This window comes from Momordica charantia (genome assembly GCF_013281855.1).
Source record: "Momordica charantia cultivar OHB3-1 chromosome 8 unlocalized genomic scaffold, Mcharantia_2.0 BLBB01000008.1, whole genome shotgun sequence".
Lineage (NCBI taxonomy): Eukaryota > Viridiplantae > Streptophyta > Magnoliopsida > Cucurbitales > Cucurbitaceae > Momordica > Momordica charantia.
This window is the reverse complement of record NW_028275166.1, coordinates 23,993,201-24,065,289: the sequence shown is the minus strand read 5'-3', so window position 1 is coordinate 24,065,289 and position 72,089 is coordinate 23,993,201. Positions and strand designations below refer to the sequence as shown.

Sequence of the window (72,089 nt, the reverse complement as noted above, 5' to 3'; positions counted from 1 at the left end):
CCTGTCTCTCCCATTAGCTCTTCGCCTATTAGCCTGGAACAAGTCTGTCCACATGAATAAATATTAAGTTGCAATCACAATAGAAGATTTTGTTCCATTTTCACTCATACAAGAAGCAATTTCTAATTATTTTTTCATGTTAAATGCTCAATGATGCACGCAACATCTATCCTTCTGGTCTAGAAATGAATGGTTATACCATCTTATTTATAAAATTATTAGTCTCAGGACACTTCATGTTTACAGTTCACAGTAATTAAATGCAAACTAAATGGATCTCTCTCATACATATTTTAATTATAAAACGTTGAATGTTAAAATCTTTTTTTTTTCTGAGTCCCTTCTTTCACTACTATAATTTAGTTCTCTTCTACTTCAACCACAGCTGCACCAGGGTTCTTCCTTACATTGCTCCTGAAATAATGCGACCTAGGCTGAACCACACCATTGCAACCAGGATGAATCGAGTAATTTGACATTCAGTGGGGCAGGCAAGTGTACATACTCGCGTAGTATCTAAGACAAGCATATACATGGTATGCGAGAAAGCCAACCACATTTCCAGTTAGAAGTTTGCTGTTTGAAAAAATTGCCAAGTTTCCCGCAATATTGTATCATAACTGACCAAAGAACTCAGGAAGTTCAAACTCTGCACAAACAAAAGCACATTAGTTACTTTTGCTTTCTTCTTGTTTTGCTTTTCTCTCTCTCTCTCTCTCTCTCTCTCTCTTTTTTAATAGGAAACTTGAGATATGTATTAATCACACAAAAAAGGAACAAGCTACAGGCAGGGGTAGAGGAAACCATCCCAAAGGACAGTTACTTTTGCTTTTAAGGAAAGCTTCCATACAATCCAACATCGACAGGGACTTCTTGACACATCCAATGTAACATCCACATTTATTTTGCATGTATTGAAGAGTTTCCACATTGCACAACTTGATATGCGAATTTTTAAATCCATCCTCTATAAATAGGGATTTCCCTAGTTCTGGCATGTTTTTCACTGTCACACACTTCAATTTCAAATAAAATTGTCCAAGAGTGCACCAACCTTTATTTGAGCAAAGAAGCCTAACCTGTTCTTTACTATCATGAAAGGACATGTAGGGTTCAAACAGGTTCAACTTACAGCTCAGGTTCAGGCTATCCCATTTGTTTGTTAACAGATAGGTGGTTCATCATGGAAGCACTTTTCTGGTTAAAAAACCTGATTCTTTTTAGGTTTAGCCTCCTTAAGGGAGTTGTGTTCAATTTATAAATTATTAAGGATAGCTTTGGCATACGTTTATGTAATTCATGTCAAATATAACAAACCTTGATCCCGAAAAAAAAAAACTAAGTTTTAGAATTACTTTCGCCTCATTGTACTCCAGATGGTCTAATTTTTTAGAATTTCTGTAATTTTCTTTTCCTCATTAGACGAGATCTCATCATCTTCCTCTTATATTGTTCCTCTTATAAATATATTGTTTTTTACCATCTCAGAAAAAACATGCCAGATAGTTTTATCCAGCCTGTTACTTTGGTATTATCATTTCACCTCTCTGAAGGGAAGATTAATTTAGCATTGAATCCCCTAAAATAGGTTAGGCTAACCTTGAAGTGATATATTCATTGTGTAGTATATTTATGTGTAAAATCAAGTGAAAAGCATTTCTGTATGCTTTTCAAATGGAGAGCAACCAAACTTCACAAGAGTAGACGCTCATAACTCAAGAAGCAAACTTCTAAGGATGAGAAGATGAACCTTCTAAATGAGATCAAGGAGAGCTTGATTATCAAAAAGTAGCATGCCAGCTTCAATCAATCTCCTCTTCATATTCTTCTAGATCTGCCTTGAAGAGGTGCTAAACATCATCATGACATTCAAAGTTTACATTGAAAGAAATAAAGGAGTGAGGAATACCTGGTTGAAAAGTATGGCAGCTTAACATTTTGTATAATTGATGCATAATTGCTCAGAACTGCACAACAAGAAGAATAAGCTTAGTCAAAATAATTTTATTACTTCTCAGTTTAACTCAAAAATAGTAACTTCTCTAATGTTACCTACTCTTTATAATAAAACCAATTTTGAAATAAATAAACTTAAAAAGTCTTAAGCTTGCTTATGGACATCAAATCAACAAAGTATATGAAAACGGCACAATGGTCTACAATTTTGCATGTGCATTCTGCATGTGAATGTCAGTCAATTTCCAATTCAAATTTATTACAAACATCACGTGATGTAGTTATAGTTCCCTCTTTGGCTGCCCTTTCTTTTATTAGTCATAACTCATAAGCTTGTTCACGTGGCTTATATGTTGTGATTCTCTTAAGTTTTCCTTCCATTGCTCGTTCAGAATCCTCTATATATAGGCTTCTCATTCATTAATAAGACGTAGATTAAATCATTTCTCAAAATCCTTGTGAGGAGCTACATTATCACATCTGGCTTCAATGCTTTTAATATGATACATGTCAAGTAGCTCAATCAGAAAACTTAAGCAAATACCTTTTCCAATATAAACAAAGTAAATAAGAACTATGAACTAAACCTCATAAAGATGGATTGGAGACTACCTAAATACCACATACAAAGAACACAGGCAGGATAGGGAACGCAAGCATGCATAACCCAAACATTATGGTATGGTATTTCCTAACCTAGGATATGGTCAGAAAAGGATAATGAATTATATTTCATTACCATATATGGAAGAAATAAATGTACCATACTAAAAGAATATGATTATAAATTTTTATGTGTATGCCATACTACATTCCAATAATTTTGATGCACTAAATTTTTCGTTCAATATACAACTCATATATAATAGACAACGTCTATTGATGAGAAGTTGAAGTAAACTCCAAATTTTTAAATAAGGTAGTTTCTTATAACAAAGGTTTATGAAGAACTATAAAACCAAATGAACATATTTTTCAAGGGATTTAATGAGCTAAATCAAAGAAAATTCAAAATTAATTACAACCTAAGAAGCTTGGACACTTCATATTGAGCAATGTTGAATAGGCCATACATGAAGCCCTGTTATTCAAAATTTCTAGGTTTTTAGTTCATTTTATAAATTTTGAACACGTTGGGACAGTGCATGGGACACTCAAAATGTTAGAGGATGACATGCTTTTAGAGAAAAATAAAGAAAAATAATAATAAAAAAATAACAGTTCTTTCATCAAGTCTAGGAATATTACATTTAAAGAATTTTTTTTGGATAAGAAAACGATTCTTTAAGAGATAAAAAGAACAAACGAACAGCCTAAAGGACAAGGGCCAAGGAGGCCCCTTCCCAAAAAAAACTAGCAAAGCAAACCTCTACATTTTAAAGAAATAAAATAATAATAATAATAAAAAAACCTTGTAAAGACATAAAATGAAACATAAAACCCATACAAACTAATAAAGATAGAAAAAGAAGAGCAGAAAATCTTCACTTGATAAAAACCAATGAAGTGATGCAAGATGTGACAAAAGACAATTATGATATATTGCCCTCCAAAGTATCAACACTTCTTTTTTTTCTTTTTTTGATAAGAAACATGTGTATATATTACTCACAAAAAAGAGGTACAGCACTTCGATACAAGTCTAAAGGAGAAACGTTCTTGCACTCTTCCTCCCCAAATCTATTTCAATTGCTGAAGAAGTGACAGAAGACAATGCTAAATTGTTTGGAATACTTGTGGTTGTGGTAGGGAAATATTTGGAATGTTATTAGATATTAGGACATAACTAGTCATTTACTACTTAAAAAAAAAAAAAACTGGTCATTTGCCTAGTTAATTGAAAGGTTATAAATTATCAGTTAGAGGTATTCATTTAATTTTTTTTTTTTTTAAAAGAAACGAACTTTTCATTGATAAATGGAAAGGAACAAACATTGATCAAAGATACAAACTCTTTACAAACTCTCGAAAGAGTGAAGAAACAAAGAGAAAAAAAACAAAGAAAAACAAAAACAAAGCTAAAGCCAAAGCCAAAGAAAATAACAATCAAGAGGGGAAAATGAAAGCTCCCCAGTTGGCATTGGTTGAGACAGAGTAGCTTCCAAAAAAAGATCTGAAAGAGAGCACCAATGAAAGCTTGAAATTCGCCTTCTATGTTTATGCCAATCAAAGAGGTCTTAACCAAATTTATGCGGAGACCCGAGCCTTCAATGAAAGTGGAGATGAGACCCTACAATTTTCGATGTTTCCTTTGTAACCTGGGCAAAAAACGATCGTATCATCCGCATACTAAAGATGAGACACCACCTTATCTCTTCCTACTTCAAATCCACATAATAGCCCTCTTCTCACAACAGTAATTAACTAGCCGACTAAAGGAATTGCCAATCAGGGTGAAAAGGAAGGGGGAGAGAGGGTCTCCTTGTCTCAACCCCTTTTTGCTTGAATCTTCCCGCGGGGCCGATCATTAATGGAGATTGAGAAGTTAGCTATCGATAAGCAACCTCTGATCCACCTACGCCGCCTGTGCCCAAAACCCTTTTTCAACAGAACCTCGTCCAGGTACTACCAGTTCACCATGTCGTCGGTAGGGTTTTATTGCTTTGGATCGAAATAAAAAACAAAATTTTTAGAGGTTACTTCCTTTTCGTTGTAACTTTTAGGAAATTGTACGACTCTCTTTCTTTTCCTTTTGGATAAGAAACAAAAAAAAGATGTATACTCAAAGCGAAAACCAAAGGATAATCTAAGGGCTTGGGACAAGAAGAGCCCATCCAAAAATTAACTAAATACAAAAGGAGAGTATTCCCATATGAAATAATTATCATAGACTATGATTACAATAGAATTTTCTATGATTTGAATACTTCCAAGAAGCACTGTGCTATGCAATACTACAAAAAATGTCCAAAGAAATGTTCAAAGGAGAGGACTTGTCTTCAAAAGTTCTCTTGTTTTCTAAACAGGGCTCTCGCTGCAAAATTCCACACAATCGTAGCTTTTCCCTTTAATTTCCAACCACCGAGACCTTTTAGGACGGCACACTAAAAGATTCATCTTGTTATGAATGAAAGACCACTCACGATAAGCAAAAGAACATTACACGGAAAAATGGTCTAGTGACTCCCCATCTTCAGAACAAAGACAGCAAACCTATGGGGATAAAGCCCAATTTGAAATTTTCCTTTGAAGTTTCTTGACATTGTTCTTCAATCAAGACATAATCTCTATCCTCAATCAAGACATCAGAAAGTTTCTTGACATTGTTTTTCTTGTTGCTTCTAGTCAGAGCTCCCAGATAGGAACCATAATTCTTACTCTGATTACTATTGCTGATGGGATAGCCTTTATGTAGCCTCCTCCTTCAGCATTGACTGAGGTGATGCCTTATCCCCATTTCCACCTTTTTAATACTTATGTTTAATACAAAGTTTGTTTTCTATCCAAAGAAAAGATAATGAATTATATTCATAAACATGCTAAAAAATGAGCAGAGTTTTTTTATTCAAAACTGAACTTATCCTAACATCTTTTCATATGATTTTTTTAATGAAAATCCAAACTTTTATTGAGAAACATGAAAAGAAAAAATACAAGGGCACACAAAAAGACCGCCCTTTAAAAAGGAGTTCTAGAATTACCTACGCATAAATAGACTCCAATCCAAAAGAATAACATCACACCAATGTTTTAAAAAGCTTGAGGCACACTAAAGCGCAATAGACCTCTGGAGCTTAAGCTCGAGGCGCGAAAAAAAGCGAAAGCGCAGGCTTTTTTTCGCAAGGCGCACTATATATAAAGATAAATAAAAATATATCTATACACATATATAACATATAAAAGCCAAATAATATCCAAAGTTCAAACATTATAAAGAGAAAAAGAGAAAGAGAAGAGGTTGAGAAATCACAGAGATGGAAAGTTGTTGTGTGGAGGTTTTGTTACAAGAAAAAATATTTCCTTCCATGTGAAGGAAGAGAGAAAAATCACAGAATATTAAAGGGATTCACGTAAATGAGGGAGAGAAAATTGAAAAGATTATGGAAAGATTGAGATCCTTTCCAAAAATAAAGGAAAATATTGGAAATTTAAAAGATTCACGTAAATGTAGGGAGAGAAAATTGAAAAGATTATGGAATCTTTTCCAAAAATAAAGGAAAAGATTGGAAATTTAAAAGATAATGGGCTTTGCGCCCATTTTGAGATTAAAAAAACAACCTAAATGCAAGCTAAATTACGTTTTTTTTTAGTTGTACAGAAGCCCCGGAAGCCTGAAGCACTGCGCTTTGCGCTTCGGGGGCTTCAAAGGAGGAGCGCCCTTAAGGCGCACCTCCTTCATTTCGCCTCGCCTTTTCAAGACGAGGCACAGGCATTGCGCCTAGCGCCTAGGCATGCGCCCAGGCGCGCTTTTTAAAACATTGCATCTAACTGATAATTACAAAACAGTTCAGTCACCGAAGCCCACAATAAATATGCAATGTCCATGTGCCTTCAATTAAAAAGTGGGAGAAATCTCATGGAAGACCTCAAACTCGAAGCATGAGGAGTTTCAACTCCCTTATTTCTGAGTTAAAGCTTACAGATATCCCCTTAGCTAATGGGAGCTATACCTGGTCAGGAATGAATCAACAAGGCACTCTCTCCTTGCTGGATCGTTTTCTTGTGGCTGAGGATTGCATCACAAAGTTTGGCCTCCCAAACGCTCAAAGAATGGATCGTGTTACTTCAGACCAATACCCTATTCTCTTGAACTTTGGAGGTCTTAGCTGGAGCTCCACACCCTTCAGATTCGAAAACATGTGGCTCGCACACAAACCCTTTTTACCTTTCCTCCAATCATGGTGGACCTCTACCCCTCTCCAAGGCTGTCCCGATCATGGCCTTATGATGAAACTTATACAGCTGAAGTTTGCATTAAAAGAGTGGAACGAAGACCACTTTGGCTGCATCCACAATTAAAAAACAAGCATCATTTCTGACCTAAAAGCTATTGATTCCAAGGAGGATATTGGCCCGCTCTCACAACAACAGATTGATAGCAGGATAAACATTAAAGACCAACTCCTCTCTTTAGCAGTCAAAGAAGAATCCTACTGGAGACAGAAATGCAAACAAATATGGTACTTGAGGGAGACGAGAACTCGGGTTTCTTCCACCGAATCTTAGCTACGAAGAAAAGGCAAGGCACTATTTCTGAAATTCTTTCTTTTCAGGGACATAGCCTTCTACAAGACAGTGAAATTGAGGCTGAATTTTTATCCTTTTACAAGAGCCTATATTCTTGGAGGCAAGACCAAAGGTTTTTACCGGGTAACATTCAATGGAATCCTAAACCAGGAGACCAAAGCCAATCTCTCGAAGCTGCATTCTTAGAAGAGGAAATTCATATAGCTGTGCTAAGTCTTGGATCAAACAGAACTCCTGGCCTCGGATGGCTTCACTGCAGAATTTTTCAAAAAATCATGGAACATTATCAAATCAGATAGGCAGTGTTCCAAGATTTTTTCAAAAACGGCATCATCAACGCCAGCCTCAATGAGCCTTACATTTGTCTCATTCCAAAGAAAAGGGTTGCCAAGATGGTTCATGATTACAGACCTATTAGCCTCATTCCATGTGCCTACCAAATCATTGCGAGAGTCCTTGTTAAAAGGTTGAAAAGGGTCCTCCTTCTCACTATTACAGAAAATCAATTTGCCTTTGAGGAAGGCCGACAAATTCTGGATGCTAGCTTAATTGCCAATGAGATTATTGATGATTGGAAAGCGAACAGGAGTAAAGGGCTTGTTCTTAAACTGGAACTCGAGAAAGCATTTGATAAAGTCGATTGGGACTTCCTAATCGTCATTCTCAAGGCCAAAGGTTCTGGAGAAAAATGGAGGCAATGGATATATCCATGCATGTCAACCACAAACTTCGCAATTATCATTAACGGGAAGCCTAGAGGCAAATTCACAGCATCTCGAGGACTTAGACAAGGGGATCCCCTTTTACCCTCCCTCTTCATTCTAGTAATGGACCGTCTTAGCCGTCTTCTTCATCATGGATCCATTGAGAGACATCTATCGGGTTATTCCAAGGATGGTTCTTTCCATATCAACCACCTTCAGTTTGCAGCAGACGATACGCTTGTCTTCTCCTCTGCTGAGCCCATACACATCAGAAACTTAGCCACAACTATTAAAATCTTTGAGGAAGCTTCTGGCTTTAATATAAATTTACAACAAATCAGAGATTTTGGGCATAAACAGTGAGGAATCTTCTCTCTCAGATGCTGCTTCCATTTTTTCTTGTCGCATTGGCACTTGGCCATCAGTCTATGTCTACCTTGGCCTTCCCCTAAATGGCAGGTACAAATCTTTGTCTTTCTGGCACACTATTATTGAGAGAGTGGAGAATAAGCTACAGAAATGGGTTACTCTAATCCAAGCTGTACTCTCCAACCTCCCAACATACTACCTCTCCCTTCTTGAAATTCCAAAGGGAGCTGCCAATTTACTGGAGAGAATTCTTAGAAATTTCCTTTGGGAAGGCCCTAAGTTGGGTGGTAATCTACACCTTGTGAACTGGAGAAAAGTCCAGCTCCCTATTGATCAAGTCGGTTTGGGTATAGACAGTATATTGCATCGGAACCAAGCTCCACTTACAAAGTGGGTTTGGAGATACTTAGCAGAAAAATCCAGTCTCTGGACAAAATTGACTGGGGCAAAATATTTTTTTTTATATGAAACAATATTTCATTGATGATATGAAATATACAAAAGGCCCTGAAAAGGCAATTACAAGAAAGCTCTCAAACTTGTAATAAGATCATTAAGAGAGTAATTGTTGAGGGGGTAGAAACATTTACACCAACCCAAAGCTAAAACAAGAACTCTATCAAAAAAAATTTCAAATGAGAGGGTTTTGTCCTTGAACACCCTTCCATTCCTTTCTAAGGAAGGCGCGAACGATTTGAACCCATAGGATAGCTTTGCCATTCCTGAAAGGGTGGCCCACCAGAATGTTGTCCAGAAGAATATGTGGTTGATCGTGCTTTGGCCAAATCATCCATATAGAATCTACAAAGGCCCTTTGGTTGGCATATCCAAGTTATCAGCAACGTGAAAAATAGAGTCCTTTGTAAAATTGGCAGTGGTAGATTGGCTAGCTTCTGGAATGACAAATGAGCATCAAACACCTCCTTGGGAGAGGACTTCCCCCCAGCTTCACTCGCTCTCTACAAAGAAAGATGCAAAGGTTAGCGGATATGGGATCAATCCACAGCTTCATGGATTTACCATTTCCGTAGACCGCTCAAAGAGGAGGAGCTAGCAGAATGGCTTGATCTTGAACACAGAATCTCGGTTATTCACCTCTCTCATAGGAAAGACAAATGGATTTGGCCAATTGATCCCATGCAAACTTATGGTCCCTCCTCAAACACCTCTCAGCTGCGCAACACTCTTTTCCCCCTTGTCTTTTGAGCACATTTGAGCAGAAAAGTATCCTAGGAAAGTTAAGTATTTTTGCTGGGAGCTTAGTCACAAGGCCATTAACACCCAAGACAGATTACAGAGAAGACTCCCAATGATGGCTTTATCACCAAATGGGTGTATAATGTGCCTCAAGGAAGCAGAATCACAAGACCACCTTTTTATCACCTGTGAATTTGCAAACAGCTTTTCGATTTCCATCTTTGAATCTTTTGATTGGCAAACCCTTCTACATGCCAATATAAACACTCTATTACAAGCAACCTTGGGGGTACACCCTTACAAGAAGAACAAGAAAATTATGTGGTCACTCATCGTCAGAGCTTTTTGTGGAACTTATGGAGAGAAAGGAACAACAGAATCTTTAACAACAACTACAAGTCCCAGCCATTCGACAACTTCTTTAATGGGGTTTTGCTTTTAACTCTTAGCTGGTGTAAAAGTTTATTTTCTTCTTTCTTTAGCTATAGCCTTAATGATCTCATGAGGAATTAGAGAGCTCTTTTGTAACTCCGTTTTCTCCTTTTGTACATTTCATGTCATCAATGAAATATGTGTTCCTCATCAAAATAAAAATAAAAAAAATTAAAAAGTGAGACTAATCTTCTAAAAAAAATTATAAAAAAATGTGAAACTGACAATCCAGTTTAAGGGTTTTTGACAAGTGTGTCAAAATGTCAAGGTGTTCAATACATTAAGGATATGGAAACATTAACCAGTTTATATTATCCATACTACATATACAAAAATAATCTCTATATCATGAGAAAGACGAATGACAGGAGTTATTATCTTAATGTTATGTCAATAATCATATTGCAGTAGATCTTGTCTTCGTGGCAGACTCTCCAAAGATAAAATAACACCTTAACTCTATAAAATCGACAAATAAACAAGAATTTAACCCTATAAAATAAATTCCCTTAGAAACATTTTATTGATTGAAATGTACAGAAGGTGTAAACAACCTCTAAGCCAAGAAAATTAAAAAAAGGCTCTCGGAAAAATAAAAGTTGTTAACCAGTTACTGGGAGAAGAAGGTTTAAAAGAAAAACAATCTAAAGTATTTTAAACATATAAAAGAATACATAAAATGAAAAGAGAGTAAAAGAGCTTGCCTTCCAGTTGTCGCTGAAGTTTTACTTATTAAGGTGCTATTGCCATGATATGATACCATAAGATCCCGAATGCGCACCCTTCACGGAGCAACATCACCTTCAATCATCAGAGAAGTTAGTTGCAAAGGTGATAATGTATCTAGAGGGCAAGTGGGTAATGAATTTTCAGTTCATCAGTTGACGCAACTGAGAGTCAAAATAGGGTTGTCCTCCTTCATTCCACAAATAACTAATCAATATCATGAATTCCATCAAAACCTTCAATCAACATACTATATGTCTTGGGATGAATTTGGCAACCTTGTCTCTCCATGATGCCAAATAGTTCAGAGCATTTATCAACAAGGCCCTTCTTAAGTAAGCCATCAATAAGTACTTTCCAAGCTAGTTCATCATTATTATACCCACACTGAAGTAAACTATACAACACTGTTTTTGCTTTTTCATTATTTCCTTCGTCGTACAACCCACAAACCAGCAGCTTGCAAGAATCTAAATGTGGTAGAAGTCCATGCTCTATCATGATATCTAACCACTTTATTGCTTTTCCATACGATCCCAACTGACAAGAACAACCAAGAAGAGAGTTGTAACTGTCTTCATTAGGCGATAGTCCTTTTGCTTTCATATGATCATATAACCGGTGGGCTACTTCCAAGCATCCCACCTTGCAAAGACCTGTAATAAACTTGCTATAAGTATTAGCATTAGGTTCACAACCGTGCTTGACCATTTTCTCAAATAAATCCAAAGCAAATTCATAATCCACTTTCCTCCATAAGCTTGCAAAATCATTCGAGGTAACCCCTGATGACAAGTCATTCAACTCCAAACTGCTATCAACTTTTATTGACTTTGAATTTGATAGATGTTTAATTAAATAAGAATATGTGTGAAAAGATGGTTCACAGCCAACATCATACATACGCTTCAGAATGTCAAAAGCACGGCCAATTGATCCAAACTGTCCATATGCATCAATCAATAATGTATAAAGCAGAGTGTCTGGCATTATTCCTTTTTCATTCATTTTATAGATAAAAAGCTCTGCATCTTTTAGTCTACCCTGGCTACAATATGCATGAATAAATGCAGTATATGTAAATACATCAGGACGAGAACCTGTGGAAAGCATTTGATCAAACATATTATGGGCACGGTCAAACTCACCATCTTTTAATAAACTTTCTATAAGAATGGTGTAAGTATCAGCGGTAGGCTTAATGTCCCTCTTTATCATTATTTCCAAAAGTAAAAGAGCTTCTTGAAAATTTTTCTCTCTGCAATATCCATCAATCAAGGAATTATAAGTAATTGAATTCGGTACACATCCATCACCGTGCATCTTATCAAACAACGAATGACCATCAGTGACTTTTCCAACCTTGCAATAACCATCAATCAAAGCGCTATATATTACTTCATTTGCCCTAATGCCTTTCTCCTTTAGAGAGTCAAAGAGAAAACGAGCTTCTTCAACCTGACCTCTTTTACATAGTGTATCTACGAAGACACTGTAGGTCCATTCATCAGGAACCAAACCACTTTCATTCATCAAACCAAGCAGCTTATAAGCACTACCCAGATGACCATCTTTGCACTGTCCATGGATTAATAGGTTGTAGGTAACTACATCTGGTTGCAGCTTTCGCTCAAGCATTTTATGGAGCAGTGACATGGCTTTGTGCACATTCTTTGCCTTGCAAAACCCCAGTATCAATTCATTATAAGTGCGAGCATTTGGACTACAATTATTTGATTCCATTAGGCTCAAAATTTCCAAGGCACTCAAACTCATCCCTTTCTTGCAATATCCATCAATTAAGGCATTATAAGTGACCACACTTGGAACCAATCCTTTCTGAAGCATCCCATTAAGCATGTTCTTGGCATCATCAAAATTGTTATCCTCACATAAACTATGTATAAGGACCGTATAGGTATGTACATTTGGTTCACAACCCTTCTCAGTCATCTCCTTGAACGTATTAAATGCTTCTGATTTCCTGCCCAATTGACACAATGCACATATGATAACTGTGTAAGTACGAACAGTTGGCCAACAATTATCCTCATGCATTTGTGAAAACAATTTTAGAGCTTCATCAGTTCTCTTGGCGTCACAAAACCCGTGAATCAAATTAGTATAAGAAACCTCATTTCTGCGGCAACCTTTATTGGGCATCGACAGAAAAATTCTATATGCACCATCTACATTCTTATTCCTACAATATCCTAATATCAAAGACGTGTAAGTAAATGTATCCAAACTCAAACCAGCTTGCACTATCTTACTGACGTACAACTCTGCTTCAACTACATTACCCAATTTACAGTATCCATTTACCATTGTGTTGAGTGTATATATATTCGGTGTGACCATGTCATCCAACATCTCCAAATACACACTTCTCATTTCATCAACCAAAAGAAACCTGGACAACAACATCAAAAGCATATTATAGCACCTTAGAGTAAGCTTAAATTTGAAATCGTCTCCCCGGCGGTTCATGCTCCGCAGCATTTCCAACACGAACAGCGCATTCTCTGAGGAGTCCGTCGACTTAATCATTAAAATCCTCATCTTTTCAGCAATGCGGAGGTACCCATTGGGAACAAGGATATTCAACATAGACGTATAGGATTGAACATTATGTTTGAATCCATGCTTCTGTCCGATCCAATTGAAAAACGCAAGGGCAGTTTGAGGATCGAGATTGAGGGCGAAAAGCGCAGATATATGGGACGGAGCAATGGAGGGGATTAAATTTTTCAGAGAAGGATGCTTCTGCCAATTGGGGCGGGAGAGAATGGAGAAGAGCTGCGCGGAGATATCATGTTCTACAGGAAGGCTTTGGGGAAGAGAAGCAGTGGATGTGAAGAACTTGAGATTGAGTGTGAATGTGAGTCTGAGCCTGAATCCAAGGACAATGAAGAGCTGACCTGAGTTGATAATGGCGGTAGGGTATCGAATCATCGTGCGGCATCGGACGGCGGTGAGGACTCCATGCATAAATGAAGAGTTTGGCGATGGTGGGAAAAGATTCATGAAGCAATCAATGACCCGCACAGGCCAGATTCAACGATCTCGGAAATCGGTGAACGGAGATTCTGTAATGGTGTTTCGTCGGCGATGGAGTTTCTGCGCGGCGGGGGATTTACCCTTCTCGCCGGTCCAGAAAGAGAAGAAAAAGAGGAGGAATGGAGGAAGAAATTAATTAAAGAAATGGGAAAAAAGGTTAGAAGAAAGGGGTTTTGGAAATTTCTCAAAAGAAAAATGCTAATAAAGGGATTTTGGAAGAAATACCCATTTGGCATCTCAAGTTCTATTGAAATGGACTAAATATATGTTTTTACCACCTTATATTTTGCTTTTCAATAGGTTTTCAAAAGTTTTAATTTGCTATTTTTTAATTATATTATTTTTTTAGATGAATGTTAATTTACGTCGTGTTTGGCTTTGCTTTGGTTTTACCCAAAATATTTCATACTTAAAAAGAATAATTGTCTCTTGTTTATATAAGTAACATTTACTCATTATTCACTAATTAGGAGTGTTAACACCACCAACCGGAACACATGTTTGAAATGATAATGGTGAACAACTCTACTATTACGAAGTCTAAGTAGACATTTGGACTCCAAATTTTGGACTTGGGATATTATTATTTTCTCTCTGTTGTGTCCATCATTTAGTAATTTGTACCAACATTATAAATGGTGTTATTTTTTTTAACTGATTATTTGTCTTAGAATCACTAGCTCGTCGAATTAAATCTTATTTAATGAATTAATTAACCATTTTATTATGTGAGCGTGAGTATAATTTAAAGATTTAAGAAATTAATAATCTTTTACCGTGCAAGGATTGAATATTTATCTCCATATTTATAATATTATATTCTAAAAAAATTAACAATTATATTTAATTGCTATACTTTTTATTTTTACCAACATAATCTTAGTTAATCAATGTATAGCCAACTGCATTTCATCATTAACTTTCTTTGGCAAACTAACAAAAAAGAATTGGTTTTGTTTTGACATAGTTTTAGTTAAATATTAGCTATCTTTGATAACCATTTTGTTTTCTATTTTTTATTTTTAAAATCGATTCAAATTTTTAGTAAATTTAAAAAATGAGTACACATTTCTGTTTTTCAAAATCTTATTTCTTTTCTTCTAATACTCAATTTTTTTTCTTTCTCGTATTTCTCTATAATAAATTCCTTTTTCAATCTAATTTTTTCTACCTAATTTTCTCTTCGTACAAAATTGATTTTTCTCCTTCTAAAATTTTAATGTCTAGAATATTTAGTATTATTTTTTCTCCAAAATTTTCATCACTATATATTTTTATTTCTTTTTTCTAATATATAACTCTCATTTTTCTCTCTTTAAAATTTCGCCTTTTGTATTGTACTTTTCTCTATCTAAATTTATCTCTTTAACTTAATTTCATTAATTTTTTTCTTTTTTTATTTATTTATTTTTCTCTAACAAATATTTCTCAATTTATTTTGTCTAAAATTTTTCTCACTATCATTTTTTTTTCTAATCTTCTTTATTTCTCTAATATGTCTTTTGCTCAATTTTAATATATTTCTCTCACATTTTCTCTTCTCTTCTTTAGCTTTTTCCTCACTATTTTTTTTTCTAACTTTCCTTTTCCTAAATCTTTTTATGTATCTCTTCAAATTTACTCTCTCTTAACTTTCTATTTAAAAAGTTTTTTTTTATCCTTCTCAAGTTTTATTTTTCATGTCTATATATTAAGGATGACAAGGATCCTTAAGTATTGGGTACCCACTCCAAAAAGATGAATGTATTTCCCAACCCCGGCATCTTCCCCAATTTTATTTTTAAATAATAAATATATATTTTGTTGACAATGTTTTACTAAATTAAGAATAGTCCTAAAAGAAATACTAAATTAGGTATAAAATATTATATATTGTTTAAAGCTAATTACTTATACTAATAGATACAATTTAAATATATTTATTACTATTTTTTATTTTTTTAATTTAAAAATAATTAAAATTAATCAATAAACTAGTGATTTTTTTAGGTAAGATCTTTAATTTTGTCCCGAAATGAGGATTCCTCGACTTGGACCTCGATTCCAAAATCGAAGAATAAGATAATTTATACTAGGACGAGGTAGGGAGGGCATTTCAAAACACGCCTCATTCCATTTTCATATCTACTTTTGTTTTATCAAAATACATTTAAAGAATAATTTCTCTTACTTGATTAGCATGCTGTAGATTTTAGGGAAGATCATTAATTGATTTTCCTTTACTTTATTTTATTTTTTCTTATCAAAATTAGTTTAAGGAATAATTATTGCCTTACTTGATTAGCAAGTTGGTAATTTAAGGAAATATCTTTTCATTATTTGTTTTATTTTATTTACCTTAGTTTTTAGATTTATTTTTATTTTACAATTTCCTTGAAAAGACCATGGGCCTTAGCCTATAAAGCGTGTTCTCCTTCATTGTAAAATAGTTTAGAATCATTGCCGTGGAAATATCGATTTTCTTTCTGTGGTTGAACTTAGGATCTCATATTTTACCCCTCAGAGCATGCTTGTTTGATTGGTCATCAAAGTCGCGGAGTGTTTCCGACCTCGAGCTATTCTATCTGCTCAATGAGATGACATTAACCATATCTAATAAGTTTTTATTCTTCCTCTCTGCTACATCATTAGATTGAGGTGTATAAGGAGGAGTACCTGATCTACACCATGCAATCTACAAAATTCATTCATTTCTTCTTAACAGTACTCACCTCCCCTATCAGATCTTAAAACTTTTATTTTCTTTTCTAACTGACAGTATTTAGACATGACACTTCAACTTTAGTGCTAAGTAAATAGACATGACAGTATTTAGAGCAATCATCCACAAAAGATACAAAATAACTTTTTCCTCCACGTGTCCAAGTATTATTGCAGTCACAAACATCACTATGAATTAATTCTAGCAACAAGGAATTTCTTTCTATTGATTTAAATGGTTTTCTAGGTTGCTTTGCTTGTACACAAATTTCACATTTATCTTTATTATTTAAAACAGATGTAGGTATTAATTCCATATTCATCATTCTAATTACTGAGCTAAAATTCACGTCTCCAAGTTGACCATGCCAAATATCAGAACATTGAACGTTTGCAACAACATAAGAATAACATGGAGATTTATAATTTTCAAAAGACACTACATTGAGTTTAAACAAATCATCTACCAAATAACCTTGACCAATAAAAGTACCATATTTGCTAAGTACTACTCTATTGGATTCAAAAACAACTTTAAAACCTTATTCTACTAACAAGAAAAGAGTGACTAGACTTTTTGAAATTGAAACAACATGCAAAATATGGTCCAATAAGAGGTCTTTGCCCGAAGATAATTTTAATAAAACTTCTCCTTCTCCTATTGTGAAGGCCTCATTCCCATTTCTCATCTTCACAGATCTGGTACTCGATTCCTAGTATGAATCAAATAGTTTCTTATCAGCACACACATGTAATTTCGGACCAGAGTCAAGCAACCAATCATTTGAGTTGAGAACTAAATTTAACTCGGGATTACTGTTATAATACCCGTTCGATGGGAGAATGGAGTCGGCTTGGTTTGTAATGGCCACATTGGCTTGTAGTTGTGAATGCGACCGGGGTTTTCCACCTTTACGAAGAAAGCAATCTTTCGCCAAGTGGTTGGTCTTGCCACAAACATAACAGGAGCTCCCGATCTTTTCTGAATAATATTCTTACCAATCTCTCTTGAAGCTCTTGGGCTTTGGTTTATAGGATCCATTAATCATAAAGGCTTTTGCTTGACTACCAGAATTGGATATGTCTTTTAGATTTTCACGATGTTTATCCTTAATTCTTAATGACACAATAAATTCATCATAAGAAAAGCTTTTAGGCTCTTATTTTAAGGTTCTTTGAAAATCTACCCAAGAAAGGGTCAAAACTTTAATAAGAAATGCAACCAGTACAACATTGTCAAACTCAACCCCTTCATTTTTAAATAAAAAAATCATATTTTCAAATTCATGAATTTGGTTGCATACAAATTTTCCATCAACCATTTTGAAATCAAGCCATTTTTCAACTGCATACCTTTTAAAACTTAAATCTTCTTACCCATATTTCTTTTATATAGCTTCCTATAATTCTATGGAATTTTTAGGTGAACAAAATATTTTATAAATACTATCAGACACATCACTCAAAATATTACCATTGACATAAAATATCTTTTTCTTCAAGACACTTATCGACTCTAGTTTTACTACTAGAGTCAGAGTCACTAGTTTTGGAGGTTTCACAGACTTCTTTAGAGGTTTCACGTATTTTTTCTTTCCCTTTTTCACAAGCAGAGATGACAAATAAAAGACCAAAAGTTGTGAGCCAAATTTTCATCTGTTGTTGCCAACATTTGTAATTTTTTCCGGTAAATTTTGCAGGTTTACAGGAATATTTAGATTCATGAGATTGTTAGAAAAATATAAACAGAACTAAACTCAATGAAACAAGAATTCTATTTTAACACACAACCACAACAATAAACCAATGAATAAATAATATTAATCAGAAAACAAAGCGTTTTAGAAAGCCTGTGTATGGGTTGAGGCACGTTGACGAACGCTGTCCTTAGAGAAGACGTGCCCTCACTTGCACTGAGTTGTTCGATATTCTACTCCCAGGATACAACATCATCCAAGAGACCTTGTGTGTAGCTAAGCTCTCACGAATCCCACTTAACTTGTATGCTCATAAAAAGACAAAGGGAAATGTTTTAGGAGAAGAAGATGTGAAGTTTTTTGTGTGTTTTCTTCCCCTATACAACCTCTCTTATATAGCATTTGAGGGGACTAAAATAGGTTTAACCTTTGCTAACTCACTCCTTGGCACGAGGGAAAGACCAAACTAATTTTCTATTAAAAGAGTAACCAATTTAGTCAAACTTTAGAAAATCTTTCAATTTTTCCGACACCCACTAATTTCATCATCCATAAATGCCCAGTTATCGAGAATATTGACAATTGTCCATATATTAAAAAGTCTCAAGTTAATCAAATCTATACTACAATATTTTCATTATATACATGTAATTACACCTTCACTATTCAAATTCATTTATTAAGTTTGTTTAAGTCTTGTTAATTACATGCAATGCTGCACATAAAATGCCTAATAACTGTAATTCTAAATCGATTTAAAAAATCGTGTAGCAATTTATGTAGATAGTAGTACTATATAAAGTTTTATATTTACCTCAAAATTCAACAAAACAAAAACAAAAATCTATATATAAAAGGAAGTGCTTAATTAGTTGAATATAGTTAAAGTTGTTAATATGAGACTTGTTAAGTTATTTATGCATCTTAATAAAGACATAAGAATAATGACTTAGAATATGTATCTCAAATACAAACAATAATCAAGCAATTGTTCTAAAATGAATGAGAATCAATCAAAAAAGATTAAATGAGTCGTTAAAAGGGGACAGGATTCCTTCCAAAGTGTCTTTGGAAACGACCTCACCGGCATGCATGACTATCACACCTCCCATAGAATTACCTTGAAAAACGACCTCACTGGCCTGGGTATCAATTGTTGCCACCAAACCAATTGTCGAACTAGCTAGTTTCATGGAAACAACCCATCTCATTTGAAAGCCTACCATTATTATTTCTTATGAACATCAACTTCTAATGACTCTTGCTTTTATTCTTATATCTTAAGTAGTGAGCTTTTGGCTTTGGAAATTGCAACGACTCTCGATTGAGATAGCCTTGCCATGTAAATTCATAAATCCAGGAAGAAAAAGAAAAAAAAAAGCTCATTCATAATATTTGCATGGATCCTATGAGTTTGTTAATGATTATGTAAAGACATTGAAGTGAACATCAAGACCACGTATAATTTTGGTGACACATTGGTTGAACGTACCAATACCAACTAGCTTGTATGTTCCATACTAGACCTGTAAAAATTAATTACCCAACCAACAAATAATTAATATAATCCCAAAATAACACTATACTTACCCATACAAACAAAAAGAGGGAAGAATCAAACCTGGATGCATGATTGAGTGGGCCGTGAATAAATCCTGCACATTGCCCACCAATACATATGCGTTCCTCGAGAATCATCTGCACTCAACGTAGCCGCTAAATGACTGCTCACGATGCACCAGAAGTTAGAATTGGGCTCAGGAGAGGCCCAATATGATAGGGAGTTGTAAGCAAAGTTTAAGTAGAGAGACTTCAATATAGAATAACAATACATCATCTAAATTTATAAGCTTATTGATTATGTTCTAAAAAGATTGGCATTAAATTGAATATTTTTGTTTAGAGAATTGTATATCTTATTAGTTTATAATTTCAATATTATAAGAAAACCGGAAAACATATTATTTTGGAAGGCTATGAGAGATAATTTTGCTGAAATGCGCAAATCCACATTTCCAAATTAAAAAAAGAATTAAAATTCAGGGACCAGACCAAGGAGAGTTCAGCTGTACAATTTGTTCAAAGAGAGGAAGATTTTACTGAGCCTAAAGAGGATGACATATCAATTCAAAATGATAGAGGGCATCTAAATCCTAAGGAAGAAATGAAACTTGAGATTGTTACATGTGATTCCCAAGAGGAAGATTCAAATGATGAGGTTGTTATGTTTGATGAGAAGACAATCGAAGATTGTAATGAGTCATGCTCTGAAAAATAGGTGGAGACAAAAGTTGTAGAAACAAAGGACGGTAAAAAAAAGTGAGAAACAATAGAAATTTGTTGATGATAAAAAGGGTCAGATTGCAAAATTTTTTAAAGCTAGTATTGTCTTATTTTCAAAACAATATATACAAAAACTTGTAATTGAACAAAGTTTTTTTTCTAACGAGTACACTTAAACCAAGCGTACGAGATTTTCTTTTGAATTTTTGCAGGAGGTTAAATTCCTTATTCAAAAGCAAAACTCAAGAGATTATTCTAAAAATAGCAAATTTTATTGACATGGGACATATAAGTTCAAGAGGCTGTATAAGAAGCATCATCCCAAATCGACTTTCTACGACATTAAAGAGCGGAGGGGGATCCAAGTAGTACAAGACTATGGAATGCACATGACTTCAAATTTGCCACGCAAGGAGATCCTTTAAATTCGAGGACGAATCTTTTCAAAGAAGGGGAGAATGACATGAATATCCAAGTTATGTTCACACTTGGTGAAGAATTTCATCCCTTCAAGCTTGATAATACATTTTTTCATCTAAGAAACTTCATGAATCTGTAAATCTAGATTCATTCACACATTCAATTTATTATGTATTTTTTAAATTCATGTATTTTCATTTAATAAGATTCATGTATGGATGTAAAAAGGTATAGGCTGAATTTAGACTAGTTAGCCAAGAGTTATGTCTTTTCAATTACTATAAATAGGGATGTACATTTGCTTTTCAAACACGACATTTGGTGAATGAAATTTTAGATTGAGTTTAATATCTCTAAAGTTTTAAGTTTTCTTTGTATTCTTGTGTTTAGAATGCATGTTTAAAACTTTCAATCTAGTTTGATCAATTAGGTTATAGAGAGTTCGAAATCTTGAATAAGGGAGTTCTCAAACATAATTGAGGTAGTTTCTTTATTAATTAATTATTTATTTATTTATGGTCTTACTGCTACAAGGAACATGGGAACTCACGCCTCTTCCTTCCGGTAAAAGTGTCATTTGGATGCAAATGGATTTATAGAATTAAGAGGCATCTTGCTGCTCTATTGCTTGTCTCGTAGCAAAAGAATATCATAAAAAAGATGATATTGATTATAAGAAAACTTTTACTCTTATTGTAAAAAATGTCTATTGTGCGAGTTATTTTTTCCCTAGCTGCTCGTTTTGATGGCTTCTAAAGTAGTTAGAGGTTAAAAATGCCTTTTTACAATGCAATATTTGTGGAGAAGTTTATATGCAGTTGCCTCAAACTTTTATTGATTCATCTTGACCTTATCATGTGTGTGCTTTATTGCTTCACAGACTTATTCTTCTCTGTTTGTATTATGTTCCCACAATGATGTGTATACTTATTATCATATGTTGATGATATCATCGGTACGGGCACGAATGATTCTCTTATTGTTGATTTAATATAATCCTCCAAGCCTAAAATTTGGACCAGGATTTAGAATAAAAAATCGGCACCTAATTTTCACGGCATTTCCTTGCATCCTCAACCTGGCTGCGCCACTGTCTTTATCTGAGGCACTTAGAAAAGTAAAAACTATCCTTTCAAACCAACACGAGCTTTCAACATGCTTTGTCCTCACTCACATACCTGCTAAAAATATCTCTTAGGAGATCACTCAACCCAAGATTACTTCAAACCAAACACGCTTAACTTTGGAGTTTTTATGATTGAGCCACTGAAAAGGAAGATGCACATTGTTGGTATAAGTAGTGACTACCAATTCTTTTATGTCGTTCTTAACCATGCTTTCATTATTTTAGGATCCTTCTCATTTAGATGTGGTATCGATTCATCCATGTACTCCTACTCTCTACTCATGCATCACATGCCTATTAGCTTCCGCTCCCCGAACCACATCGTACTATGAGAGGTTCTGCTATGATACCATTATAATGTCTCAGGCCCAAGATTTGGACTAGGATTTGGAATCCGAATTCGACACCTAATTGTCTCAGCATTCTCTTGCATCCTCTACGATTTGGTTGCGCCACCGTCTTTATCTAAACTACTTAGAAGAGCAAAACATATCCCTATAGACCAACACTAGTCCTTATCCAAGCACACTTAATTTAGAGTTCTTATGATTGAGTCACCAAAAATGAATGTGCATCTTATTGGTATAGGTAGTGATTATCAATTCTTTTAAGCCTTTCTTAATCATGCTTCGATGATCTCAGAATCCCTCTCATTCTGATGTAGTATTGATTTATCCATGTACCCCTCATCTTTACTCAAGCGTACATTTGGTCTGTTAATTATGGAATTGTTTTGATATGCTAACCTTGGAGTTTTACTTATTTTATTAGTCTGGAAGTTACTCGTTCTACTACTGGAATTCATGTTTCCCAAGCTATGTATGCTCGTGATGTTCTCACACGTTTCCTACTCTCATTGGTGCCGTACACTATCTGACCTTTTCATGACCGGATATTGCTTTAGTAAGTTGTCTTAGTTTATGTGAAAACTTCCCACATTTCCCATATTATTGTTGCAAAACAAATTCTTCGTTATATTTCTAGGACTCTAAATTATGGTTTATTATTTCACCGTGCTCATTCTTCTACCTTCGATTTACCAAATCTGAGGCTAAAGTGAGGTAAAGTTTATTTACAGTTTTGTTAATTTGAATATTTCCATTTCATATCTATTTATGTTTTGCTATTTGCTATTATATTCTTCCTCACAACCTAAATCTACATTGGCTTATTGAAAATTGCTAACATTTTTTTGGGGTAAAATAACTAAAAAAAACCAAAAGTTAAATATAATTTGGATTTATCTCTAATAAGATCGATCTTTAATTTGTGTCAGCTTTAAAACTGGTACCAAATGAGAGGATCTGCTTAGGAATAATATGTATTTCCAATAGAAGAGGTAACGATTATGGAAAGAAGTTTTGGTGCAAAGAAAGGATTGTGGCGAGAAAACTTTGTTGCAAAGAAAAGTAATATCTAATAGCTTTGTTAATTATACTCATAATATAAACGTTTTAGATGAGAAAAAATAAAGAGAAAAAATATAAATTTATTAGGATAGTATTAATATTGTTTCATATAATGATACATGAAATTTTATGAGTTAACTCATTCAATGAGCTTGCTTTTAATTTTCTGTTTTATTTTGTTTTAATTATAAAATTTGAATGTGCATATCACGTGATGATTTCATTTATATCCACAAATAAACGTAATATCTAATAGTTTTGTTAATTATACCGACGTTTTAAATGGGAAAATATAGATAGACAAAATATGAATTTATTACGATAATACTATTCATTGTACTTATAATTTTGTATTGTAACGGTTTTATGAGTGTTATTTATTGAATGAACATGATTAGTTTTTTATTTTATTTTGTTTTAATTATAAATTTTTAATGTGCAAGAAATAATTTTGAATTTCTTTATAAGTTTTTGTGTTTTATTTTATTTTTTGTTAGGGAGAAAGAACATCGATCATTTAGTTTTATTAATATTTTTTATCATTTTGTAAATATTCTCATTTTAATCTATCAAGAAGTATCATTTGATTTTTACTGTTTAATTTAAACAAATTTTAAAAAATTTTATTTTATGTCTAATTCGAAGACTCTTAACTCTTTTTTCGGTAACTTTATTTTCCAATAGCTTGAATATGAATTTGATTATTTTGAGTAAGGAAATCAAATTATATTATATTTTATTGAATTTTACTTATTTTGGGTATTATTTTAAAGTTTTTTAATTGTCAATGCAGTGGTTAAGTATTTTAAATTTACATAAAAATTTAATTTAATTTCTGTTAAGAATATTTGACACCTGTGAGGAATTATATTAAATAAATTATATTTTAAAAACTAAAATGGAGTGGTGAAGGCTTAGAGACTAATTTGGATATGAAACCTTAAAAAAGTAAACTGTGAAGTATTTAGAAGTTTTTTTTTTTTTAAATATATGTTGGATTGTTAACCATAGTAATAGCCTCAAGATTATGCATATCGAGTTATTAGAATCAATAACATAAATGAAGAACGATCAAACCTGAATCCTATCGTGTTTTCAACAATACCTCAATATTGGATTAGATCTTCCTCAGTTAAACACACTAGAACTCAAAACTCTCTCTGTAAGATAGGAAACAGGAGAGCATAAATATGATACTTCTCTTCACCGTATTTAGTGCGAAGAATGGGGCACCAAAAGCAGTAACTTTACTTTTGTATATTTAGCAAAAACATAAATCTATTCACCATATTTAGGGCCACCTTTAACCCTTAATTCAAGTCAGCCAAGTCTTCAACCAGGAGCCACATTTTAGATCAACTTTGACCCAAAAATTAAATTAAATTGAAGGGAAAATAAATGTGCCCCTGAAAGCGTATTTACCCAATTTTTTTTCTTTTCTTCTTCTCCCTCTATTTGCGTGCTGTATGTTTCTAATAAAATAAAGTTTTGTAAAATCACATTTGGCAACTCAACATGGAAGAGACTGTTCTACCAAAGACAAACATGGCGGAACTTCTACTTGCCGACAACAATTGAATTTCAATTTCAAATCAAGCAGCATATCAAGTAGCATGCTCAAAGTTTGATTAAGGCAAAATCAAGAACAACATAATTCTTCAAGAATTCAGGGTTCAAGTAGGACAACATACTTGAAAATCAATATCAAATCATAGATTTATGACTATAAACATATTTCATAATCAGAAATTGAATTCAAAATAATCAAATACTGAATTCTGGTGTGAGAACTTTCAATTAAACATAACAATATGCATATCCTGCTCTAATACCACTGGTTGGATTGTTAATAATAGCAATAGCCTCAGGATCATGCATGTCGAGTTATTAGAATCAATAACGTAAATGAAGAACTATCAAACCTGAATCCTATCATGTTTTCAGCCTCAATATTGGATTAGATCTTCCTCAACACACCAGAACTCAAAACTCTCTCTGCCAGATGGGAAACAAGAGAACTGAATTTTGTTTAGGTTATTGGCGTATTGGAGACCGTAACCCTTTCATTCTATTTATAGACTCTTCCTGGACTCTCATTAAGTCCAGTGAAAGTAAATGGGTATACACCTAAATAAAAGTCCATATTCAATGAAAGTCAATGGGCCCATTACTTATCGATCACTTTAGTTGGCCCATCAAATAGCCCAATAATAATTGTATTAACATATGGTCCACAATTTCTTATTAGAATATACAAATGTTCTAACAATATAATCTTATGACACTTTTGATTTTTTTCCCAATATTTAGCAACTATAGATAAGTAGATAAAACAAAAATGTATGTTACAAACTAAATTGGAATCTATAGGATTAGAGACTAAAATATAATATAATACTTTTAAAGGTATTTTAATGTATTTTCTACTAATTAAGAACATATTATTTGCAAATTATTATTCACAGGCAAGTTTTCTTCATAATTTTTGGTGATATATATTATTTTATTTGAAAAAGGTTTCTCTTGACCATTTTTTTTAGAAAATTATTTTTGCATTTTGAAGGATGATAAAAAGAAGAAAATGTATCATCTTAGACCTAAAATATTGTTGTCATTAAAGGTAAAAAAATTGAATCGATAAAAAAAATTTTACAATTGAATAACAACAATATCATCGACAATAGTAAACAATATTTTAAAAACAATCGTCTCTTCTACAAGCTTATTTCCATACTTTAATTTTCTTCTTAATATGTATAACTTTTTCCAGCGTTGCAATCTTCATTTCAACTTTCTTGATCTTATGGGCAATAAATATCTTATTTTCTTGTTTGCTTCATTACTTTGATTTATTCAGATGAGGAATTTGTATTTTTTATCTTTAGTGAGTGAAAACTTTCGATAAATCTTTGAATGCTCCTTCTTCATCTACCTATCTAATTGAACAAATGAATATAAGTATTATCATATACAATATTATAATATAATAAACAAATATATAATTGTAGTTAGAATGTATATTTACCCGTATAATTTCTGCAGCATATTCAGAAACGTCACATCCTATTAACATTTTTGTTGCCTAAAAAACAGTTATGTGTGCATCCATTTCTCTATAAGAAACTAAGATTTTCAGCATATATTTTTCTAATGAATGTTACATCTTTGCTGCAATTGCTACAATAAGTTATCACATCACTATCATTTGGAAACACTCATCGCGAGTAAATTCTACATTTTTTCATACCATGGATTTTCTTTGTTAGATCCATTGATAATATATGCTATGAGTGAGTACGTAAAATTATCAATTCCTTCAATTAAATTTTGTATACTAACTGAGAAGGTTTAAGAAATTGAATAAATGTCCATGATTTGTTCATTCATCTTAGAAGTATATATACTACAGAGAATACTGTCGCAACGTCATCGCGACGCGGAGCGCCCGACGGTATCCCCTGAAGGGTCTCTTTCGAGATAGGGGTTTGGAGTCGCCACCAATCATATACGAGGTGTGATTGGTCACCTATTTAAAAAAACGAACAAGATGATCTGCGAAAATAGAGTTTTAGTTCGGAAGTCGATTTGTGTGTAGGGAAGGTGTTAGCACCCCACAACACCCGTTCGAAAACGGTACCACATTTTATCATAAATCATCCTATTGTTTTACTTGGTCTGGAAAGAAAATAATTTTGTATTTTTGTTTAAATGTCTCACAGTTTACTAATTCATATTTTAAAAAAATAATAAAATAATAAATAAATAAATAACAATTCCCTTGGAGAGGCTTGATCTCGGGCTTTGGATGTGAATACCCAAGTCTTTAGCTACTAAGCCATGTTTTCGTTTATAGCTTAATTTCTTTTGAAAATAAAACCTTTGAAAATTTTATTTCTAAAATAAGAATCGAAATCTTATCAGACTTTAAATTTAAACAAGATTTCCTTAAAAAAAAAAAAATAATAAAAAAAATCCGTTTAAAAAAAAAAATTAATTTCTTTCAAAATTTTACTTTTTTCAAAGACAAAACAAAACAAGCATTTATCAATTTTTTAAATTAGCATTTAAGTTTTTTGGTATTTTAAACAAAAAAAACTGTTAGTTTTAGTTTTAAGAAAAAAAAAATACTTCTTTCTCCACCTCTGTTCGTCGGGTCCGAGGTCTTCACGCGAGTCGTCGGAGCTTTACACACGGATCGTGGGTCGCGGAGTTGTTGTGCGCGGGCTGGATCCGAAGCCAGGAGGTTCGCTGGTCGGAGGTTGCTGCAGGGGGAAATCGCCGCTGTTCGTGTCACGCCGCCGTTGCTGTCGGGCCGCCGGGCTGGAGCTGCTGCGCAGGGAAGGTCGTCAATCGCCGGTGAAGGTGCTCGGGTTGAATCAGGCGTGTCGCGGCGCAGGGTTGCCGAGGGTGCGGATCGAGTGCCGTCGTCGTGGGCCTTACTCGTCGGAGTACGGCCAGAGTTGGTAGCTGATGGTGGCCGGATCTGAAGCTGCCGGGCTTGCGGGGTGCCGCTGCAGGTGTCGTCGGGCTGGAAGCTGCTATCAGAATGGATGAGGAAAGAACTAGAATGCGAAGAGATGAGTCTGAAGGTGATGAAGAAGAGGGATACGGTGGGTTGTACACGGAGAGAGAAGGAAGAATGGGATTTAAGAGAAACAAAGTTTTTTTTCTCTGACTTCAAGCCCTCTTCCCCCCTTTAACTCTCTTTTGCGTCCTCTTAAACACATCACTGGGCAACGGTATAATATGCTAAAAAAAGTAACTTAGAGGTAAAAGGGGAACAAACTGGAAAAGAAAGTAGGCCTTTGACGAGGCAAAAAAAACTTAAAAAAAAAATCTTTTAAAAACGTTTTTTATTCTTAATAATTAAAAAAAAGTCAATATTTGCTAAAAATAAACTTTACTTTAAAACACAATTAAACATAAAAGCTTAGTCTAAAATCCAAATTAAAGATAAAATAAAACAATAAATAAATAAACAATGTAGTCGGGCCAAATACGGTGTCTACAGCTTGCCCCCCTTTGTGTACTCTTGCGGAACTAAAAGGGTAGACAAAGGCAAAAAGACAAAGTATTGGGAAGACGAAATTTTTATTTTAAAGCTCAAGACAGTGGATCTTTCTTGATAGGTACGATGCAGCAGACCTGTGTTTTAACTAAAGATAAAAGTAATGGGAATGGACCTGGCTTGACACAGGCTTCGATCACGACTTTTGACCAGGATCGATTTAATCAAACAGGAAAATTAAAGTAACGGACCTGGCTTGACACAGGCTTCGACCAGGCTTGACCGGATTTAATTTAAACGACAGGAAAAAGAGGATAAAGGACCTGGCTTGACCCAGGCTTCGACCAGGCTTGACCGGGTTCGATTAACCAAACAGTAAAAGTAAAGATAACGGACCTGGCTTGACACAGGCTTCGACCAGACTTGACCGGGTTCGATTTAACCAACAAGAAACTAAAGATAACGGACCTGGCTTGACACAGGCTTCGACCAGGCTTGACCGGGTTCGACTTAACGAAAAAGTAAAGACGTTTACTCGAGCGAAAAGCAAAGTCACAAAGCTCAAAGAAAAATGAAAGAAACATGCTCTTGAAGCATAATAACAAAAGGGAAAATCAACCTTAAAAAGAAGAAAGCGAAATCAAATGTTTTAAAAATAAATTTGGGATTGTCGAAATAGCCCGATCACTGCATTTTCCTTTCTAAATAAACTTTCAGTAGGCAAAACGATAACAACTTTGCCCCATACTTGCCCGACTGGCCTTTAGAGAATGATCGTCCAATAGCAGGGCGGAGTCCATTTTGAGTTTCCCGCACCCCTTAATTTTGATAGCACTTAGTCTTGGATAGTGTGAATAACCATCATTTAATAAGTAGATGCGTAAGGAAAGGCAAATGAAGAATGGACTTTATGACGAGGTACATGTCTCAAAGATACGATTCTTATTCGTATACTACAACAAAGAGTGGAAATTAAGCAAAATACTGAGATCAAAGTGAGACTCTCCAATACATTTAGTCAACTTCTGTACAACATTGTCTGATCTTCTAACGATACAACCATTGAGAAATTATGCATAATACGTTCGGACATGGTCTGAACTGACTGGATTTGCCAACTCGTCGCCGTCCATGTTGATCAGAACTAGTGCTCCTCCGGAGAAGGCTTTTCTCACCACGAATGGTCCTTCATAATTCGGGGTCCATTTGCCTCGGTGATCTTTCTGAAATGGGAGAATTCTTTTAAGAACCAAATCTCCCTCTCTGAATCTTCTTGGGCGTACCTTCTTGTCATAGGCCTTCATCATCCTTCTTTGATAGAGTTGTCCTCTGCATAATGCTGTCAATCTCTTTTCTTCCACAAAGTTCAACTGCTCGTAGCGTCTTTGAACCCATTCGGCCTCTTGTAACTTAGCCTCCATGAGAACCCGCAGAGATGGAATTTCAACCTCAACGGGAAGAACGGCTTCCATGCCATAGACTAAAGAAAATGGCGTTGCCCCAGTTGATGTATGGACTGAGGTGCGGTAACCATGCAAGGCAAACGGAAGCATTTCATGCCAATCCCTGTAAGTTACAGTCATCTTTTCAACGATTCTCTTTATGTTTTTGTTGGCAGCTTCTACTGCCCCATTCATCTTAGGCCGGTAAGGTGTTGAGTTGAGATGCTTGATTTTAAACTGCTCGCAGAGCTCGATCATCATTTTATTGTTTAAATTCCTTGCATTATCGGAAATTATGGTTTCAGGAGGACCATAACGACAGATAATCTCTTTCTTAATGAATTTGATGACAACTCCTTTTGTCACATCTCGATAAGAAGTTGCCTCTACCCACTTGGTAAAATAATCTATGGCTACCAAGATAAACCGATGCCCGTTTGATGCTTTAGGTTCGATGGGACCTATTACGTCCATGCCCCACATAGAAAAGGGCCAAGGAGCTGTCAAGGTATGCAGATGAGAAGCAGGGGCATGAACTTTGTCTGAATAAATTTGACATTTATGGCACTTCCTTGCATATTTAATGCAGTCTGTTTCCATTGTCAACCAGTAATAGCCAGCTCTCAAAATTTGTCTAGCCATCATATGCCCATTTGCATGAGTGCCACATATCCCTTCATGAATTTCCTCCATAATCTTATTGGCCTCTATTTTCTCGAGGCATCTTAGGAGAACCATGTCGTGGTTTCTCTTGTACAGGATCTCTCCATTTAAGAAAAAATTTGCTGCCAACTTGCGAATGGTGCGTTTATCATTTTCTGAGGCGCTGAGAGGATACTCTTTGCGCTTGACGTACTGCTTGATGTCATGAAACCACGGTTTGCCATCAAACTCTTCCTCAATACTCATGCAAGAGGCTGAGACGTCTCTTTTCTCAATTTTAATCGGTTGAATCTCCTCGTTGAGTTCTATATTGAACATAACTGCTAATGTTGCCAGTGCATCTGCCATCTGATTGCTTTCTCTTGGTAAGTGATCGAATGAGATTTCATCAAACTCCTGCGCCAATTCTGTTATAAGTTGTTTGTAAGGCAGCAATTTGGTGTCTCTTGTTTCCCAATCTCCTCTTAATTGATAAACCACTAGCTTAGAATCTCCAAAGACCTTGAGTTTCTTAACTTTCATATCCACAGCAGCTTGGATATCCATAGAACATGCTTCATACTCAGCCATATTATGCGTGCAGTCGAAACATAATCTAGCGGTAAGAGGAAACAAATTTCCTTCGGGAGCTATTAATATTGCCCCTATCCCATGACCTAGCTCGTTAGAAGCACCATCAAACATCATAGTCCATGCTTGTGGGTCTAAATTTTCTTCATCTGTGGTTATGGTGGAGATATACTCGTCTGGGAAGTCGAACTTCATTGCTTCATAGTCGTTTATGGGTTGTTGGGCTAGGTAGTCAGCTAGAGCACTCCCCTTAATTGCCTTTTGAGTTACATAGACAATATCGTACTCGGATAAGAGTACTTGCCATCTTGCAATTCTACCCGAGAGAGATGGCTTTTCAAAAATGTACTTTATGGGGTCCATTTTTTAGATGAGTCATGTCGTATAATACAACATATATTGTCTAAGACGATGGGCAGCCCAAGCTAGAGCACAACAAGTCTTTTCTACGGGAGAGTATCTAGTCTCGCAATCGGTGAACTTCTTACTTAAGTAGTATATGGCCTGCTCCTTCCTGCCTGAATCATCATGCTGCCCCAGCACACATCCCATGGAGTTTTCCGTCACCGTGAGATATAAAATGAGGGGTCGACCTGAAGTTGGTGGCACAAGAATTGGAGGACTCTGCAAATATTGCTTAATCTTGTCAAATGCTACTTGGCAATCCTCGCCCCATATCCCGTCGTTGTTCTTGCGGAGCAATTTGAAAATGGGCTCGCAAGTTGCCGTCAGGTGGGAAATGAATCTCGCGATGTAATTGAGTCGTCCTAAGAATCCTCTGACTTCTTTTTGTGTTTTGGGAGGTGGCATCTCTAGAATTGCTTTGACTTTATCAAGATCGACTTTAATGCCTTCCTGGCCTACTACAAAGCCAAGAAGTTTCCCAGAGGTTACCCCAAATGTGCACTTATTGGGATTGAGTTTTAGCTGGAATTTCCTCAATCGCTCAAATAGCTTTCTTAGGACAAGTGTATGCTCTTCTCCTTACCTTGACTTGGCGATCATATCATCTACATAAACCTCAATTTCTTTGTGCATCAAGTCATGAAATAGGGTAACCATAGCACGCTGGTAGGTTGCCCCAGCGTTCTTTAGCCCAAATGGCATAACTTTATAGCAAAAGGTGCCCCATAGTGTAATGAATGTGGTTTTTTCACGATCTTCAGGTGCCATCTTGATCTGGTTGTATCCTGAGAATCCATCCATAAAAGAGAAAGTAGAGAAACCGGCAGTATTGTCTACCAACACATCAATATGAGGAAGCGAGAAGTTGTCTTTTGGACTCGCACGATTCAAATCCCTGTAGTCCATACACATTCGTACTTGTCCATTTTTCTTCGGTACTGGGACTATGTTTGCAACCCACTCTGAATAATTGGATACTGTAAGGAAACCAGCATCAATTTGTTTCCTTACTTCGTCCTTTACTTTGATTAACATATCTGGTCTCATTTTCCGTAATTTCTGTCTCACAGGCTTGCACTCTAGGTTGATTGGCAACTTGTGGACCACAATGTCTGTGTCTAAACCAGGCATGTCTTGATAAAACCAAGCAAATACATCAGCAAACTCATGAAGTAATTCTATTAACTTCTTACGACTTTCTAAAGACATGTTCGTGCCAATTTTTACTTCTTTGACCTCGGCTTGCGATCCCAAGTTAACTATCTCAGTTGACTCCCCATGGGGTCCCAACGTCTTTTCTTCTTCTTCCAACATTCTTAACAACTCAGCTGATGGCTCATCAATTATTTCCTCATCCGACTCGACATTGTATATCGGTGTGACAAGCTTGTATCTTGAATTATTATCACATTCGATCTCAGTATTACTGCTTAAAACATAATGAGGGAGAGAGGAAAAGGAAAGGAAACAAATGAATATATTGACCCAACAGGAAAGATAAAGTGAACGAAAAACTTTATTGATTTTGAAGAAAAGAAAAAGAAACGAACATACAGGAAATTGTAAGCTCGAAAATTGAGTAAAAAGAGGGTAGAAAATAATAACAATAAAATTACTTTGAAATGTTATGGAAAGATGGTAATTCTAACACGGTCCAATTGCTAAGCTCGAAACCATCTGGGCACGGGAAAACAAAAGGACCAGACCGCTCTTCTTCTTCGTCTACTAAGGCTGCAACTGTAGAGTCTTCATGGTCATTCTGGTTGATTACCCCAGCACTCCTGAAAGAACAACATAGAGGTGGGACAGTCCTGCCTGGTAGTCTCGCTCTTCATTCTCAAATCTGATCAAGCGCTTAGTTTTCTCATGGTTCTGCACTCTAACGAAGTCTTTTCTGCTTGGCTTGTACCCCAACCCAAATCTTTTTGTGTTATTTGCCATCCTTAGCATTTTGTCCAAATTGCCCCCATCTTTCTTAAAGGTAGCGTTTAATAAGTGTGGACTAGGTTTCCCACTTTTCCCATGTAAGGTTGTTGCATTTGCAATCTCAAATGACTGGAATGAAGATTCATGAGCCTCTTCTGCTGCCTCTACATAAGGCATCGAAGCGAGTTTTGAAACCAGAATATCCTCCTATCCCAATATGATCACCAACTTCTGATCAACTGCAAATTTAATTTTTTGATGCAAAGTGGATGGGACTGCTCCTGCCGAATGTATCCAAGGTCGCCCCAGCAAGAAACTGTAGGCTGATGTTATGTCCATAACTTGAAATCTTATATCAAAAGTGCAAGGACCTATTTGGATCGGGATCTCAATGTCCCCAACAACGGCACTGCGGGCTCCATCAAATGCCCTTACTATCACAGTGCTCGGCCTCATATGAGAGATATCAACAGGTAATCTCTCTAGTGTGGACCTTGGCATTATGTTTAACGACAATCCGTTGTCAACAAGGACCTTGGCTACCAGGAAGTTTTTACACTTCACTGAGATGTGGAGAGCTTTGGTGTGTCCTGTACCCTCCGGTGGTATCTCCTCATCAGTAAAGGTGATGGAACTGGACGCAGTTATATTTCCCACAACACTGCTCAGATTGTCCACTGTGATGTCTTGAGATACAAAAGCTTGCTTCAATACCTCCAGTAATGTGTTCCGATGCGCCTCGGAGGATAGCAACAAAGATAAAATAGAGATCCTTGCTGGTGTTCGGCCCAATTGTTCAATAATCTTGTACTCACTCTATTTGATTAGCTTAAGAAACTCCTGAGTCTCTTCCTCGAACACCGGTTGTTTTGGGCTCACATCCTTTATCACAACTGCCTCCTAAAATTCATCATAAATGTCTTTACCGAGCTTGGCCTTCCCCTTTTTATCTTGTTCTACCTTTTCATTTTTCTTTTCGCTTGCTTTCTGTTTTTTATTTGTACTGTTGGGCTCATTCGTGTGCTTTAGCAAGCTCTCTGGAGTGCACCTCCCAGTTCATGTCATACCTCCCCCTCTGGTAATATTGTCGACTGGGAGTGAGGAAGATCGTGCCTCTTGACCAACAGTTACTTTGCACTCATATTTCCAAGGCACTGCTTTGGAACTGTTATACTCGAACGGAGCGGGGACCTGGATAGTGATTGGCCTCCAGCTGTTGCTGGGTACCTCAGGCTTTTCACGATACAATACCGTGAGAGGTATTGGCTTATAAGCAGCGCTTGAGCTTTCAGCAGTTGAAACATACTCTACCACATCTATCCTTTGTTCCTGGTGAGATTGAGTAATTGTGAGGATTTTCAAGTCCAGCAACTCTTGTACTTTCTCTTTAAAACAACTGCACTGCTCGAGAGGATGACCTCTTGCCCCAGCGTGGTACGGGCATGTCAGGTTTTCATCATATCTTTCACACCTGATATCTGGACAGAGATGCTCCATGGACATATACCCGTGTCTCCAAAGGATTTCAAATAACTCCTGCATAGGAGTTGTAATTTCTGATACTTTACTCCTTGATTCGATCCCTTGACATTCAACTGCATTTATTTGTACATTCTTATGGTTTGGCAGCGGATTGTTTTTCACATCCGGACCATTTTCTTTCTTAAAGGTCAGTCATCCTGCCTTGATCAACGCTTGGACTCTGTACTTAAGTGGTGTGCAATTTTCTGTAGAATGCCCGATAGCTCCTGCGTGGTAATCACAGCGGGCGTTTGCATCATACCATCCTGGGTATGGAGGCTGGATCGGATCCACGGGTACCGGTGCCAGTTGATTATTCTGAAATAACTGGGGCAGGAGCTCAGTGTAAGTCATTGGAATTGGGTCAAACTGAGATTGCTTACGTGTCGATCTGTTGTTCTGCTGCCCCTGAGTATAAACGGTATTTTGCTGGTAACCCCTGGGCTGAAAGCCTCGACTTGCTGGAGGTCTAAAATTCTGAGAGGTAGTATACTGGAAAGTAGTGTTATTCACGTACGGTTAGTTATATCCGTATGGTGACGGGTAATAATATGGAGCATACCGCTGTGTTTTACCATATGGTGGTTGCCTCCAAACGTGTCGGTCGGCGCCTACCATTTGCACCTCACCTTCATTTTTCTTCGAGGATGTCGCCTTCTTTGTGGTTGACGATTCTCCAACAGTGCTGGTTATTCGACCATGCTTAACCCCATATTCAATTCTTTCTCCAATAGTCAAAATATCGGAGAAGCTCGTAGAAGCACTTCCTATCATCCGATCATAAAAAGGATGTTTTAGGGTGTTAATGAACATGGAAGATAGCTCTTTATCAGTCAAAGGAGGTTGGACCTGAGCAGCTGTATCCCGCCATCTTTGAGCGTACTCCTTAAAGCTTTCTATGGTTTTTTTCTCCATCCTCTGCAGATCTAAGCGGTCGGGCGCCATATCTATGTTATGTTTATACTGCTTTAGGAAGGAATCAGCCAAATTCTTCCACGAACCAACATGGACACTGTCTAAATGCATGTACCAACGGGAAGCCGGGCCAGACAAACTATCCTGAAAACAGTGTATCAATAGCTTGTCATTCTGGATATACGCTGCCATCTTTCTACAGTACATGATAAGATGGTTCTTAGGACAAGAAGAACCATTGTACTTCTCAAACTCTGGAATTTTGAACTTTGGAGGGATGACTAGTCCCGACAGCAAGCATAGTTGGGAGGCATCAATGTTGCCAAAAACATCTGTTCCCTCTACTGCTCGCAGTCTTTCCTCCAGAACCTCTAATTTCTCACTGCTAGGGGCCTCCTGTCTTTCTGGGTCCTTATTTGCTTGAGGACCACCCAGATTAAGAACTGTAGGTGGCGCCATGACTTGCTCTGGCTCTTGAAAAATAATGCCGACTGGAGCTTGCGAAGCTCCCCTGACCAACGGAGGTGGGAACTGCCCAGCCGGAATATCATAAAGAGGGTTGTACGTTGTGTATTGAGGCATAAATCCCTCTGTCATTGGCCTGAAAGACGGTCCCGCTGGCCGAAAAGATGGCTCAAAACCTGGCGGGAACTGAGGGGTTTGTGGCTCGTGGATTGGATTGCTAGTTTCTGCAATCGTCTTCCCCTTTTCAAGGGCGAGGAGGATGGCGTCTAACTTCTCTCGCAGCTCTTCAATATCCTTCCTCGTTTTTTCCTGTTCGGCTTTACGGTCATCTTCCATTTTTATTTTCGTCCTAAGCCTTGTGCGATACCTATGGCGTGGCGCCGGTGAGCTAGCTATCTTGACCAATCCCTTTTCGTTTTATGAAAAAGAGAGTATAAATAAAATAAAAAACAAGATAAAAAAAATGAGAAAATGAAAGTAAGCTCAAGGTTTTATTAAAAAAAACAAAATAATTGTGCCGAACTTGAGCTAAATGCTTATATCCTTATATTGGAAATAAATTAAAGCAGAGCCTCAGTAAAAATGTCCCCAATGTTCCAGATCTCGTCTGAGCTTGCCTAGAAATTTAAGTGTGCTTCTGCCATTCGGCTGCGAAGGGGCAATGGCAGATGTGAGGCTCGTGCTTCATCAGCTAAAACGTCCGCCCTTCGAGCGGCTTGTCTAACTTGAGTGAACACACCTTCCGAGTTGTGATGTAGTCTCATATTATCTCGCTTCACCTGATCCAATTCACATTCCGCTTGGTTGTACTGCTCTTTGATGCAAGTGTAACCCTGCATTACCTTTTCAGCTGCACTTTGGGTCTGATCGAGACGACTCTTAACAACTTCAACAGCTTCCCTTAACCTCTCGTTTTCCTGAGCATACTGGACCAACTGTCCTTCCTTTTCTTCCATTACTATGACTTTTTCACACAGGGATGAAATTTCTGTTCGAAGGGAAATAATTTCAACTTCTCGTTGTGTTCTCAAGGCTAAATCTTCTTCCCATCTCACTCGATAGACTCTGCTGAACTCTTGAACTTCGGTACCTAGCGGTCGGTTCTCTTTCCCTTGATCCATGACCTTCCTTGTTTCTTGCAATATCGGCTCAATGTTATGGGGTAAGCCCAACTGTGGTCCTTTCCTGGCTGAAGTCGAGCTTCTTTCTCGTAGCTCATATTCCATTCTACGTGACTTCTGTTGAGGGGAATGATTTCGGCTTATTTTCGTAAGAGCCCTCCTGACTGGAATGTCTGCTTTGCCCTTGTCTGTTGATAGCAAAAGCACAGTTTTTCCCCTACTCGCATGCCAATGCATGTATGTCTCGAATGCATCATCATGGTATCGCCCACTTTGGATTTTGACGACCGTCCTCCAGGCCTTCACAATTTCTTGGATTTTACTTTTGCAAAACCCGGCATCATAAGCAAACTCACAGTCCTTCAAGTCGTGTGTGACTGGGATAAACTGACGTATCCATATCTGGCGCAGCACCATCAATGGAGCATAAGATGTACATCCCCATGGGCCCAAAAGTGGTAAACTTTGAAACTTACCACACCTATACATCATAGGTTTGATTGACATCCACGGAGTTTTCCAATCCACGTCTTCTTGTCTTATTCCTGCAAAGAAAGCCCTCCACTCATCTTTTCCTGGGTAACTCGGGCTCCACCCTGCCTGGTTGAATTCAAAGATGGGATTCTGAATCTTATTCCATGATTTTGAATATTTAACCGGAGGATAGTGGAACTGCGGTGGGCACTTCATATGACTAAGGATCCAGATATACAACAGCTGAGCACATCCTAGGAATCTCCCTGCTCCTTTTGATCTGCAGAAGTTTAGCGCTCGGAAGGTTTCTGCAAGGATAGGTATTACGGGATTGACTCCCGCCTCGATTCTGACGAATAGCTTGACCACCCGCTCTTCGATATATCCACTAACCTTAGGAAACAAGACCAAGTTAAATAAACATAGAGCCAATAGTGTTAGCTCCTTTTCTTCGTTACTTACTCTTTGCCGGAGATACAGGACATATTCTATCGGCAGACATGTATTTTCTCCCTTCTTTTTCACATGCTTCTCAATCTCATTAGCAGGTAGTTTACCTAAAAGAAGAGATAGGGCTCGCCTTAATGTAAGCCCATCGTCGTAGGAGTAAACCTCAATCTTCTTCTGCAGTGGTATTTGCAAAAGAACGTGGTATTCCTCGATAGTGGGAGTCAAGTCGACTGCATTAAAGGTGAAGCACCGATAAGCTGGATCCCAATGCTCGACTAGGGCTCTTAACGCTGAGAAATTGACTTGCACGTACAAGAGTTGTGCTATATGGCCATACTTTCTCGTGAACGGGGCTTTTCTGTCTGGTCTTAAGCCTTCCCACAACTGCTTCAGGACTTCTAATTGGTCGTCTGGGAATGTTAAGCGATGAAATGGTGTGGCGATGTTTCCCGACAAGGCGTCACCATAAATGTGTTGTGTGTTCTCTGACCACTGACGGACAGTCTCCTGGTCTTCCTCCTTCCAATGCTGGGTTGGAGTTTTACCGGAACTCATGCTTTAATTTTACTGCCAATATTAATGATTTAAGACTTTGAGTCAATTTTGGCACAATTGCAAAAAAGAAAAAAAAAAAATCTTAAAAGAAACGGAGAAAACCAAAAACACTGGAAATCTTTTGTTTTTTTTTTATTTTAATATAAATAGTTATTAAGTAAAAATGGAAAATGATAAAAAAGGAAATACTTATTAAAACATAACTTAGGTTTTTTTTTTAGCTTTTTTTTGCTTTTAAAACATGACCTGGATAAAACTTGACCCCAAAGATATAGCAAAGTAAGACATAAAACACACAGATGACATTTGTGCAAGATGACTGTGAAGGCAATGCTTAACGGGCAAACCTAGAGGAGAATAGGCCCCCAAATTTTCATATGCTCTCGCAATATGGTTAATTTGAGTGGAGATTTTCATGGGCCTGCACGGGAATCGAGATTCCACGAAGGTCACACTACTAAGTCTCCGGTCTAGTCTTAAAGGTAAAGCCCGGGTAGGAGGCTTGTGAATTTGTGTGAAATGCATGACTATATAAGAAACATTAAATAACAGAAAAATAACACACAAAAAAAATGACCGATAGAAAAAAAAACAGGATAAAAGATAAAACAAATGGCGTGACTCTCTAAAAGTCCCCAGTGGAGTCGCCAAGCTGTCGCAACGTCATCGCGACGCGGAGCGGCCGACGGTATCCCCTGAAGGGTCTCTTTCGAGATAGGGGTTTGGAGTCGCCACCAATCATATACGAGGTGTGATTGGTCACCTATTTAAAAAAACGGACAAGATGGTCTGCGAAAATAGAGTTTTAGTTCGGAAGTCGATTTGTATGTAGGGAAGGTGTTAGCACCCCACAACACCCGTTCAAAAACGGTACCACATTTTATCATAAATCATCCTATTGTTTTACTTGGTCTGGAAAGAAAATAATTTTGTATTTTTGTTTAAATGTCTCACAGTTTACTAATTCATATTTTGCAATAAAATATGAACCCAATAATTGTGAGTGACACGAAGGCCATTAAGAAAAAGTTTATCACCTCGGGAATATTGGAAATTCCAATTTCCGTCCTTGGAGTTTTTGAAAAAATAGAAGAAGAAAAAATAATAATAAAAAAATAAATAAATAAATAAAATAATAAATAAATAAATAACAATTCTCTTGGAGAGGCATGATCTCGGGCCTTGGATGCGAATACCCAAGTCTTTAGCCACTAAGCCATGTTTTGGTTTATAACTTAATTTCTTTTGAAAATAAAACCTTTGAAAATTTTATTTCTAAAATAAAAATCGAAATCTTATCTTTCTTTAAAGACTTTAAATTTAAACAAGATTTCCTTAAAAAAAAAAATCCGTTTAAAAAAAAATTAATTTCTTTCAAAATTTTACTTTTTTCAAAGACAAAACAAAACAAGCATTTATCAATTTTTTAAATTAGCATTTAAGTTTTTTGGTATTTTAAACAAAAAAAAAACTGTTAGTTTTAGTCTTAAGAAAAAAAAAATACTTCTTTCTCCACCTCTGTTCGTCGGGTCCGAGGTCTTCACGCAAGTCGTCGGAGCTTTACACACGGATCGTGGGTCGCGGAGTTGTTGTGCGCGGGCTGGATCCGGAGCCAGGAGGTTCGCTGGTCGGAGGTTGCTGCAGGGGGAAATCGCTGCTGTTCGTGTCACGCCGCCGTTGCTGTCGGGCCGCCGGGCTGGAGCTGCTGCGTAGGGAAGGTCGTCAATCACCGGTGAAGGTGCTCGGGTTGAATCCGGCGTGTCGCGGCGCAGGGTTGCCGAGGGTGCGGATCGGGTGCCGCCGTCGTGGGCCTTACTCGTCGGAGTACGGCCGGAGTTGGTAGCTGATGGTGGCCGGATCTGAAGCTGCCGGGCTTGCGGGGTGCTGCTGCAGGTGTCGTCGGGCTGGAAGCTGCTATCAGAATGGATGAGGAAAGAACTAGAATGCGAAGAGATGAGTCTGAAGGTGATGAAGAAGAGGGATACGGTGGGTTGTACACAGAGAGAGAAGGAAGAATGGGATTTAAGAGAAACAAAGTTTTTTTTCTCTGACTTCAAGCCCTCTTCCCCCCCTTTAACTCTCTTTTGCGTCTTCTTAAATACATCACTGGACAACGGTATAATATGCTAAAAAAAGTAACTTAGAGGTAAAAGGGGAACAAACTGAAAAAGAAAGTAGGCCTTTGACGAGGCAAAAAAAACTTAAAAGAAAAATCTTTTAAAAACGTTTTTTATTCTTAATAATTAAAAAAAAGTCAATATTTGCTAAAAATAAACTTTAAAACACAATTAAACATAAAAGCTTAGTCTAAAATCCAAATTAAAGATAAAATAAAACAATAAATAAATAAACAATGTAGTCGGGCCAAATACGGTGTCTACAAATACAATTGTTTTACATGATGTTAGGATATACAGGTAATTAAGGTTACCTACTTTGAGGGATACACTTTTGAGATATTTGTTGAGATATAGTTAACACTAACTACTTTAGCTTCTTGCATTCTTATCTTCGTATAATCAAGAAGCTTTTCTCTCATGGATAATATTGGTATGTTGCATTGTGATTACCTAATTAAATACGATTAAAAACATAATTTGATATAAATTCTAAATTAACATACCTAGCATCTAGCTCATTTTTATTCGAAAGGTTTGGAACAATGAGAATAATAATGATCACGGTGGTTGACAAACTAACTTCCTCTAAAAATTAACACAAAAATTGTAATTTTATATTTTTCTTTTCATAGTTACGTTTCTCTTTGTCATGGTTTTATTTGAATTTTTCATTTTGATTTCTACTTTGGATCTTGCTGAAAAAACCATTCCCGTGAAATCTATTCATGGAATAGAATAATGTTAAACAAATTATAAAGTTGAAGAAAAATTAAAAAAAAAATCATCTAAACCACAAATTTAAACAATAAATTTACCAACCTGTTTATTTCAATAAAAAAAAATTTCATACCTGTTAAATTTTCCACAAGTGATAGACTAGTTAAAAATTCAATAAAATTGATTTTCAACGTATGTAAACCAATAAACTCTTTGATTTCTTCGAACTCTGATAATAGAGATAGACTTAGTTTTATCTCACTATTAACATTCGTGCATTTGTCATTCACCGTATGATTTATTTTTTTTCATACTCTTTTCTATTTTTTCGATGACATCATTAAATATGACCCTTGTATTTTTTCTCCTCCAATTATAGAAAATGTAGAAAATTATGATTAACAAATAATAAATGATTTATAAATTTAAAATTAACAGATCAAAGTATCGTAAAATGACTTTGAAAAAAAAAGTTACCTCTTCATCTACCAAAATAAACTTCTGAATGCTGAGATTCTTATCTACTACAAGATTGAATGTTTTCTTTACGAAGAATATTAACTCTTATTCCCCATGTTTTGTTAAATGGTTTCAACCCTATGATAAAACAGTATGACGATGATACATACATTTTTGAAATTTCATAGATTTCTGAATTTGAGATTTCCTTCTCATTATTTTTTAAATATGGAAATTTTACAAACATCCTAGGAAGTTTAATCAACTATTATTAATTGTTCCATAATCAATTTAATTTTCAAAATCTGTTGAATTTCTTTAAACGGTTTTAATCATAAAATTGTATTAACTTCTATTAAACCCTTCAATTTCTAAAATGTCCACAATCTTCTCTATTTTAATTATTTTTTAAGAATGTTGGAATATGAAGCAATTCGTGGGCAAAATGTTGTTATACGAAGCAATCCTTAATCTAAACATTTATTTCCACCCACTATTTTTTTCTTTTATCATTTAATCTCACCTTAATTAATCACGAAATAATTATAGCTGCATTTAGTTATATCAGATAAATAATTATAAAAAATTTAATAAGTTATGTTAAAGTACCAATTTGCCTCCAAATTCATATTGAAAAAGATAAAAAATGAAGGAAAAAAACGGCAAAAAAAATTTCTTTGAATCCTAGTTTTTAAATATACTATAGATTGACTAGTTAGGATCCGTTTAGTTATGTTTTTGTTTCTCATTTTATCTTTTTTAGTAAAGAAAAACATAATTGCATTTGGTAGTTGTTAGATGTCTGCCGATTTTACCCTTATTTATTACATTTACTTTTATTATAGTTTATTTTTTAAAATTAAAAGATTTGAATCTTTAATTTGTAATCATATTTCTTTAATTATCGTGGGCCCCATTCAAATTTTTAACACTAATCCCTCAATTCACTCCTTCAAAAAAAAATTTCTATGATTTATCATTATTACTAATTCAAAAGATATCAAATTTCATTAAAACAAGATTTTTGTCGAATCTGTCCGTATGATTTTTTCCTCCGACGCAATTAACCACTTCCAATATCCAATTTTTTTAAAGCAAGCTTTGATTTTTTACTCCCACGCAATTAACTACTTCCAATATCCAATTCTGTTAAAACAAGTTTTTGTTAAAATGTTTGATTACATTGGAGCCAACCACTGTCATTCTAAAAAATTTTGATTTCTCACTTTCTGTGTAATTGTTTGTGCTGAACGACCGGATATAAGGTGGGCCTTGTTGAAGAAGAGATTATTAAAAATTATAATTTTTTCAACAACTACTTGAACATTATAAATTATATTCGATTAAACTTTATGAGTTATAATATATTTTCGAATATAGTCTAAGCAAAGTGGTTCTGGATATAATCCAAGTAGAACATTGGCATAACAGTTGAAATTGAAGCAAATTGTTTTGCTATTCAACAGATCTAATTAAAAATTGTTCATATTCAGTATTGAATCACTATAAGATATATACACATATATACAATATTGGTCAAACCTGAACCAGAAAACTGTTAGGATATATTGGGATGCAAACCTTAAGATTGGGATAAACGGAGGGGGGATCGGAGACGAGGGAACGCACTCCTCGACACATGAAACGTTGAAAGACGACGATGGAAACGTTGCTCGGCGACGGAAAAGGAAGGACTAAAACTACTCCGTGACAGATACGAAACCTCGGATACGGATGAAGCAGACGAATGGAGGTGAATCATCAGAGACGGATGAAGCAGACGAATGGAGGTGAATCATCGGAGACGGAGCAAGCAGGCGGAAGAACAAACACGACAACAGGAAAAGAAGACAAGAACCAATACAAACCTCGGAGACGGAATAGGCGGACGGAGTAAGCAGACGGTCACTATTTTCGAATTTGGGGATTTGGGGATATTTTTGGAGGTTTTCGAATTTGAGGAATTTAGGGATATTTTTGGAGGTTTTGGAAAGTATCATCAAGCAAATATTATGGGATTCAAATTATAACCTTCCAATTAATCAATTATGGATTTTAAAAATTATTTAATATTAATGTGTAGATACAAAAGGATATTTTAGTAATTTAGGTGATGGGTGTCATCTTAAATAAGGTTGTTTCATAACAAAATTATAAATTCTATATATTTCATCATTTTATGTAATTAGGATCTTTAAATAGCCATCAATGTACTAATCCCTAGAGAAAATATCTTCGGATGGCTGTTTTAAAAACTTATTTACATAAATGTCTAAATTTTTATAAATTTACACTTTTAGATTTCTGCAGGTAGGATTTTAATTTAATTCTGAATTGACCCCTACTTATTGCATTTTCATTTATTAAGGAATTTTGATTTTTTGAAATATAAATTTGTTATTTCCATAAATTAATATCACAATCCTTTAATAAATGTGGACCCTATATTAATTGTCAATTCAAATTCCTTAATTCTCTCATCCAAATCCCTAAAAAAAAGATTGATTTGCTTTATTTACCAATATTATTAATTAAAAAAATATTCAAATCTTATCATCCCCATTGTTTCAGATTTTCTTCTTCGTTCACTACCAAGCTATTCCGTTTTTTCTTCCGATTTTCTTCTTCGTTCACTGCCAAGCTAATCTTCCATCACTACTACGGTGCTACGAACACTTTCCCTTCGATTTCTGCTATGGTGCACCGTGCTACAATGTTTCAAAATGGTAATCTAAATTTTCTACACTCTTCTCACATTCGCACTTTTTCAAAAAAAAAAAAAAAAACATAGTATGCTGTTTGCACACCACTGCCAAGCAAAAACCTGAATTCAGTTTTTTCCACTGTCATTCACGTCATAAGCAATTACATGGTTTTATTATTTCTTATGATTACAGGTTAATATCATAGTTTTAACGTTATTACTACATTTCCTATTATTATTTTGTTTTAAATTACAGTTTAGCTATTTATATATATGGATATAAATTATGTTCATGTTGTTTCGTTATTATAAGATAGGGATTAGTACATAGATGGGTATATAATATACTTGTACTCTTGAAATCTACTATTAACATTATGTATAAACGCCTATTAAGTAGTAAATAATTTATACCCACGTAAGTAAATGTACTTTTATAAATGTCATGTAGGTAGCACTTCTGTTACCGTGAGCATGTTTCATAGTGGGTTTTGGAACGACAGAGATAATTACGTGGAAGATATAATGGAACAATTGGGATTGGTAGATAGTTCTGATTATCCTGATGTCTTTTCTTGCATTGGAACCACTCAGTTTATTAAGAATGACATGAAAATATCAGATGACAAGGATGTGTATCGGTTATACAACATCATTTTTAATGGTGTCGTTCAATGTTGTAGTTTAGTCGTTGATTGTAGAAATTGTCTTTCTAACGTATTAGACCGCATGCCTATTAATACTTCAAGTTCGATAGACAATGGTATACCATAAATTGGCCAATTTCATCACTCGATTGATGTTGCCAATATTTCGGGGAATTTCCACATTGAATTGAATGACAAGTTTTGTGGAAAGAAAAATTTACTGAATGCTTTGCGGTCTGTGACTATAAGAGATAACTTTCAATTTAGGACTATCAAATCAAATCGTGATGTACTCATTATCCGTTGCTTTATGGACAATTGCCAGTGGTATCTTCATGCTTCCAAGTTTGGGGACCAAGGTAGTGAGATTTGAATAGTAAAGAAATTTGTACAAGAACATACATGTTTTCTTGAAATAGTTCTTAACGATCATAGACAAACAACTTTTTCTATTATCAAGGAGTTTATTAAGGATAGGATTAACATGTCCGATACAGATTTGCTTCGTGTTAAAGATGTTATACCCCATGTGCTTAGAGAACTCGGTATTAGTATCAATTATCAAAAAGCATGGCGTGCAAGAGAATCTGCAATTAAAGAAATTAAGGGATCTCTTGAGGAGTCTTACGCATTAGTTCCTTCGTTTTGTCACATGATTAAGGTGAAAAATCCAGGGATGATTCTATTCACGTATTTTCAATATATATCTTCGTTAGAGTAATATATTATATAATCTACTCTATACATAATGTTGTAGGTTCATTTTGCGATTTTAAAGTTGACAATCATGGAAGGTTTCAGCACCTTTTTATGGCTTTGTCGTATTCGATCGATGGCTGGGAATATTGTCGACCTGTTATTTCAGTTGATGGAACTTCAATGAAGAATAAGTACGGTGACACTTTGTTATCAGCTTGCACTTTATACACAAATGATCAGATATTCCTTTTGAAGTTTTGTGTTGTCGATTCTGAGAATGACGCTTCATGGGTTTGGTTTTTTGAACAGCTAAAACCGTGTATAGGTGCTCGTCAAGACATTGTAATTGTCTCCGATCGGCACAAGAGTATAGTAAAATCAACTGAGAAGGTTTTCACTACTATTTGTCATTGCATATGCTCGTACCATCTCTTCAAGAATTTAAAGTTGAAGTACAAGGAGAAAGTTTCTGATAAATTATTCTTCCCATGTACCAAAGCATACAATGTTGAGGATTTTGAACATAACATGCGCCTTTTAGATTCTACTGTACGAGGCATACACGAGGAGTTGTCGGGCATAGGTTTCTCTAAATGGTCGTGTGCTTATTCTCTTTCGTCAAGATACAATTTTATGATAACCAACATTTCAAAAAGTATAAATGATGTCATGAAAGCTGCAAGAGAATTACCAATTACTTCCATGTTTGAAGTCGTGCGGATGATGTTGTAGAGGTGGTTCTATGAGTGTCAGGACGATGCTGATTTTCAAATTACTGAATTCACGAAAAGTGCTGAAAGTAAGTTGAGAGAACAAATTTCAGCTGGTCGTACAATGCAAGTAAGCTTTCATAAGCATCATTACATTAAATTTATTAATACCCATGATTTATTAGTACATGTTTTCTGTTTAATTAATTTAGTAGATGTATATGTTTGGACTCTTAAATAATAAATAACTGATTTTCGTTATCTTTCAAATGTTTTTTAGGTTTATGCTGTCAGTAACGATATTTATCAAGTAATTGATAATCATAGACAGTTTGAGGTAACACTTCAAAAAAGAAGTTGTTCTTGTCGTCAGTGGGATATTGTTAAAATACCTTGTTCACATGCATGCGCTGTACTGACTCAGAAACATTTACCTACAAAAGGTTACGTCTCCTACTACTATTCGAACAACTATTTACGTTCCACGTACAGTGGAAGTATACACTCATTAGGTCATCAGTCACGTTGGAATATCCCAGAAGATGTGAAGATGATAAAGATGTTGTCGTCCAATGTGAAACGTTCTGCTGGTAGACCAAAGAAGTTGAGAATTCCGTGAGCATTGGAATTTAAAAAACGTGTTAAATGCAGTCGTTGTGGAAGATATGGTCACAACAGGAAGTCGTGCAAATTTTCCCTTATGCAATAGTTAGACATTGATTTATATGTTTTTTCTTGCTTATTGTATTTTTTGCACTTTAAACAATTTCATGTTACTGTTTTTAATTTATGTTCTATTATAATTCTATTCCATGTCAAACTACAATTTATATATTATTACATTTTAATATATTGGTACTTAAGTTGACAACTACATGTTAATATATTCCTATATAAATACTATAAGATATATCCCTGGACAACTATTGGAGATATTGATAGTCAAGTAATTTCATAATTTCATAAGTTAATAACTACATGTTGATAAATCCCTTTATAAACACTATAAGATATATACTTGTACAACCATCAGAGATATTGATAGTCAAGTAATTTCATAATTTCATAAGTTGACAAATACATTTTGATATATTCCTGTATGAACACTATAAGATATATCCCTGTACAATCATTGGAGATATTATATCAAGTAATTTCATAATTTCATAAGCTGACAAATACATATTCATATATTCCTGTATGAACACTATAAGATATATCTCTGTACAACCATTGGAGATATTGATAGTCAAGTAATTTCATAATTTCATAAGTTGACAACTACATGTTGATATATCCATGTATGAACACTATAAGAAATATTCTTGTACAACCATTGTAGATATTGATATATCACTCAAGAGTGTCTAAAGTTTATCAAATGATTACTAACTTAGTATTCTCCACAAAAGAAAGCTTCAATATATCAAATCTCTAAGTCATATGGAATACATCTAACCAAAAAGTACATAATAACTATCACAAAAATTTAAATAATCAATTCCATTACATAAAGTCGAAACTTAAAGTTGTGATAACAAGTTGAAAGTTGGAGCCTCAAAATCTTCCACGCTTGGTAGCTTATATTTACAATCTTCTGTTGAATCGAACTTTGTAGTGTACGGTGATCTATTCACCTTAGAAGGCATCACCACTCTACGTTTTGTTCGTCTCAATGGTTCGACTTCAGGATCTTTCTTTAATTTCTTCATATCTCCATTCCCCATTTCTTGAACGGACCTGTTCCTCTCAACTACATGTTAATATAACTTTATGTTACATATAAAATATAGCCTCATATACGCCAAATATCCTTGGATGGCAACAATAGAACCAGTATTAAGATGTTACATGGTACAATTATATTAATATGTTGATTACACGTTATTTCAGTTGCTCACTCCCCACAGACATCGGCAACAATCTTGCTTAAGAGTTTAGCTCTATCAAACTTCAATTTTGTGTATCAAAAGAAATAGTTGACACTGTTAAGAATTCATCATCATTTTGATTCTTAGACTTCAATAATTATATACTAGATGTAACTATCAAAAATTGTATGTCACATCTCACAGACAAAGCAAAGTTCGGCTGAATAAACTATAGAACAAACAAAGCTCAAGCAATATGACTTAATCAAAGTTAGCGAAATCAGATGACAACACAAGCACGAGAAGTTAAAGAGTTTGTATACTAACATGGCCTGGGTTAAATGACGTCACAATCCAACAGTCACTGACAAATGATAAAGGGATAGACCAGTATATAATTCTCAATATAATATATATTATATACAACTATATCCATATACATTGGTTAGACCAGACAAAACGTTATATTAGTTATCCTGAAATAATAAATCCAATACTTACAGCATGGACGTACATTTCTCCCTCCGAATTAATATCATTTTGGTCGATGTTCTCCTTGTCCTTGACGAATCAAATTATAACAAAGTAACATAGAGTATCATTGAATGAGCCACTAATCAAGATTAATACTATCAAAATAATACAAGCAAACCTTTTTTTGACAAGCCTCTTCTATCCTATCAACCTCATTTTAAAATGTTGTGCATATGAACTCATCTTGCATTAAATCTTCTTCAGTTTCTTTAATTCCGAGTTCCTTGCAAAATGTAAAACATAGTAAATAGCATTACACATGTCCTTCACAGATTATAAAAATTAAGCATAATTTACACATATACGATACATTAATTTTAGATACTCACGTTATTGCGATCTCCATCATTATCACTCTTAGTTGTAGCTGTACTGTCCCTTGATCCATCGTCCTTTGGTTGATATTCTATCGAATTTTCTCCATGTTTATCATCGCCCTTATTACAATCGTTGTTACCATCCCTTCCACTCCCACTCCCACTCCCATCACCATCTCCATCCTCCTTTCTAATAACATTTAATCTATCATTCACCAGTCGTTTAACACTTTCAATATCAGAAAAGAGTATATTGGTTTTGCAATTCATGTTATCGAGGCTACTTAACACCATTTCTTTAAACTCTTCAAAAAGTGGAGTTGTATAGCATTCATTCGATCGAAAACTCGATGAATTCCTATTCAATGGTTCACCTTCCCCCAAAACTCTTTTTTTACCTGTAATTGGTGTATTCTCATCTTCTTCGAACATATTTTCAAACTCGAACTGCATTAAAATTAACATATCAGTAATATAGTCATCAATATATATATATATACACACACATTGAAAATAAAACTAATCGCTATTAAAAATAAAGAAATAAATAATACCTCCTCATTCTCGAAAACTTTAATCGCTATATCCCACCATTCCGGTTGTGATGTAGCCACCCAGTTTATCATTAGTGGTATATCAGTAGATATGTGTTTGACATATTTAATTTCCACTGAAGAAAGCAATGGTATGCATTCGTATGCCCAAATAACCAATGCTAACGACATTCTAGAGTGTCCCACAACTGATGTATCAGGGTTTTTAATCGCTTTCTTTATAGAGTCGATTGTTAAGTTATAGCAAACACGCCCCCACGGGTAGTTCTCAAATTGTTCGGTGTCAACAAGAAGCTTGATATATTCCACCTCAATTCCGACTGCTGGTTGTTTTCCCAAGAAATTTGCCAACAAAAATAGTTGTGTCATCCTAACCCTATCCTTCTTCTTTACTACATCCATTGAATTAAAAAAGGTACTTATTGTTGCCCTCTTCAAAAGAATTGTTGAATTGTTGAAATATTTAGTCAAGAATCTCCCACTCAGTTTTTTGAAGTCCACAGAAGGTAGTTCATCACATTTAAGTCCAGTAATATCCTCAAATTCTTGTAATCCAAAATGAACCACTTTGCTCTCAAAGTTGAAATTAATTCCATCTTCTGGGCAAGGGCTGCATTGTCTCCTAATTATGTGGCTAACTAATTGTAGTGGATATTTTTTTTATCTTTACATCTAAGAAGCTTCCAAAACATGTATTTCTAAATTTTCCTAGATATTTTTTTTGAAAGTATGTCCTTAATATTCTCCAGCACTTCTAATTTTGAGTATATTTGAAGTTTGGTTCTATTTAACCATTTATACCTCGGAAGTAACAATAGAGCCTTCTGAACATGATATAAGCCTAAATGTAATTACATGCACATGATATATTGAAAATAACAATACAGTACATGGATATATAATACATACCCCATACACATCTGCCCGGTTCTGACCAATAAATTTGCCTTTATCATATTTCTCTTTTCTCCTCATATCTTCGCGTCTTGGTTTTTTAACATTCTGTAATTCAATAAAGATTAAGATAATCAATTTCACTAAAAAATGTACTTCTACCAAAAGAAAAAAAAAAGAATTACCATCATCACCTTTTTGGTTGTCATATCATCTTCTTTCTTCTTCCCCTTAAATCCTGGCACACTCTTTTTTAATTTTTTTCAACCTTTCAATTATTGGGATATCATCATCTTGCATTATTCCAAATTCAAATTATACTACTAGTTAAAGAAATTATACTAATAATAAGGTTTTAATACCTCATATTCCTCTCTCTCTCTCTTTCATTTTCCCTCTTCGATCCACACTATCGAGTACTACTTCTTCTTCTGTTATTTCCACAATATGAGGTTGATCGACAGACACCTGAAGATAACATATTAATATGCATATAATGGCGATTAATTGTGCTAAATATAAAGAATATATACCTCATATTCCTCTATCTTTTTCCTTTTCCCTCTTTGATCCTCCACGTTATCCATCATTACTTCTTCTGTTATTTCCTCAATAAGAGGTTGATCGGCACGTACCTGAATTTAACATATTAATATCCATATAATCGTTATAAAATGTGCTAAATATAAAGAATATCTATATGTATTACCGCGAAAGAAACAATTTGAGTTCCAACAACTTCATCTTCATTTGGAAACTCAATTATAGGATCACATATACTAACTTCTGTCTTGACCTTTTCATCTTGTTCTGGTAAGAAGCAACTTCTTACCGAGATGTGACAAAAGGAGTTGTAGTCCAAGAAAGAAATTATTTGTCGTTACTGTCTTCCTAAAAGCATAATTTCCTGATAATGCAAGGAATTTGAACAACAAATTGATGAGTGAGCTCTGTGAGCAGCTTAAGATCAAGCATCTCAACTCAACCCCTTATCGACCTAAGATGAATGGTGCAGTGTAAGCCGCAAAAAAAAAACATAAAAAGAATAATTGAAAAGATAACGGTAACTTATAGAGACTGGCATGAAATGCTTCCGTTTGCCTTACATGGTTACAGCACCTCAGTCCGTACTTCAACTGGGGCAACGCCATTTTCATTAGTTTATGGTATGGAAGCTGTTCTCCCTATTGAAGTAGAAATTCCATCATTGAGAGTTATCATGGAAGCTAAGTTACAAGAGGCTGAGTGGGTCCAAAGGCGTTATGAGTAGCTAAACTTTGTAGAAGAAAAGAGGTTGATGGCATTATGCAGAGGACAACTTTATCAAAGAAGAATGATGAAGGCCTATGACAAGAAGGTGCGCCCAAGAAGGTTTAGAGAGAGAGATTTAGTTCTAAAAAGAATTCTCCCATTACAGAAAGATCATCGAGGCAAATGGACCCCGAATTATGAAGAACCATTTGTGGTGAAAAAGGCTTTCTCCGGACGAGCACTGGTTCTGGCCAACATGGATGGCAGTGAATTTTTAAATCCAGTCAACTCAGATCATGTTCGAAAATATTATGCATAGTTTCTGATGTATTTCGAAAAATTTCACTTTGATCTCAGTATTATGCTTGAAAGGCAGTTTTGTGTATCCATTCTCTATTATAGCCGACAAATTTGAACCACATCTTTGAGATGTGTGTCCCTTGTCATTTATAAAGTCTGGTCTCCATTCGTCTCTTTCTATATACGAAGGACGGTAGCTTTTATATTCACGTCTCCAAGGCTATGTGTTACTCGAAATCAAACATAAGAGCACAGGAAGCCTTAGGGACATTTTGTTCTCTGGAACATTGGGAAAATATGACATTACAAAGTTATCAGGGGCAAAGTCGTTGCCCCATTTGTTCTAGGTACTCTCGATCCAGTTAAAAGGATTTTCGAAAGAAAGCAAAATGCGATGATCGAGCTATCTGAACAATCCCAAGTTTTTATGAAAGCAAGTGAATTCACTCTATTTTGGCATCCAAGAAAATTTTCCTGTTATTATCATGCGTCAAACTCACATTTCACACATCGTTTCATGCATCATTTCATGCATTTTCATTGAAAAAATCTCAAAGCCCTATGGTAGAGAATTTCATGACAGTTCATTCTTGCTCAAGCAAGCCTTTTAGTTTTCTATTGGTTAAATCGAACCCGATCAAAGATCGTGGTCGAAGCCTTTTTTGTCAAGCCAAGTCTGTTTTCTTTTACTTTTCTGTTTGTTAAATCGAACCCGATCAAAGATCGTGGTCAAAGCCTATGTCAAGTCAGGTTCGTTTCCTTTTAGTTTTTTTGGTTAAATCGAACCCGATAGATCGTGGTCGAAGCCTGTGTCAAGCCAGGTCCATTTTCTTTTAATTTTTTGTTGGTTAAATCAAACCTGATCAAAGATCGTGGTCGAAGCCTGTGTCAAGTCAGGTCCGTTTTCTTTTAGTTTTCTGTTGTTAAATCGAACCCGATCAAAGATTGTGGTCGAAGCCTGTGTCAAGCCAGGTCTGTTTCCTTTTAGGTTTTTTTGGTTAAATCGAACCCGATAGATCGTGGTCGAAGCCTGTGTCAAGCCAGGTCCGTTTTCTTTTACTTTTTTGTTGGTTAAATCGAACCCGATCAAAGATCGTGGTCGAAGCCTGTGTCAAGCCAGGTACGTTTCCTTTTAGTTTTCTGTTGGTTAAATCGAACTCGATCAAAGATCGTGGTCGAAGCCTGTGTCAAGCCAGGTCCGTTTCCATTTAGTTTTTTGTTGGTTAAATCGAACCCGATAAATCGTGGTCGAAGCCTGTGTCAAGCCAGGTCTGTTGCCTTTTAGTTTTCTGTTGGTTAAATCGAACCCGATCAAAAATCGTGGTTGAAGCCTGTGTCAAGTCAGGTCCGTTGCCTTTTAGTTTTCTGTTGGTTAAATTGAACCCAATCAAAAATCGTGGTTGAAGCCCGTGTCAAGCCAGGTTCGTTGCCTTTTAGTTTTCTGTTGGTTAAATCAAACCCGATCAAAGATTGTGGTCAAGCCTATCAAGCTTGTCAAGCAAGGTTCGTCATTCTAGCCTTTTAAAATCTCGTCTTCCCAGTACTTTGTCTTTTGCCTTTGTCTACCCTTTTAGTTCTGCAAGGATACACAAAGTGGGGCAAGCTGTAGACACCGTATTTCGTTCGGCTTAATTTTTGTTATTTATCTATTTATTTTTATTTTTTATCATTACTTTTTTAAGTGGTATTTTAATTGTTTTGGTTTAAATTATCCTAAGTTTACTTTATCATAAAGTTTTAATGTAATGTTTTAATTGAATTAAATATTAAAGTAGGTTATATTTTTTTTAAAAAAAAAAGGAATTTGTTTATTATTATTATTATTATTTATTATTTAGTTATTGTTTAAATGGTCAAGTAAAAGGGAGTAAGTTTCCTTCTTCTCCCTGTTTTTTCTCAAAATCAATTTTACTTCCTATTTTGGCTCACATCTTCCCCTATATAAGGAGGGTCTCTTTGGTTTCATAAGGGGCAGAGAAGAAAAGTTGGGTGAAATCATAAGCATACCCATCTCATAAAATCACTCAATTCCATCACTTTCATTCTTTTTGTACCAAATTCCCAAACCTCCCTTTGTTCCAATCTCTTGGTGGCGCTGGGTTTCTTTCTAGCCATTGTCTCCAACTTGCAGCGACTGACACAATGGGACTTCCAGCGACGACATAGCTGGACCTGGCAGGAAGAACACAAACTCCAACGACCCATCTTGGTGTAGCGACAACTAGCACTTCTGCGACCTCCATTCCGGTGATTGAAGTAGCTTAAGTGAGTAAATGAGGTGTTTTTTTTTATTTTTTGTTAATAAACAAAAATGATTTTGGAAAATGTTTGTTTGTTTTTTCTTTTACCAGTAAACCAAACCAAAATTTTTATAAAAGGTTTTGAAACAAAATCGAATAAGAGTTTATTTTAACTAAGATGGAAAAAAGTTTTCTTTTAAAATAAATTTTTTAGGAAAGTAAATAAGAGATTTTAAGAGGAAACAAATTTTGCTTTTAAAAATACAAAGTACTATTTGCTTTTTAAAATGAAATAATTATTAAATAAGGTTTTGAAAAAATTGAATAGGAGTTTATTTTAAATAAGTTTGGTTATATGATTTTTTTTATATATAAATAAAATAGTCTTAAACGAATTTCAAATCCCTAAAATAATATATATATATATATATATATATATATATTTTAATACAAATTTCGAAGATAACTTTCTTATTTAAAAAGACTTTTAATAACATATCTTAGTGTATGGCATAGTGGCAAAAGCATTTAGTGTTGTCATTCATTTACAAGTTCTAGTCTTCATGTTTACCTTAAAAAGATTTTTTATTTTTATTTCATCTTTTTTTTTCATTGTTTTTACCAAATAATCATTTTAAATAATTTTTTTTCTTCTTTCTAAATAAAGGATTTTCGTTTAATTTTTTTTAAAACAAAATTCAAAAATAAAAAGTTTGAATTATAAAAAAGAATTTTAAGTTACATTGTAAGGTGTTGGCACATTGGAAAGACACTTAGGTAATAATATAATATTCATGGTTGAAGTTCGAATCCTTGTGGGTCTCAAATTAAATTTTATTTCATTTTTAATCACTTTTTTAAATAATTATTTCGGATGCTCTAATGACGGAAATTGGGACTTTCCAATATTCTCGAGGTGATAATTTGTTTTTCTAATGGTTTTTTGCGCCACTCATGCTTGTTGGTTCACATTTTGTGATAAAATATGAACCAATAAGTTTGGGACATTTAAAATCAAACACAAAAGTATTTTTTTCCTTTTGGACCAAATATAAAAGGATAATTCTCGACAAAATATGGTACCGTTTTCGAACAGGTGTCGTAGGGTGCTAACACCTGCCCTACGCTCAACCGACTCCCGAACCAAAATTTTGTTTTCATAGACCAAGTTTTTCTTAAATAGGTGACCAATCACACCTTGTAGATGATTGGTGGCGACTCCAAACCCTAATCTCGAAAGGTACCCGTCAAGGGATGACGTCGGCCGCTCCGCGTCGCGATGACGTTGCGACAGGTACCATCTATTTTGGGAATTATTTTAGACAAAAGTGTAAATTCTAGATCTTTCAATCATTTTATGTAATTAGGACTCCTAAATAGACCATCTATGTACTAATCCCTAATAATAAATATATGTATGTATGGGCTAGTAATAGCCCATATATATATATATATATATATATATATATATATATATGTATGTATGTATATTGGGGACGGGTTCCTCTCCGTCCCATCCCTACCCTCAAAATTTTGGGGATGAGACAAAGATCCAGGAAAAGAAATCCCCAATGAAGCGGGGACATGGATGGCTCCCGACCCCGCCCCGTTAACATTCCTAGTGTTACAAAGATAGGGTATCATACCATGTCCATATACTATTAGACATTTTAAGTTACTTCTTGAATAATCATCTCGTATGTCGACTAAATAATGTTCAAGATTACATTAACAAGTCTTAGGATTTACATAAAATAAACACAGCACAAAATAAAAATAATCAAAATAATCAAAATTATAAAATTATCACTATTATTATTTTATGAAACATAAATGATGTGATTTAAGTTATAAATTTTTAGTGGGGGAGAGGTCATGCCAAACATGGCGGGAAAAGGGGGAGAGAGAAGAATAATAATTTTTATTATTTCGTTTTTTTTTAAATTGTCTCATCATGAAAAAAAAAAAGAATTTGAAAAGCCACATAATTTTATTTTTTTTTTGTTAAAAAAGTTAATAAAAAATTAGTTACTGGAATAAAATAGAGCAGTACTAAAACTTTTAAGGGCAAAATGTATGATTTTGAAACACATTTAACAATGAGAAATAAAACTCAAAACTTATAGATTAGTATTAAGGTATTTTTCCCAAACTCATAGACTAGTATTAAAGTATTTTTTCCAAAAAATATTTTGAAACATATGAAAGACTTGTTCAGTTGAGTTAATTAGCCACCAGGATAAAAAGAATTTTCCAAGTACTAAAAATATTTTCATACTACTTTTATTTATCTTCTATCATATCATAATAATATTTAATAATAATAACGTAAGATCATTAAATATAGATATATATATTTTTAACGAAAAATGTTCAATAAAAAATAATAAGATCTCCAAGAACACTAGAAGATAAAACCCTGAAAAAGGAGTTAACACTCCAAAGATTTTGTCAATACCGGATGTGGGGTAATCATAAGTAAATTAAATTTTTAATCTCAAATATCGCGTATACATTCCCCCTTTAACTTAAGGGTATTTATAGAGTTATAACAAGAGATGGTGAAATAATAAAGAAAAGGTTATCAAAAGTAATATACAAGTTATCCACACCCTCTTTTTTTTTACTTCATTAATGGAATTTCGGTTATTGATTAAGTTGAAGTTCCGTAAAAACCCCTGCCACCGTTTGGTGTAAAGAATTCAAATTCACCATTCCAACATTAAGATTCAATTCGAACTTAATTCAGTTTCGCAATTTTATTATGTGAGTTGAACTCCCACCTTGCGCGATTCGTACATGTGGCTTTTTGGTCGAAATATTGATGACGTGTTCTTTAAGTGAATTTCACCTTAATCAGTATATGTGTTAATTGATGAAGCGTCAAAATGTGAATGGAATGAGTAAACTGTAGTACCAAAAAAAATTCTCTTATGCTCATCAATCTAATCATTGCCTCATGAACCCATACCGTCATTCCTTATTTGATTTGCCGAATATGCCACATGGTACTTATGATTTGCCATGTTACATAATTTTGTATATTGTTAGAGTGTCATGTCAGCATCCACTTTGTTGACACACCATTTGTATCAAATTTTTTAAGTATTCATACGGTCATAATTTAGAAAATGACCCTTTGTTTGGCAACCCAATTCATAGGTAAACACGAGAAAATGTCAAAAAAATATAAAAGTAGAAGATTCTACTTCCTTTTCTAATGAATTAAGACACATCAAAACCACTCCATAATCCATGCATATGCAAAACACAAGACAATGTCGGAAAATATAACCGAGTAGAAGATCATACTTCCTTTCCCAGTGAATTAATACGCACCATTAGACGCTACTACAAATTCCGGCTTAACATAATTTGTGATAGTAATATAACTGTCATGGATTAAACCATCGAGGAAAAGGAAAATGTCACAGTTATTGAAAAATTGTCATTAATACAATTACAACGACATCTAAAAATTAAATTCTCATGAATCGATTATCCACCACAATTTAAAAATATCACAAATTACTAATTTGATGATAGTTTATAACAATCACTGAATGAAGCAAATATTGTGTTCTTTGATCAACAAAAATGCATTGACGATAGTTTATAATTGTCATAAAAGTTATTTTAACAACATTTACTAGACCTTACAACAATTTTTATAACAACAATTGAACATTGACATGAAATATTTAACCACACATTCTATACCTATTACGAAAAAATGTATAACGACAACTTAAAATTGTCATGGTATAATTAATAATGACATGTTTTGGACAAGAGTTTTGAAATGTCAAGAGAATTTCGACAATGACATTTTTTAATTCTCACAAAACGATTTTCAAAGATTTTTTTTTTGTCACAAAACATAGTTTGTTGACCTTTAGAATTGTTTATAGTATCTTTTAACTGTTATAACTATTGAAACAATGTCATTTTTCCATATAATAATTGAATTAACTTGTCAAAGAATGTTCTTTAAAGAAGTATCTTTCCACAACTATTCCTACTACCTATCAATTAAGACATATTTCAGATACAAAAACATATGTAGAAGTACATCGACCTTATACATAAACAAAGTATTCATATATAGTAAGTTATATATACATAAATGAGGTATTCATATCTAACATAAACAAACTATATTCAAATATACATCAACTCCTTACATAAACAAACTATTATAGTAGTACATAAAACATGAAGTAACTGCTAAACCCAACAAACAAGGCCCAAAAGATGGCTCTTCTTGCAAGACTTGAAATAAATATCAAATATTTCTCCATAGTAATTGTGAATGGTCAAACTACTCTATATAGCTAACATATTAGCTTTCTAAGAAATTAGAGTTCATATTGCATATACGTTGAAGGTATGCCAAAATTATTCCCTTAACACCTTGCTTTCTTAAACCCTCGCTCCAACAAGTTACAACAATATATTCAAAACAAAAAATTGTGAAAACATGAATTTGAACTCATACATTGCTAACGTATATGTATTGACATATCTTATAAGTTTGATGAAAGACACCCCTTCCACAAGCCAAAAAAAAATAATAATACAAATAGTCAGCTTTGATATATATATATTTTTCTAACAATAAATATAGAGGTGTGAAGATTTGAACATCCAAAGTAAAAAAAATCGATATTTTTATCATTGAACTATATATAGTATGTAGGTGAAAACGAGCCAACATTTTTTACAAAGCTACAAACTCAACATCGATAGAATATTTCGTGCACTTATAGTATCAAATTTAAATTTGATAGTATTGTCGCAACGTCATCGCGACGCGGAGCGGCCGACGTCATCCCCTAACGGCTCTCTTTCGAGATTAGGGTTTGGAGTCGCCACCAATCATCTACAATGTGTGATTGGTCACCTATTTAAAAAAAACTTGGTCTACGAAAACAGAATTTTGGTTCGGGAGTCGGTTGAGCATAGGGAAGGTATTAGCACCCTACGACACCGTTCGAAAACGGTACCATATTTTGTCGAAAATTATCCTATTATATTTGGTCCAAATAGAAAAATACTCTATGTTTGATTTTAAATGTCTCATATTTATTGGTTCAATAAAATATGAACCAACAAGTATGGGTGGCGCAAAGACCATTAGAAAAGTAAATTATCACCTCGATAATATTGGAAAGTCCAAATTTCCGTCATTAGAGCTTCCGAATAATTATTTTAAAAAAATGATTAAAAAAATGAAATAAAATTTAGTTTGAGACCCATAAGGATTCGCACTTGAACCATTTTGAAGTACACCTAAAGAATTGAACTTGGGTGTCAATACCCAATGCTTTTGCCACTATATCATACACTAAGATATGTTATTTAAAGTCTTTTTAAACAAGAAAGTTTATTTTCAAAATTTGTATTAAAAAGAAATAAAAAAAATATTAACGAAAATTTAAAAAAAAAACCTTTTATTTTAGGGATTTGAAATTCGTTTAAAAAAAAATCTCCTATTTAAAATCAAATTGGTTTTAAAAGAAATCTTATTCACTCTTTCCAAAACTTAAATAACAAATCTTTACTTACTTTTTAAAAATATTATTTAAAACGTAAAACAAGATCTTTAAAAAAATCATACTGGAAAGAAGAAAACAAATCTTACTATTTTAAATAAAAATTTAAATTTTCAAAATCTTTTATTTTCTTTCCTTTTAAAAAAAATCTTTGTTCTTTAAAAAAAAACTTTATTAAAAAAAAAAACTCTCTTTCCAAAACAACGTTTGTTTAAACCTAAAAGTTCCCTTTTTTCTATTTCCGAACTCACCTTCTCACCTTCTCACCTAGACAGTTTTAAACAGAGGTTCCCGAAATGTTGCGGGTCGATGAGGTGTATATCTGAACGGGTTCGCCGAAATTAATTTGCGCCACTGCCGGAGTTGATCGTGGTTGCCGGTGTAGGTGAAGAAGAGGAGAAGATAATGGTAAAAAAAAACAAAAAGGAAATGAATGATTTGATTTTTTCTCCTCTCTGGGTTTTCTCTCTTCCTCCACCTCTCCACTACATTCTTCTTTAAATACACTTAAAGATAACGGTAAAAAAGAAAAAAAAGGCAAGAGAAGAGAGAAAAAGAGGGAGGAGAAGAAAGGGAAGGGAAGGGAGAGGAGGCCACATTAAAAAAAAAATAAGGGGAGTAAAAGGAGAGAAGATCACGTACGTGCCTTTTACGAGGAAAAAATCCAAGAGGAAAAACAGGTTTTATTAAAATAAAATACTTATTTAATTAAAACAAAATCTTTTTAAAATAAAATTATTTACTTAAAAACAAATTATTTTATTTATCTATTTTTTATTTTAATAATAAAACAAAATCTAAACAAACCATTTTTTATTTTCTTATTAATAAAATTAAACATTTTAATTTTAGTTAATTTAAACTTTATATTAAAACTAATAATAAAGTAAACCTACGTTATTCTTTAATTAAAATAAAACTCAATAAAGTAAAATACAATAATATAAATTAAAATTAAAAATAAAAATAAGTCGGATCAAATACAGTGTATACAAGTATGTTAGGAAAAAGAACTATTCATTTTTTGCGTTAAAACATTAAAGCGAGGATTACTTTATTAATATTTTTTTTAGTACAACGATTATTTTAGTTAGAAGGACTGTGATTTGCCGAATTTTTTGGTCTTTTTTTAGGCGACGAGTTGCTTTCTAGTCGGGGTTCAAATCACAATTGAAATATTAAACGTGACAGATTATGAAAAATCAACTAAACTTTTTATTAAAATAAATAGATATAATCAATTAAATATAATTTCGGGGTACATGGAAAAATATGATTGGCTGAGAAAATTATGATTGATATCTTTCTTACGCCAACTCTACAATAATTCAATTTTTTTAATAAATAAATAGAAAGAACTTGTGAGGTCCAGTCGTGTTTGCCGTTTGGCCATCACAAATAGGAAACAGTTGTTATTATGCAAATCTTTATATTATAAAATATAAAATATTGACAATAATAATAAAAATAAAAAAATATTTAATGTTGCTTTGGAAAATTTATATTAAAGGAAAGTCTGTGTAGTGTTGCACGTTACACCTTGGATATTGACCAAATGAATGAATGCCTTACGGTTTGCCAACTCTTAAATATATTTACTTCTTTTTTTAATATATATATATATATATATATATTAGTTATTAATATTTCAATATTTTTTAATTTTATTTAATCTTTAAAAAATCAATTTACTCTCATATTTTAATATCGTTAAATTTAGTCGTCCGTAGATGTTAAAATTGACTAAGGATAAATTTATATAATACAATAGGACAGAAATTTAGATAGGAAAAAATTCATTTGAGAGAATAAATATTTAATTCCTCCTCAAAATTTTAAAGAAGTTGGTAGAAATTTTAAACTTTTTATTTTGATAACATTTTCTATCATCTAAAAATTGTGGTCTAAGAAAGCATATTAGGTAAGTTATCACTAGTCAAGTCTAGCATTTACCCACGGGAATTAAATTAAAATTTTACAGAAAAATGAATTAAATTAAAAAATAGGGAAAACATGAGGGATTAGATTAAATTTTCTAAAACAATAATATAGATCAAATTGGAAAATAACTAAAATATATATATTTAGCCTTTTTTCTCGAGCACTATCAAATAAATATTTTTTTGGGTTGCTATTATACATACAATTATTTGATCTTTTCCCCCTCCTGTAAGTAAAAAATAATATTTTTTAATTAGTAATTAAAGTTGGGTTTGTTCAGTTAACCCAGATTTAGTTTTAAAAGCTCATCAATTAACCTAACTGGTAAAAGTTGAATTTAACTTGGGTAGTTATTTGTTGAGTTTTTTGCCTTTTGGTTAGTCGTTTGATTATGCATTCCAGCTTTTTATTTTTTGTTTTTTAGAAACATAAAGTGTTTTTCTTACTTGATTTTGTTGGTTCTAAAATCAAGTTTTTTTATTTTTTAGATTTTTAATTTTTTTTTTCAAATACATAAATATTAAAAATATAAATATAACAAAAGAATGGTTTGGAATCAGAGGAATTTAAATTAATATAAAGTGTATCCAGATTCTTGAGTATCAAATCTCTCATCACTGAATTGATGGTAATCAAAGAAAGTATCTTTCTAGCTCGAGAATTAGAACTTCACGAATCATTATTGAATCTGGTTTTTCTCAAGCTACCCTGCTTTTAAATGGTAAGATGGATGGTAGAAATGAAACTATTATCGTCGATGAGTTCAAATATTGTATTTGTCTCATTTTGTGCATGTGAAAATCAATTTTGTATGGTTTCTTATGCTAGGTCTGTTAATATAATTCCTCTCTAGTGTGGAATATTAGAGATTTTTCCTCCTTGGTTGAGTCGGTTTTTTTCCCTTAGTATAATATGAGGTGGGGGGATCGAACTCAAAAATATTTGGAAAAACAAAGGGCTGCCCGTTGAAAGCTTTTTTGCTAGTAAAATCTCTTTCCACGGGTAATTCACAAAATTTTTTTGGGACAAATCAAATAAATAATCAGACATTGGAATAATTCTGAATCGGTTTGACTCAAAAAACATCCTAGTATAAATTCGTTTATAATTTTATTATTAAAATAATTATTTTATTTTATTATATAAAAAATTGAATAATGTAATGTGAATTTATTAAAAAAAATTGTCACTAAAATATTCAAATAAAAATAAACATTTTTTTTAATTAATAATTAAAACAATTATTGGAATTTCCTAATATTTTAAGCGATCAAAATTCAATTTCTTAATTGAAGATAAATGTCAATTATGGTAGAAATATGTTCACTTTGACCTCCTTTGACTGAGTTTACCCGCTGAAAAGGGGAGTTTTTTATGGCATAGGCCATGTGGCTATTTTGGTTCTTATTAACTGTGAAGTTTTTTCTTTCTCAAAAAATAATAATAAATAAATAACAAATTATTATCCAATACATTTCTTTTTCTTTTTTTCAATAAAATAAAATCAAATCAAAAGTGCCTATTTTCCTTTATTCAAAATGAAAAACACCATGCATTTTAGACTTTTTGGGGATTCAAACCCCTCTTTATCAAAAACATATACTAATTATTGCTGAACAAGAAACTCATGTTAACAAATAAATTATGAAGCTTAAACCTACCAAATAGGAGTATAGTTTTAACTACTGAATTATGTTGACATATTGATTGTTTATAAGTTCTTAATAAGTCTAGTGAGTCTAGTGAGTTGACACAACCTTAGTGAAGAATATTACATTTTCAAGATATACATGTGATCATACATGAATATTTTTCACTTTTTATATCTTATTATTATCTAAACTCAAATCAATGCAAACAAGTTTATAAAATTTAATTGCAAACTAAGTGTTGAACTAAAAAAAGTTTATAAATTTAATTTAATTAATACATGGTTTAAGTTAGACTTATTAGATACATAAAACTCACGTTTAAGTAACTCCTAATTTTTAAATTTTATTTTAAGAAAATAATTTAAACTTTGAAATAGTTTATTTTTACAACATTACATTATAAATAAATGAGAAACAATATTTGAATTGTTTGTACAATAAATAAATAAATATATATATTTGAGATAAAAAAAGGTTAAAATACTATGTTGGTCCCTATACTTTTAGCCTCGATTCATTTTAGTCCATGTACTTTGAATATATTCATTTTGATCCCTATACTTTTAACTTTGATTCATTTTAGTCCATGTACTTTGAAAATGTTCATTTTGATCCCTGTACTTTTAAAAAGTCATCATTTTAAGTCCATTATTGCAAGGTTTTAACACAAATTTACACATAACGGAAACAATTTAGTATAAAGTAATGTTTACATTGTAAGAAATATATTAATTATAATGTGGTGTTGAAATTGTGATAGAAAAAATGAGATTTAAAATAAAATGAAGGAACCAAAATGGTCACTGTTTAAAAGTACAGAGACCAAAATAAACATTTTCAAAATACAGGGACCAAAATGAAGCAAAGTAGAAAGTACATGGACCAAAACGAACATTTTAAAAATATGACGACTAAAATGAACCAGAGCTCAAAGTACAAGGACCAAACTAGTATTTTAACCTAAAAAAATACATAAAGATAGAGATTTTAATTAACTCCTTGCATTTTGGTCGATGATATATAATTGAAATACGTTTGAGATGAATTAAATCTATAACCTAAATAAATAATATGATTTTTTTTACATATATAACTATAAGTAGCTAATAATATGCATGTGTATATATATATAAAAAAAATGAAGTTACCATGTGAGTGGTATCTTACTAGGCAATTAAAGCATAAATATAATAAGAACTTGGATTTCTTGAGAAAGGCATAAAGTTAATAGGGGAATAAATACATCTTTATGTACGATCGTGGGAACCTATGAGGTTTGGATTTTTTTTTTCTTTTTCCCAGTAAATTAAGCTTTTTTTAGAAGAAAACCAAAACAAAATTGTAGTATTTGTTCCTCATGCTTCCAACTGATAAATATGTTAAAAAAATATATATCAAATTTCTCTTTTTGTCTTACATATATTCTAACTCAAGTTACGGGTATTATTAGTTATAATTTGTTTGATAATTATTTTTGTTTTCGGTCTCAATTAACTTGGGTGGCTGGGGCCAAAAGGAATATAGATGTCGACGTCTAAGCCCTCCTACATCAGAAATTAAAAAAAGAAAAAGAATTTTTAAAAATGTTTTTAAAATATGCAAAAATAAAACTATCGATCAATTTTATTTTTAAAAACACAACTAAAAGTAAAGAATTACGAATTGAGATTTGAAATTTGACATTTTACGTACAATTATTATGTTCGCTATGAACAATTAAAAAAACATTCTAAATATAATGCAAAATATTTTATAAAACTTTGTATAGTTTAACATCATTAATATTTTTAATAAAGCAAAAAATATTTTTACATGCCAGTGAATCATAGATAAGGACAAAGCTTCTAAAACCTTTTTCACTTTTGAGCAGTGGATGCGTACTCGTGTGATCGATGGATAAGGGAATTGCCTGAATGACGAGACCAACTTAACCTAAAGTCAACGGTGAAACTGGCAGATTGAGAAATATATATATTTGTTAAATAATTAAATTTTTATAATATATAATAAGTAGAAATTAGAAAAAGAAAAAAATCATGAAATAAGATTCAAATCATGGCTAAGAGGACTAAGGCTCTTAATGTGACGAACACATGATTTTTAAAAAATTAAGTCTGTTATTTAGTACTAATACTAAGCGTTTAGAAGTTGAGGGGAGTCCAACCCCTTAAACTATTGTATATTGACTTCTGTTTATACGTAAATGATGGACATAAGATGATAATAATTTTTTATTTTCATACTCAAATAATTTAGTAGAAAATTTATTACAAATATTAATTACAATCAACTTTAAAGGTTTTTTCTTTTCTTAATTTTAGATAAATATTAGTTTAGAAATTTACTTAAATTTGTTAGAAAATATTATTGTCCCAATTCCAAAAACAATTCTCCACTCGCCTCTATAATGGTGTAGATATTTCAAAACTTATCATTTGAACCTTTCCCCGTCGTGACGACAAGATTGAGATATACGATAGCCAATTAATCTAACACGACGATATTTTTTTTTTTTTGACAATATTGACCTTGAGGTGACGACTTATTTGCAACATTTTTCCACAGCTAGTTTTTTTTTATTATTATAAAATATATTTAAATAACCATTTCCTTCTTTTCCCGTCTAGGGTGTTTTGTTTCTGCAGAGTTATTTTTTCTTGGTTAAAATTAGTATTAGTTTAATCTCTAAAGAATTTATCGATTTTCGTTACTCAATTTTCATTTGATTAAAAAATCTAAGTATTTAACAACTATTTATGATTTATTTTTATTTTTTAGAAACATTCTTAAAATTACATCAACATTATTGTGGGAAAAATATAACCTACCATGTGGCAAGACAAGAATAGATCATCTTGAAAGATTGAATGACCGAGCTGTTAAGCTTATCCATAGGTCAGTTGAGTTATTGTGCTCATCTATAGGCAAGGATGAATAGCTCATCCTAGTGGCTGAATGTCAAACTTGATTAAAGTAGTATACAAAATAGGTCGGCCAAACCAGAGGTAGCCTCGAAAAGGTTAGACGTCGACCTTGAAGCTCAGCCAACTATGATGATCTTCGTAAAGACACGTCTCCAAACTTCACTATTATCGACCTATGACCCAACAACCCGTAGTTGCCTAACTGCTTGTCAAAATGACCATAGCAAACTGGTCTCTCCCCATCCGCCTATAAAAGTCACCCACCCCTCTCAATGATCAGGTATGCAATTTTGTCTGAGACTGGCCTATTTAGCTCGAACTCGGACTAACTTGTGCTTTGGAATGTTTGTTCCTTCTTTGTAGGTTTTCTCTTGCTCCTTATTAGCTCGTTCGGGTGAAGACGTGGCCAACCATCGGTTCTTAGCAAAATTTAACATCAACAAAAATTTTGGAAACAGCAAAAATAAGTTTGTTGTTTCTTATTCTGTTTCTAGTTTGTTCAAAAATATAAGTAAAATACTATTTTGCATTATTGAATTCATGGTTGTTGGCGATCATGTGATTCTATTTTTCTTTATTAAAAATATGAAGAAACATAAACAACAAGAACGTCAGAGTGTATCTAACATAGGCACGTGAATTTTAAAAATTATATAATAAGTCTTTAAACTTTTAATTTTGTGTCGAATATGAATCCCTATCTTTCATAAACTATCAATTTTTTTATCTAATATATCATTTTTATATTTGAAAAACTCTAAAATTGATAGATCTATTAAACACAAAATTGAAATGTCACAAATCTTATAATTTTGTATCTGATAGGTCCATAAATTTTACGGTTAATTTATTAGACATGATCTTAAAAGTTTAGACTAAATCTGAAATCCGGACTCACAACCAATCATTTGTATATATGCAAGGTAACTTTAATCCTACAAGTCATCAAATAAAATTCTTAAAAATAATTTTAAAATAAAATATAAAAGCTTGTTTAAGAAGTCTTTATGCTTACACATAACGTGTGAATATAATATATATTTTTTATTTTCTGAAGTATCAGAATTACAGTGAAATAGCACAATATTTATTTTGTTAATTTACGAAAATAGCCCGATAGTAACTGGGTGGATTGCCCAATAAGTTTTGGGTTCTGTTCATAGGCAGTAAGGTCAAAATCGCCTTGTTCAACACGGGGGTATTTCAGTCTTCTGGCTAACTAATCTTATTCGCTTTGTAGCTTCCTGCTTGCTCCTAAACTTTACGAGTCAACTTTGTCCACGCCACACGCTATTCTAAATTTCTTATTTACCCTTCATTTTCTCTATGGCCCCACTCCATATTTATCCCTTAATTAAACAAAGTTAATTTGTATTTAATTCCCACTTCTCCATTCATTTAATCTAATTTAATTTACCTCCCAAAAGTTCAACAAAACATTACTTATCTTCTTAAAAATCGGAGACTAACTATGGAAATAAAAAAAACTATTAACTGGATAAATTAATACAAAATAAAAAGATTAAAATAATCTTTTATGAAAAGTTTATAAATTAAAACATTAGGAAGAAGACGAGGATGCTTAAAAATTTAGTATAGAATATGATTTTTATTAGCACCATTTCACAATTCAATGAAATTTCTTTTACTATCTCTATAGCATTTATAGTTTTCTGATCCCCACATTCATTCCCCCATTAATCATTGATTTAATTCCCTTATTTACTTAAAAAATCACTGATTTTAATTCCATGTGGGGAGAGTGGGTCAATATTGGAAAAACCCAGCAGGCAAACGCGACCACCTATCGTTGACTTCCACGTGTACTGCCCTCCCTCGTATATAACTCCCTCACAGTCCTTTCAGACCAAAAACTAAAACTCCACCCTGACCCCGCCGCCTGTGACGCAATCCCCCATCACCGCCCACTTCCCTCCAATCCCAAATCCCCCTGTTTGGAAATCACAAGAAAAATCCTCAATTTCCCTTAATTAATTAATTAATTAATTAATTCTGAATTTCATTCCATGGTTCTCCCTTTCCGCCATTAATGTCCTTAATTCCCATTAATCTTCTTTTCAACTTCATCTCCGTCGTCCTTCCAATTCCCCTCTGAAACCATGCGGCGGAGGCCTAATTCCACGCTCCTCTTCTCCCTGCTCCTTATTCTCTTCTTCGCCTTCTTCTCCCTCCATCTCTCCCGCAGAACAACCTTCCCCTCCTCCTCCTCCTCCTCCTCCAAGCTTCTCCCCGCCGCCAACTCCGTCGTTCACTACGCCGTCCACGAAGAGCTCACCCACCGCACTCGCCGCGTTTCCTCGATTCTCGATCCTATCGCTACGGCTTCGCTGCTACTCCCGGATTGGGAGGTTCTTCTGATTGCTACAATTGAAACGCAATCGCCGCTGTCTTCGCCCGATTCTCTGCGGGACTACCTCTGTTTGTTTCAGAACAACGCTACATCTCCGGCTAATTACTCCGGGAGCTTGGCTTTCCCTGATCGGCCTTCGTTTAAGTGCGTTATGCCGGAGAGCGTCCGCCGTCTCCGCCCCTTCCTGCAGCCGGTCCTCACCAAGTCGCCGGAGAAGGAGTTTTCTTCTCCGGCTCCGGAATTGATGAGGTGGACATTTTTCGCTTACGAAGCTCTCTCCACAGAGGACGACGTCGTTTTATTCGTGAAAGGCGTGAACCATCGCCAGGGCGCGAACCGGCCGCCGGCTGATTTGAAATGCGTGTTCGGCGACGGCGCCGTTAAAACCACCGTCACGAGCTCCGTACAGGAGGTATTCCGATGTCGCCATCCGAATTTGACGGCGTTGAATTCACGAGAAGACGAGAAAATCAAAATCACTCTGGAGATTCTGAACGTGAACGACGGGAAAAAGACGAGCGTCCTGGTGCCGTCCGTCGCGTACTACACGCCACGCGGCAATCGTGCTGCCGTACGATCGAATCAAACGAAATCAACGCTCTGCGCGTGCACGATGGTTTATAACGTCGCGAAATTCCTCAAGGAGTGGGTGATGTACCACTCCAGAATCGGCGTGGAGAAGTTCATTCTGTACGACAACGGGAGCGACGAAGACATGTCATCCGTCGTGAAGGAACTGAATCTTCAAGGCTACGACATCGAAATCGTGTTCTGGATTTGGCCGAAGACGCAGGAGGCCGGATTCTCCCACAGCGTTCTGTACGCGAAGAGTTCTTGCGAGTGGATGATGTTCGTCGATGTCGACGAATTCGTCTTCTCTCCGTCGTGGCTCAACTCGCTGTCGCCGTCGAAATCGATGCTGAAATCTCTGCTTCCGTCGGAGAACAACGGAATCGGGATGGTCTCGATCATGTGCAACGATTACGGTCCGTCGAATCGTCTCTCGCATCCTGCGGAGGGCGTGACGCAGGGCTACAATTGCCGAAGAAAAATAGAAGAAAGGCATAAATCGATTGTGCTATTGGAGGCGGTGGATCCGTCGCTGCTGAATGTGATTCATCATTTTCGATTGAAGAGTGAGTTTCGATCGAGGCAGATGAGGCTGGATGAGGCGGTGGTGAATCACTACAAGTACCAGGCGTGGCCGGAGTTTCGGATAAAGTTCCGGCGGCGAGTTTCGGCGTACGTCGTGGATTGGAAAGATTCGGCGAATCCGAGGTCAAAGGACCGGGCGCCGGGGCTGGGGAACGCCGCCGTGGAGCCGGAGGAGTGGCCGCGGAAGTTCTGCGAGATCAGAGATGATCGGTTGAAATTGCTATCGCAGAGATGGTTCGGAATTCAGACGGCGGAGGGGTATAGAATGGCGTGGCAGTGACGAAGGATTATACTGTAGATTTTTCAGGTCATTGTGTTGTGTATATTTTTAGGTTGAACAAATACAGAGAACCGAGAAAGAAGCTTCACAGGTTTTTTCTTTTCTGAAAAAAAAAATTCACAAATGTTCATTTTTTTAATCCTTAAGATTTTTATAGATTTTTATTTTTAAATGTTAGAAGGCCATTTGCTATATTATTATTTGATTTTACACTATATACCTTTTATCAATAATATTAAAATGATATATTAATAATATATTTATACTCCATCAATGATATTAAAAACAATTTCGAACTCACAACTTTTAGGTAGAGATAAGTGCCAATTAATGTTAAACTTAACCTTCCTCTAGCAGAAACAATATATTAATAATATACTTTATGATATACCAGTAAATATAATTTATCTCATAAATGGTATATATACATCAATAATATAATTTATTAATGATCAAAAAATGATATATCAATATAATACATCGAGAACTAATTTATCATATTTATAAATTAATATGATAACAACTTGGTCACCCATTTCAATTATTCTCTTCTTGGAAACTTAAAATTTAAATGGTAAGATCCAAAAGGAAAAAGGACTAAAATATTTAAAATACAGTGAAACTTTATAATCTTTTTGGCAACGTTTTCATTTATTGTTTCTAAAAAAAAGAATATTGTAAGTGAAAAGACTACTTAACTTAATCATTCGAATCTTTGTTTCGTAGTCTATAAATTATTATTGGTTTTCTTGTTTTTAAAAAACAAAAATTTTGATACCTATTTTTTGTTTTTAAAAAACAGAAAATCAAACATGTTTGATAAAATTAGAGATGACAATTGTGGTGTAGGTGCGAGTGAGGATCCTCTCCCCAACCCTATTCTTGTACTCCGTGATAAAATATATAAAGAAAAACGAAATATTATCAAACGGATCCTAAACAACCATGGTTTGAAGTCATTCCCTTTTAAGTCTTTTGCTATTTACATTAGCCCTTATTGACCACTTGAGCCATCTTATGATGGTTTTTATTTTTTTATTCTAACAGATCAGTTTCATTTCTCTCTCTAAAAATTTAATATTCTTCCTAACTTTTTTCTCTCGAAAATTTCATATTTTATAAACTTATATGTCTCTTCGTAATCTATTTTTTCTTCTAAAAATTATATTTTATCTTTTCGTCTTTGTATTTATTTATTTTATATAAAAATTATATTCTGTATCTTGTTTTTATCTTTAAATTTGTTTCCACTATCATTTTTCTCTTTCTTTATAATTTCTTTTTTTTCTTTAACATATCTTTTCCCTCTCGACTTTATTTTTTTCTCTAAATTTTTTCCCTTTCTGTCTTTAACTTTTCTTTCACTATTTTTTTTCTAAATATTTTTATTCATCTCTCTAAAATTTATCTTCC

General features: G+C 34.2%; 2 protein-coding genes and 1 pseudogene across 13 annotated transcripts in view; 1 reads left to right on the top strand and 2 right to left on the bottom strand.

Annotated features, from left to right (window-relative positions):
- LOC111020686 (Pentatricopeptide repeat (PPR) superfamily protein) overlaps window positions 1-13,825 on the bottom strand; it is a 15,294-nt gene extending 1,469 nt beyond the window's left edge. For 6 of the 12 annotated variants that reach the window (XM_088127472.1, XM_088127477.1, XM_088127478.1 and 3 more), the window contains exons 1-5: window positions 10,550-13,825; window positions 1,910-1,967; window positions 1,751-1,834; window positions 408-649; window positions 1-44 (exon numbers count right to left, since the gene is read on the bottom strand). The exon at window positions 1-44 is cut by the window's left edge and continues 84 nt beyond it. In XM_088127472.1, coding sequence (XP_087983598.1) covers window positions 10,779-13,598 — 2,820 coding nt within the window. In that variant the 5' untranslated portion in view covers window positions 13,599-13,825 and the 3' untranslated portion in view covers window positions 1-44; window positions 408-649; window positions 1,751-1,834; window positions 1,910-1,967; window positions 10,550-10,778. Of the gene's footprint in view, window positions 45-407; window positions 650-1,750; window positions 1,839-1,909; window positions 1,968-10,549 lie in introns of all 12 variants that reach the window. The other 6 variants (XM_088127473.1, XM_088127482.1, XM_088127483.1 and 3 more) reach the window with 5 other exon arrangements.
- A 15,519-nt stretch (window positions 13,826-29,344) lies between these two features.
- On the bottom strand, window positions 29,345-36,517 carry LOC148209826 (uncharacterized; annotated as a pseudogene).
- A 32,244-nt stretch (window positions 36,518-68,761) lies between these two features.
- Window positions 68,762-70,933, top strand: LOC148209825 (glycosyltransferase family protein (DUF23)). The gene has a single exon (XM_088126873.1). It carries the CDS (start codon window positions 68,991-68,993, stop codon window positions 70,674-70,676), a length of 1,686 nt encoding a protein of 561 aa, XP_087982999.1. The 5' UTR covers window positions 68,762-68,990; the 3' UTR covers window positions 70,677-70,933.
- The last annotated feature ends 1,156 nt before the right edge of the window (window positions 70,934-72,089 follow it).

What these genes read in the sequence shown, in the direction of transcription:
- LOC148209825 (XM_088126873.1), top strand. Translation starts at nt 68,991, where the DNA reads ATGCGGCGGAGGCCTAATTCCACGCTCCTCTTCTCCCTGCTCCTTATT.